Source organism: Babylonia areolata, chromosome 1 (assembly GCF_041734735.1).
Source record: "Babylonia areolata isolate BAREFJ2019XMU chromosome 1, ASM4173473v1, whole genome shotgun sequence".
NCBI classification, from domain to species: domain Eukaryota; kingdom Metazoa; phylum Mollusca; class Gastropoda; order Neogastropoda; family Buccinidae; genus Babylonia; species Babylonia areolata.
The window spans coordinates 28499651-28571739 of record NC_134876.1 but is presented as its reverse complement, the minus strand read 5'-3'; the positions used below and the strand labels follow the sequence as shown (position 1 = coordinate 28571739).

General features: G+C 38.8%; 4 protein-coding genes across 6 annotated transcripts in view; 3 read left to right on the top strand and 1 right to left on the bottom strand.

Annotated features, from left to right (window-relative positions):
• The window catches only part of LOC143281531 (ER lumen protein-retaining receptor 2-like), a 9831-nt gene extending 8796 nt beyond the window's left edge, over positions 1–1035 (top strand). The window contains exon 5 of the mRNA XM_076586749.1: positions 1–1035. This exon is cut by the window's left edge and continues 2056 nt beyond it. The gene's annotated coding sequence lies outside the window, so the exon portion shown is untranslated.
• Positions 1036–9324: 8289 nt separating this feature from the next.
• On the top strand, positions 9325–23287 carry LOC143281521 (ER lumen protein-retaining receptor 2-like). Its single transcript, XM_076586739.1, has 4 exons — positions 9325–9480; positions 11203–11462; positions 14080–14332; positions 17400–23287. The coding sequence occupies exons 1-4, from the start codon at positions 9390–9392 to the stop codon at positions 17432–17434; spliced, it is 639 nt and encodes a 212-aa protein (XP_076442854.1). The 5' UTR covers positions 9325–9389; the 3' UTR covers positions 17435–23287.
• Positions 23288–24698: 1411 nt separating this feature from the next.
• Positions 24699–36907, bottom strand: LOC143291714 (DNA polymerase subunit gamma-2, mitochondrial-like). The gene is made up of 10 exons (XM_076601747.1): positions 36805–36907; positions 35748–35916; positions 34838–34983; positions 32210–32342; positions 31812–31917; positions 30061–30246; positions 28977–29126; positions 26452–26624; positions 26055–26151; positions 24699–25603 (listed from the first exon to the last, which is right to left on the bottom strand). The coding sequence occupies exons 2-10, from the start codon at positions 35897–35899 to the stop codon at positions 25535–25537; spliced, it is 1212 nt and encodes a 403-aa protein (XP_076457862.1). The 5' UTR covers positions 35900–35916; positions 36805–36907; the 3' UTR covers positions 24699–25534.
• Positions 36908–37389: 482 nt separating this feature from the next.
• Positions 37390–68550, top strand: LOC143281502 (diacylglycerol lipase-beta-like). Of its 3 annotated transcripts, XM_076586713.1 has the most exons (14): positions 37390–37593; positions 41065–41553; positions 42128–42218; positions 45653–45987; positions 47734–47898; positions 51822–51951; positions 53272–53355; positions 55683–55838; positions 57952–58085; positions 59678–59819; positions 61174–61314; positions 62968–62991; positions 67386–67492; positions 68338–68550. In XM_076586713.1, exons 1-14 carry the CDS (start codon positions 37499–37501, stop codon positions 68534–68536), a joined length of 2292 nt encoding a protein of 763 aa, XP_076442828.1. In that variant the 5' UTR covers positions 37390–37498; the 3' UTR covers positions 68537–68550. The 3 variants fall into 3 exon arrangements, with proteins under 3 accessions (XP_076442828.1, XP_076442842.1, XP_076442835.1); XM_076586727.1 differs by lacking the exon at positions 47734–47898; XM_076586720.1 differs by lacking the exon at positions 62968–62991.
• The last annotated feature ends 3539 nt before the right edge of the window (positions 68551–72089 follow it).

The window sequence follows — 72089 nt, the reverse complement described above, 5'->3', positions numbered from 1 at the left end:
TTTTCTGTTTGGCTTTGAAGCATTTTTATCATTTTTGTGATTTTTTTTTCGTAATCTGGGGATGATAAACCAAGTGGAAGAGCTGACATCCTCAGCACGGCCTAGTCTTATCTGCCCTAAGAAGCTAAACAGTTAAGATAATGTTTCATGGACTGTATTTTGTGGGTTTGTCTTGGTGGTTTTTTGTTTTGTTTTTTTTAAAGATGTGACAGTTTTGTGTTGATGTGATAGAGCATTTGTATGGTTTGACACTCCTGATATGGCCCTGTGTCGTCAGCTGGACTGTAAGCAACAATAAACAATTAACAATTTGTGTTCATGAATGAACTGCATGTATTTATACATGTATGCATGTGTATGGGTTTTGGATGCATATCTTGAAGCCTGAAAGTGAATAAAATTTCAAACATCCAATGTGAATTTATTGCTGCAAGCAACATGCAGAATTACAGATGAAAATTTCCTTAGTGTGTATGTAATGTAAATGTGTGTGTGTGTGTAGTGGTGAAATACCTGTCAACACATAGTGGGGCCATCTGTGTTGCTGTGATATTAGGGTGATTGATCATGGTTGATTTGCACACAATAGCAGGTAGGAAGCAATGTTGCAGTTGTTGTTTCTTTTGTTTTGTTGTTGTTGTTTGTTGTTTTTTCATTAATGCTCAAAAAGAACTTTTTTCCTTTGATACCTAAAAAGAAATTAGTAGAATTATAAAATTTCAGAATGGAATGTTGGCCTTTTTTCCACATTGGTACTTAAAAAGAAATTGAAAAAATGATTTAATTTCAGAATGGAATGAAAATTGATTTTCCTTGTACATTTCCACATCTTGTTGTCAGAATTAGTTGACTGTAATTAGTGTAAAGATGTGGTGTTGGCTATGCTATATTGTTGACATCTTGTAAATAATCATTAATCTATATTGTACTGTTTGCTTTTACAAGTTTTATGTGCTTTTGTAATTTTTCCTGCCATTGTACTTTTCACGTGTGAGCTTAAACAAAAAGGGAAGATAATAAAGTGATGGAAGAATTTTTGTTTTGTCCATGCAGGTGCATAACATTGTCTCTTTTATTTTGTGTGTGTCCCTTTGAATGTTTGTGTGTGTTAAAGAAAAAGAGAATATTTGTGTATGTCAGAAGACACTATCATATGTGTAATAACAAATATATACATACAGAACATTAATATGCAGGTAATTTGTACACATGTTCACAAATGTTTATATGTGCGCGCACGCCCACACACACACGCACTCACAAACACACACACACACACACACACACACACACAGCATGTAATTGCACAGGAGTGTATGTTCAATATTTTTATTAGAAAATGTCTGATTTTAAACGTGAATTTTTTAATTTGGAGGCATAAACAAATAGTCAATAATCAGTTTGCTAATGCTCTCTGGAAAGTTACTCAACCATGGGAAATGAAACTGGATACAAGTCCAGGTCACACTGCGAATGAGCCACCAGAGACTGGCATTAAAAACCACCAGTGTTATCTGTTAGGGGTCCTGACACTATGTGTTTGTATATTACAGAACAGTTGATGGGTCCTCCAGTTTCTTCAAGATTTTTCACAAAAAAAATTTTGCATTGTCTTCAACTCCCTGAAATAACATTTTGAAAACTGCATGTGAAATCATGCAGTTCACAGACCACCTCATTCCACTGATCAACGTATTTATTGAACTTACAGATGAACTAGATAAAGGACAACACACATTTTTGGACACTTAAGTACATGGATAATGACACTACAATACTCAAGGTGTATAAGGAACCAAAGCATTCTGACCTGACCACTACTTTGGTTTTAGTAATCAATCAAAATGCCTTAAAACAAAACTATCTTCTTTTGAACAGACAGTGGATTTCACCACATCAATAACGGACAAGATGAAATATAAATAGCTTCATCCTGGATACATACTGACCTCTCTGAAATACACATGAATATGCACACACATGCACTCACTTCCAAAAACACAACGAGCACAGTGCACTTAATTCATATAGGTATATATGATAGAACAACACGATGATCCATGGGTAAAACAAGTGCCGGTAATTAACTTCAGACATAAGATGCTTCTGTTATAAAAGAAAAAAAGGAGAGAGTGACGATAATCAAACCCTTCAACGCGCGCGCGCACACACACACACATGATGATGATGGAGTCTCTCGTCGGACCGATGGATGAGTAGGCAGGCAGGCGTATCTGTCGTTGTGTGTCCTCATATGGGAGAAGAGGCCATGTGCAGCACTTCCCACAGGTGTTGCAAGGGAAAACGTCTGAGCCCTGCTTCCTTCGCTCACGCTTCTTAATGGCCAGCATTCTCTTGTTTTTAAACGTCTTCATGCCACTAGATCACAGCATCCTCCAGTGAGAGCGGTCAAGGGCATCAGTTTCCCAGGAAGCAATGTCTATGTCACAGGCTTTGAAGTTTGTCTTCAAGGTGTCCTTGAAGTGTTTGCAGGGTCTCCAAGTTTGCAGTGGCCTTCCTTCAGCTGGCCATACACCTGCTGTCTGTCATGCGGACAACGTGTCCTGGCACTGGATCAGCAGGCTTTCGATGCTGGGCAGGCCGCTCCTCTCTAGGACCGGGAGGTTGGAGACCCTGTCTTGCCACTTTATGCCGAGGATCTTTCGTAGGCATCTCTGGTGAAACTGCTCAAGTTGTTGAATGTGACGGCGATACGTCGTCCACTGATGTTTCACAACAGTGCAACAAGGTGGTCAGCACAAAAGCTCTGTAGGTTTTGATTTTGGTGCTGAGCCTGATGCCTTTGTTGTTCCACAGTCTGTTGTTGAGTCTGCCAAAGGCGGAGCTGGCCTTGGCGATTCACAGCGTCACTCAGTCTGCATCAAGGCACTGGCGTTCTGTGAGCTGGCTGGTTGATACTACATGGACTTGGTCTTGCTGAGGCTGAAGGTGAGTCCAAAGCGCCTGCAGGAGGTTGAGAACCTGTCCACAATGAACTGCATGTCCTCATGGGTGTGTGCAGCAAGAGCGCAGTCATCAGCGAAGAGGAACTCTCTCAACATTGCCTCAAACACCCTGGACCTAGCGTGCAGTCGCTGCAAGTTGAAAAATTTGCCATCTGTGCGAAACTGAATGTAGATGCCCTGGTCACAGTCTTGGAAGGCGTCAATCAGCATGGCAGAGAAGAGAATGGAGAACAGTGTGGGTGCCCTGCTTCACTCCATTTACCACAAGGAACGGATCTGACATTTCTGTATTTCCCTGTACTCTCGCCTGCATGTCATCGTGGAATGACGCAATCAGCTGGATTAGGCTCTCTGGGCAGCCGAACTTTAGGAGGATCTTCCACAGACCACGGCGGTTCACCGTGTCGAAGGCCTTGGTCAGGTCTACAAAAACCATGTGGAGCTCCTAGTTCTGCTCACTTCTCTTACATCTGGCGTACGGCAAACACCATGTCACGTGTTCCCCTGCCAGAGCGGAAGCCGCACTGTGCTTCAGGGATGACAGTGTTGGAGACATGGTCAACCAGTCTGTTCAGTATGATGCGGGCGAAGATCTTGCCGGCGATGCAGAGGAGAGAGATTCCACGGTGGTTATCGCAGGATGTTTTGTCTCCCTTCCATATGTAAATGTGGACAATTGAAGCATCCTTGAAATCCTGGGGGACCTCCCCTCTCTCCCAGATAGACTGGAACAGGGCAGTCAGCTTGTCTGTAGATGTCGGCCTGGATTCCATCCGCTCCTGCTGCTTTTCCTGACGTTGTCAGCTTCAGGGCCTTCCGGGTCTCGGCCTTGGTGGGAGGGGCAGCTAGCGAGTCACTGACTGGTAGCTGTGGGAGGGCTGCAATTACCTTGTCAAATACGGACGAGTCCCTGTTGAGAAGGGTGTTGAAGTTCTCTGCCCAGTGGGCAAGGATGTCTTTCTTGTCTGTCAGGAGGGTGGTCTGGTCCAAGGCTCGGACAGGGGTTGATCCTGTGACCCCGGCCCATATACAGCTCGGAGACCATCATGGAAGGTCTTCTGCTGTGTACACAGCATCTCTAAAGGTGCTATATACCTCTTCTACATCAGTCGATGCAGGAATTTCTTGGAGAGCTGCTTGGATTTGCTGCTGCAGCACGTCCTTGGTGATGGGGAGGTGGTGGATGTTCAGCTTCCTAGGGGGTGTCTACCTGGATGGTTGGAGCTTGTGTGCAAGTCTGATGTTCATCTTACTGCGTACAAGGCGATGGTCCGACCAACAGACTACTAACTTCTCATGCAGCGTGTACTGGAAACATCACCTCTGTCCCTCTGCTGGACAATTACATAGTCCAGCATGTGCCACTGCTTGGAGCGGGGGTGCATCCATGTGTTCTTGTACTTGTCCGCTTGTTGGAAGAGAGTGCTGGTGATGGTCAGTCCATGCGAGAGCAAAAGCAGTCCGTTGGAGTTGCACTTGCCAGTGCCGTGAAGTCCTATGACTTTTGCAACGAGGAGAAGTCCACGCCGACGCGGGCATTGAAATCCCAAAGGATGATTAGCCTGTCCTTTCTGTCTACCGCTGAAATGGTGCGGCTGAGCTCCTCGTAGAAGGCTTCTTTGATGTCATCAGGGTTGGTCATCGTCAGGGCATAGCAGCTGATGACTGTGGCAAAGCGATCCTCGGACAGCTTCAGACGCAGGGTCATCAGCCTGTCGTTTATCCCACGTGGAAGGCTGTCAAGCTGTCGTACAAGTTTGGTTTGTATGGCAAAGCCCACGCCTGAGGTTCTTGGGGTACCTTCTGGCTTCCCAGTAGAAGGTGTAGCCCCCTCCAGCTTCCTCCAGCTGGGTTTCACTGGCAAACCTGGTTTCGCTCAGGGCTGCTATGTCCACCTGGTAGCGATCAAGCATTCTAGTAATGAGCGCTGTGCGCCTTTCTGGTCTGTCGTATCTGTCCCAAAGAGTGCGAACATTCCAGGCACCCAGTCAGGGCATGACTCCCGGTTCTTTTCTTCTGTTGTTTTCGACCGTTAGTTTTGGATGTCCAAGTAGGTGCGGTTTCCTACTGGGTACTAGGTGAGGCAGGCTTTGTTTAGGGATCCTTTTATCTCCCCTTCCCCGTGTGGGGAGAGCAGTGCTGTCCCTAAAAAGGGCTGCTCTGACGCTGTGGAAAGATACGGGCGCCGCATCTGCCCCAGTCTACGGCGGACGACCATCACCCAACAGCCGCCTGCGTGCAGAGTCGTGACTAGGAACTGCCAGCAGCATCCTCTGCCTGTCCCCGTTACCACTTCTCCATCGCCGCAGGGCTTGGGAAAACTGGGTGTTGAAGGGCTAGCTCGTCGTTCCAACATTAGCCTGGTTGCCTGACCAGCACAGGTGACTTTTTTTATAGTGAAGAGTTGTGCAGTCCCTTCCCCACTCTCGCCTGCCGACGCTCAGAGTCAGATACTGCCGCGTGTAGAACGGCCTCGGCAGGTGCAGGCTTTTTCTTCGGAGTTCCGTCTCCTATAAGGACTTCCAGCCAAGGATAAGAGGTCCCCCTGCCCTTTGGTCATCCTCTTTGCCTTCACAGCCGTTGGGAAAGGTTTCCTCCTCCGCCTGGTCCGTCGTTGGGAGACTTCACATACGGCAGGTAGCGCTGGGTTACAGTAGCAAGGGCTATGCCCCTGTCCTGACTAACGGGGGAAATATAAACATGCTTTTGAAGTCATGAACTGTCAGTGAAAGAAATAAAGACGACACATCAACGGTTACTAAGTGAACGCTGAAATCGCCAAATCAAATGAAATGTCACCAGTCCACTGATAAGTCGTCGACCGGCGACATTTTAACGGTCCTCTGACATGTTGAATAGGCGCCGATCACTGTTGTTTTATCGTCAGCGACAAATCAGCGATTAACTGAAAAGGTGACAATTCAGCAGTTGACACCTTCTTTGCATATAATACTGTCGCCGGTGACAATGTCATGTGCAGAAGTACGACAATATATGCAGTGGGGGTCTGCGAATATTGTCGCTGGCGACAATGCCGCAATATCTCTCTTTGCCTGTGCCTCTGCATGTCTGATCTGTCTATCTGCCTCTCTCTCTCTCTGTGTGTGTGTGTGTGTGTGTGTGTGTGTGTGTGTGTGTTATGCAGATTTTTGAAACCGTCACCACTATGTATTTGTGGTAAAACCCTTGACATCCCACATTTTTTGCTCGAATGTGCAGATACACAGTTACATTTCAAACCCCTTCATGATATGATTACATCCTTTAATCTTCCATTCGCCATGTCCAGCGTTTTTCACCCTAGCAAAGAAAATGGTTGGTCTCTGACAAAAACCGCAGTTGACCTAATTAAAAACCATCCAGTTGGTCGGTTTTTCTAATTTGTTTCATCCCCCTTCTTTTATTAATTTTTTTTTAATTTTTTTTTTTTTTATGCTGCAGAGGTTCCCCTCTGTTTTATTTAAACCAAAGTAGTGTTTCGTTTTGGGTGATAGCGTCAGATTTACTTGTAGAGCAAAGTTCCCATTATTCTAATTAGTGGAACTGTTCGACCCTAACATGTAATATGTCGTCTTGATTACATTACGAAACCTTAATTTGATGAGAAAGAGTGAGAGACAGTGTGAGTGTGAGTGTGTGTGTGAGTGAGTGGGCAGGGGAATGAGGTGGGGGAATTATAATGGGCGTTTGTGTGCATGCATGCATGTATGTAGGGGGAGAGGGTGGGGGAGACACGTATGTGAGTATGTGTGTGCGTTAGAATATTTTTTGAGATAATGATGTTAATGAAATTTGGTAAATTGATTTGTTAAATATGTTCTTTTTAAATCATACCTTCCCTCAAATCAGAATTTCCTTATGTTGCTCAGTTATTCAAATGGTTGCGAAAATGTCAGTACAACAAACAGTTGATCTGACAATAAATGGTTTCAGTCAGTCAGTCAGTGTGTGCGTGTGTGTGTGTGTGTGTGTGTGTGTGTGTGTGTGTGTGTGTGCGTGTGTGTGTGTGTGTGTGTGTGTGTGTGTGTGTATCTCTGTGTGTGGCTCTGTCTGTGTACCTGTTTTCTTGTTTAAAGCTGGCATATGTATCCTTTAGTACACCAGTGTACATATATAAACTGGTTGTATGAAGTACCTTCGGTTTCGGCTTATGAATAATTATCATAATTATGTGGGGGGTTTTGGGTGTTTTTTTTAAATTTCCGCATGCAGGTATACATGCGTGTGTGTGCGTGCGCGCGTGTGTGGATGTGTGTATACATGTGTGTGTACGCACGTGTGTGTATATGTGTGTGTGGGGGGGGGGGAGGGGGGAGTTGTGGGGGGACGTGTGTGTGTGGGTGGGTGTCTGTCTGTCTGTCCGCGTCTCTGTTCATCTCTGTGTGCGTGTGTGCGCGCGCGTGTGTGCGTGTATTTACGTTGAAGGTGTGTGTGTGTGTGTGTGTGTGTGTGGAAGGGCGCGATTTCGTGTGTGCGCGCACGCGATCGCGCCCTATGTTATCTCTAGCGCTTTTATATTTGCCGTCGTGTTATCTCCGTCACGTGGCTGGGTCGTAAAACTTACAACTTTTGTGTCTGTTGTGCTCATTGTGTCGATGTGTGTGTGTGTGTGTGTGTGTGTGTGTGTGTGTGTGCTCTCAAATGTAGGCCTTTGTCTCATGTGTGACGTCTCCTCGTCGGCCCCTTCACATCTGCATCTGGGGTGGGGCGCTCCAAGATGGGGCCATAATATACAAAGGGTCATAAAAGTGGCCCATAAAAGGTTGAAAGTTTGTTTCAGGCAACGGGATCAAAGCATAGTGCGGCGGCTTGGCCGAAGGTTGGGAGGCAGGGGATGGGTGTGGGGGTAAACTTTACGGGTTGGTGATAACATATCGAAGTCCAACAATGTATATACGTGCGCGCGCGGGCGCGCGCGCGTGTGTGTGTGTGAGAATAATCAATAAAAATGAAACGAAAATATAAAAAGAATGCATCGAGCAGAAATCGACACACACAACTGATTATTTTTCTTCTTTATTTCATATGCATAACCAATCATATAACATGAAATTTCAGTGCTAAATCTTACAGCGGCGAAACGCTGAGTGTGTGTGTGTGTGTGTGTGTGTGTGTGTGTGTGAAAACAATCAATAAATAAAATATTTTTAAAATGTGTGTGTGTGTGTGTGTGTGTGTGTGTGTGTGTGTGTGTGTGTGTGTGAAAACAATCAATAAATAAAATCGAAAAAATGAACAATCCATGCAAATATGCATAACCCCACCCCCAAAACCATATCCCTTAAATATATATAACAAATTAATATCTTTTCCCACTGTTTATATGTTACAAATCACATCAAGTGACATGATATGGCTTATCAGTGTTTAATCATACCGATTCAAATCTATATCTTTAATTGTTGATTAGTCAAGTTCGCTTACTGTTATCATTAGTATTTCGTTCTTAGGATGTTATAATGTAATCTCATTTTTTACACAAAATTTCACCAATTGTGAGTTATCTAACACACACACACACACACACACACACACACACACACACACACACACTGCGTGAACAGTTACTTTTCCCGGCCTCACCAGTAGCTGTCTTTTTCCTCTATGTTTGTCAAATAACACTCATGGTTAAAAGACGCTAAACTGAAGAAGAAGAAGAAGAAGAAGACAACAACTGCAGCAGCAGCAACAACAACAACAACAACAACACACACACACACACACACACACACCGTGGCACGCGCGCGCGCGCACGCTGGCACACACACACACACACACACACACACACACGGGGAGGTATCGACACAGGGGAGTATTGACAAGGGGGAGTATCGACACGGGTGAGTATCGACACGCTCCCCAGGAGCGGGTTTGAGGAGGTGGAGGGAGGTTGCTGGCCAAGTGGTAGGTGGCCAGCTTCTTGGAAACTTTGGTTTTATGGTTTAAGAGAAACCATGTTCCATTTTGAAGAAATATGCGCATTGTTGGTCTGGAAACGATGCCAATATTCATTTGATTAGCAAAGGATCGTGCTGTACCTTTCATGTCAGACTCACGGCCGCTCCCTCTCTCTGTCATTCTTTCTGTGAGGTGATCATTGGTGTGATTGCCTTGTACATGGTTTTGGTACTCTTTTACTAGAAGAAGAAGCTGAACCTTGACCCAATTTCTACCAAACTATGTTACGGAACAATGAAGTGACTATTTAAAAGCTTCACAGCTTGCTTTGTTCCTGACCAACAACAACTGCCACTTCCACACGTAAACAAAACGATAAGACGAATTTCCGGAGTTGCCAATCCAAACAAATTGAGATTTATCCCCCTTCCGAATGGTTACCACAATCCTATGCGCGCCACGTCTGCAGTCGCCATTTGAGCCGAACGTGGAGGTGTTAATCTTGCAGACAGACAGCAAGTCAAAATGAATATCTTCAGACTCATTGGGGACATGTCCCATCTCCTTGCAATTATTTTGCTCTTGATAAAGATGTGGAAAACTAGGTCCTGTGCGGGTATGTATGCATGAGGCATCCCGTTTAGCGTGCATAAATACTGCATTTTTTGCGAATTGTCAACGTTACGGATGTCAATAATGACATATTAAAAACGGAAGCCGGTATCTGTCGACAATTTCAGAATAGTTTTTCTCACAAAATTCTCTCTTTGTACTAGATCTATTTTCCGTTGTCCACTCAGCTGTTATGGGTACGGTTCAATTTAAAACTACACTTGCTATTTGTCAACTTAAGACTCCAGGCAGTCAGCGAGTCAGTTTGCAACTTTAAGGGGGAGGAGCCGTTTTATATTTTCAACAGAAAAACAAGCGCTAGGCCAGAGCAAAATATAGCATGATAGATCTATATAATATATGCATAAGAGTCGCTGTACTCATCTTAAGGACAGTGCAGGCTCAAATTACCATAATGGTAGCATTTTAGTTTATTTTACATGACTTCATATTTGGATAGGGCTGATCAACTTTCACTTTCAAGTTGATCTGCTTGGAATGTTTATTGGGTGGAACGGGGAAAAAAGGTAACTTTGTAACGACAGGTCAGCATTACATGGTATACACATCATACCCTGAGAAAACGTTGCAAAAGTCACAAGAGACAAAATTTGCCTTGAATAGTGTGTAAGGCAGCTCCAGATTAATAAATTACAGGTGAATTATTTTTTCAATAAAAAAAAAGTGAAGAAGAAAAAAAAAACAAAAAAAAAAACAAACAACAAAACCCTAGCAACACATGGATGCAGAAAATATAATGTCCTTTTTAAGATAAAAATCATTTGTTTTAGTAATATCAAAGGTCTGGGCAAAACAAAATCCCAAGTCTAAACTCTAGAGTTTATTTTAATGCAAAACAAGTTTTTGGGGACTGTTAGTAAGGTAGATGTGCCTCTCTCCTTTCATATGTATATGGATCTGATGATTAACTCTGTTAATTGGCAGTAATAATAACATACTTACACAATTAAGTAACTGATAGTTTCCATTATTTCCAGACTACGATTTCCATTTTCCTATACATTTCACAAGGTTATTTTCAGTTCTGTTCTAAATTGTAGTAGTTGCTGTAGAATGATGTATGTGTATGTGTTCCTTGGTGATTCATGGGTTTCATTCTTGAAAAAAAAAGTCTGTAGTGCAGACAGTTATATTGTGTGCTGGGAAGAAAAAAAGTAGTCTGTTTTAGGCAGATATTACCCAATTTCTTGTTTATGACCAATTTACCATTATTAAAAAAAAAATTTAATGTGCGCATGTATAGATGTGTGTGTGTGATTAAGGAGTTTGTGTGAAAATGAGCTCAGAACTAAGGAATGTATTGGGTGATTCTGTATAAATTACAGAAAAAGGGAAAAAGTGGGTCGGTAATAAGTATTAGATTAGAAAATATATATACACACTGTTATAGTGTAAAAGTAGTGAATATGCACAGAAAATATATTGCGTACACACACACAGACGCACAGATAAACGTATGTAATAATGAACATACTGCATGTGCATGTTCATACACAAAAATGCTTTCCCAAGCACACCTTGCATTTATGATGAATTATGATGCAGATAATGTGCTTACTCACAAATAAGCATATGCTCATACATTAAAGAAGGATTGTGTTTTATTGTTACATACATGTGGACTCAGATAGTGATATACATGACTGTGTGTACATGCACGCATGCGCACACTTGGGATTTATCCTTTTTGTTGGTGTCATTGCAGGTATTTCTGGCAAATCTCAGATCCTGTTTGCTATGGTGTTCTTGACACGCTATTTGGATTTATTCACGTCTTTCATCTCACCATACAACACCATCATGAAGGTCTTCTTCATTTCTTCTTCAGTCGGCACTGTTTACCTCATGTATGTCAAGTTCAGGGCCACATATGATGCAAATCATGACACTTTCCGCATTGAGTTCTTGGTGGTGCCTGTTGGAGGCTTGGCATTCCTGGTCAACCATGAGTTTTCCCCTATGGAGGTACAGTTGAATAATTATCAAGTTAAGATTATGATTAGTCTTGTTAAAGATTAAAGTATACAAGGGTTTGTTATAAGCTTTTGAATCATGGTTTGTTTGTTTTTTTAACTTGATCTTCTTCTTCTTCTGCGTTCGTGGGCTGCAACTCCCACGTTCACTCGTATGCACACGAGTGGGCTTTTACGTGTATGACTGTTTTTACCCCACCATGTAGGCAGCCATACTCCGTTTTCGGGGGTGTGCATGCTAGGTATGTTCTTGTTTCCATAACCCACCGATCGCTGACATGGATTACAGGATCTTTAACGTGCGTATTTGATCTTCTGCTTGCATATACACACGAAGGGGGTTCAGGCACTAGCAGGTCTGCACATATGTTGACCTGGGAGATCGTAAAAATCTCCACCCTTTACCCACCAGGCGCCATCACAGTGATTCGAACCCGGGACCCTCAGATTGACAGTCCAATGCTTTAACCACTGGGCTATTGCGCCCGTCTTTTAAACTTGATGACCCTCAGATTGACAGTCCAATGCTTTAACCACTCAGCTATTGCGCCCGTCTTTTAAACTTGATAGAAGTTCATTGATATTTGATATATTACAAATTGTACAGAAGAAAAGAAGAAATTATCTAAAATACTTCAGTTTGGATACATTCATTCCTTGATAGATTTTGTCATTTTTTAACACAAGATTGTTCAGCTTGGTATGCAGATTTGGAAAACACACTGATACAGTGACGCAAAGTGATAGCACAAACACATGTTAACACTTCTGGTTCCACACACACGCTTACATGATACACACTTAGAGCTCACACTTGGTGACTAACGCAAGCAAATTGTGTTCAGTGACTGTTAATATGGCTAGAATAATGATGTTCGATGATCTGTTGTTTCATGTTTATGTTCTTTTATATCTTTTTGTTTTTTAAAAAAGTATTTTTTCTAAGATAGTGATTTGATGTGTTTTTGATTATTTTGTTAGAAAATCTAAAGGGATGATTGTTTGAAAATATTTCAGTTTTTCATAATAAAAAAAAAAAAAAAAGCTTTAGATTAATCAAATTTAAAGAAAAGGCTTAAGATTAATCAAATGTTAATTTATATGATAATGATAATAATAATAATAATGTACATTTATATAGTGCCCTTTCTCTCAAAGAGCTCAGGGCGCTTTACATGAAAGAAAAATATTACAAGTTACATATAACATTCATGACCACTCTTTCTCAACCCCACCCTCCACTCCCCCTCTCACACTCTCCATTTCCCGCTCTGCATACATCCAAAGTGAGCTGACATGGGTGGTGTTTGGAGAACAAGGAAGCTGAGAGTACTTATAGATAGGCTTTAAAAAGATGAGTTTTGAGTGATGAGCAAAAAGCAGAAATAGAATCAGATGCACGTATATGATGAGGAAGGTGGTTCCAGATGTGAGGAGCAGCAAAGAAGAAAGAACGTTCACCATAGGTTCTTGTATTGACACAACGAAGTTTCAAAAGGTAACATTCAGAGGAAGAGTGGAGATTTCTTGCGGGAGTGTAAACACTGATAAGGTCAGAAAGATATGTAGGTCCTGTGGAGTGGAAAACAGAATAGCAGAGACACGCAACTTTGTATTTAATTCTCGCTTCACTGGGGAGCCAATGTAAAGTGCGGAGGTGAGGAGAAATGTGATCAGTATGTGGGACGCTGAGAGTTGGACAGGCAGCATTGTTTTGAAGTTTTTTAATTCACTGAAGAATATTAATTATTATGAGAAGAGAATTAAAGTAGTCAATTCATGACAGCACAAAAGCAGAAATAATAGTTTTAGTAGTTTCAGCAGAAAAGTACTGACGGATAGAGTTGATGCAGCGAAGTTCACAATTGACTATGTGTATCAGATTTACTACCTGAGCATACATGCTGAGGTTTGAGTCAAGAATGACTCAAAGGTTCCTTGCTGATTTACAAAACTGAACTCGGCATCACCAACCACAATAGAGGCAGGAAGAGAAGTAGATGTGGACATTCTTGCAGAGGAAATAATCATGGCTTCAGTTTTGTCATCATTCAACTTCAGTTTGTTGAATGTCATCCAGGATTTAACATCGAGAATACAATCTTGCAGTGACAGAATCAGACTGTGTACTTAATTTATGATGTCATTGTCAATGGCAGTTGATTCAGATGCGTATTGTTTTTATGTGTTGATCACATTGTTGGCATATAACTTTCTTGGAACTACTTACTACTTAGTCATGCCCAGTATCAGTATCAGTAGCTCAAGGAGGCATCACTGCGTTCGGACAAATCCATATACGCAACACCACATCTGCCAAGCAGATGCCTGACCAGCAGCATAACCCAACGCGCTTAGTCAGGCCTTCAGAAAAAAATAATAAAAAATAAAAAATAAAATAAAATAAATAAATAAAATAAAGGAAAAGAAATGAAAATAAATAAAATAATAATAAAAAGAAATTGAAAAAAAAAAATATATATATATATACTACTACTACTAATAATAATGATAATAAAAAAGATTAATGTACTCTTGGTAAAATCTTGCAGTGCGCAGTTATTCATATGGTTGATGATTTCTGATGATCGAACATGACTTTTGACTAGATCCTGTGGACCTTCTCAATCTATCTGGAATCAGTGGCCATCCTTCCTCAGCTGTTCATGGTCAGCAAGACCGGTGAGGCTGAGACCATCACATCTCATTATCTGTTTGCCTTGGGGTCCTACCGTGGCCTGTACATCCTCAACTGGATCTACCGCTACTACGCCGAGGGTTTCTTCGACTTGATAGCTGTTGTGGCCGGCTGCGTCCAGACCATCCTGTACTGCGATTTCTTCTATCTGTACATCACCAAAGGTGTGTATCCAGTGTGAACTTCAATTTGGGGAAACTTTTAATATTCAATTTTTCCAGAAATACTTTGTCTCTGAACACCACATTCAGCTTTATATTGAGAAAAAAAATCTTTCCAAGCATTCCACTTGTAGGTGTGTAAGTTTTCCAGATTTCTGGATCATTTTTATTTGCCTCTGGTTTAGCAGGATATTTTATGAGTTGCTTTGGATCATTGCCCATGCTGGATTAGAAAAATTGCATTTGATTAAGTTGTGGATTTTAGATGGCATGACATTCCATTTCTTGTCAGCATTTAAAATAGAAAACAAAAATTCTGGACAGACCATACTAAATGTGCCATTAATATGTATGTTGAATTCCAGTGTTACAAAGTTAAAAGAAGATAATGGATGTGAGAGCTACAAGTAATGCAGTGTGTTTTTCCATTTCATTGAGAGAAAAAAAAGTCTGTCGATTACCATTCCTGAGATCTGAGCAAATCCAGAGACAAAATGGGGGAGGGGGAAGGGGGTGAAACTTAGGTATGATGTCACTGACAATGGCTGTTGTGACACAAATACTGCTGTATTTGATGACAAAATCAAAGAATGATAATGAAAGGCCTGTTTCTGATCTGTGTTGATGGCACCATTCTTGTGCCAAACATTATATGTTACCTGAATCCAGCTTGAGTCAGTTATTAGTCATTTTGATGAAAGCTAGTCCGTTTTGAGTTATAAACAGCAAACAAACTCGGTTTGAATTAATGACAACCATACAAACAAAAAACTGATTCACTCCTGCCCTTGGGAGTGTGCCCATGACCAGGTATAGCATGTACCATGTACTTAGACACCCCCCCCCCCACACAGTCACAGACACAGACACACATGCACACACACACATCTCAGTCCTTGTATAGCCACAAGGTCCATTGTCACTTTTTGCAACAAAAATCCAACTTTTTTTGTGTACTGAGATATCATTAGCTGATGATGCAGTGATACACTTGATGGCTGCAGTTAGTATATGTTATTTAGATCTGGGATCTTTAGATGAAGTACCGAAGATTCGTCTCCATTTCGAGCAGAAAATGTTTAGTCTTAAAGCAGATTTTTGGCTTATAAGAAACACAGTTCTTTCTTTTGTATGTTAATGTGCCCTTTTAAAACAAAAGTATTCTTGACCCCTGCAGAACTATGATGATGGCTGCACTGTTACTGGGGTTTTTAAACTTTTTTTTTGGCAGGTTCAGGGGGGCTTCCCCCCCCAGACCCTCCATTGAGATGTCACCTTTCCATCACACCAGGGACTTTTGAGGCCCCTCCCCTTCCACCTCCCCCCGACCCTGACTACAATACACTTTAGGGATTGAGTCCATCTCACATCCTTTTAACTAGAACAAGCTTTCTAAACATTTGAGTCAGTGACTAGTTTTACACCTAGTTGTCTGCCATCTTGCCGTAACCCATAGGCTGCCTGTATGACGAGATAACTTGTCATCGCAAGCATGTACACTTCACTGCCACAGTGACAAGATAACTTGTCATTGAAATATTCTGACATTTCCCTGGTTTGCATTCAGTTCACTGACAGAAATGCTGGTTGCTTTAGGTTGGGGAATCTTTCTAGATTCTATTCATAGCTAGAAACACCATCTGTGTCATTAGGCAGTCCTTTATTTGAACGTTTTGGTTGGGTCCCTGTCGCAGTGTTTTGCCTGGCTCCTTTCCTCGCTTGCTCAACAAAATGTCAGACTGACACCGTGCTCAAGACAGGCGATCGTGGCAAACTAAATCAATCAAGATTGCTTGCTTTAGCTGATGCTCAGAAAGAATTGAAGTGTAAATTCAAAGGAGAAGACAGTGATGAACATTTATAGGACGATTTGATAAAAAAATAAAGGGAGCAATCAAGAGAGTGCCCAAGATACAACTATCAGTGAGTGATGCCGGCTTTTATGGGTCTTTCTCAAATAACAGAGCACAGAATTTTTTGAAAATTTATAATTTTTAGTGCAAATTACCTGACTATTGTTTGTAATGAACAAGTTGAAAATGTGACAAAAAACAAAACACTGATTTCAAAACAACAGCATGTCATTCAAAATATATAAAATGGGAAAACATTATGTGTTTTGTATTCTTTATTCATTTACCTGTCAGAAAATATATACTTTTATGGGTCTTTCTCAAATAACAGAGCACAGAATTTTTTGAAAATTTATACGTTTTTTTGTTGTTGTTTTTTGTTGAAAAAACCCTGGCAAATAGATTTCACATAAATCTTATTTTCCTGGCAGCGAAAAGGTTAAGATTGGTTTATGTGGAAATCTTTCTGTATGCAAATAGCTACCTTTGCTACAGAATGGAGTATATGAGGATTGAACTTAAAGTCTTGATAATTTGAGAGATACATTGTTTGAATATGAAACAAAGGAATGCCAATCCAGTGCAAACATGAATATTAAGGTCCTGGCAGAAACATGAATAGTTTGATAATTTGAGAGATACAAACATGGTTTGAATATGAAACAAAGAAATGCCAATCCAATGCAAACAGAGAAATGTCAGTCCAACATGGCCAGGACTACCCAGTGTTCTTTGATGATGTTTGTTTAGATTCCAGCACAACTTTTCAGTTCTTACACTTTAAATTTTTTTTTTATTCTAATGAGTCTGAACAAAGTATATAGATGTGATCCACATATATGTAGTTTACACATCACCTGGTTTCAGTAATTCAGTTGTACTTTGAATAGAAAATCCTTGATTTATTTTCATGTTTTATAATTTATAAGTGATGTGAGCCCTGTCCTCTTTGTCCACTGTCTTGCCTGCTTGTTAGATTTTGTGTGGAATGTTGCACAAGTGCATGGAGTTGTTTTCTTTGTTTTTTTATTTGTCCAAGCTGGGATATCATGATTAAGACAGCGGGATTTGGATGGGTGTTACTGTAAAACAATTCCATGAATAAAATACAACAGCAAAAAACATGATATATTCTGTTAACAGAATGTTATTTTGATGTTCTCTTTTAGTCACTTTTAAATCATTCTAAAAACAAAACAAATATTATCTTGTTCCAGTTTTGAAAGGAAAGAGGCTGAGCCTCCCAGCCTAAAGATGGTGCCTGACCCAGGAACGGGAGGTCGTGGAGTGGATGAGGGTCAACCAAGTGAATTGCCTGCGTATGCAAGCTGGATCATCATGCATTTTGAGAACAATGCCAAAGTTTGAATGAATTGAAGAAAGAGGAGATAATCCTTACTTTTAAGATGAACATCTGAAGAAGAATTGAGAATTGCAGGTCGTTACCAGCCAAACAGAGCAATTGAAAGAAGAAAAAAACCCAAAAACAGACATACCATGGTAGATGTATTCAATTGTATTGGTGAAAAGACATTGGACTTGGAAGAGGAAGCTAAAGGTATCATTACAAAGAAAGCTAGTAATGTGTGATGGTTGTGTTACAATTGTTGTCTGCATATGTCTGTAATGTTGAAATGTATGCCTTATGGCATCAGCCATATATATATATATATATATATATATATATTTTTTTTTTTTTTTTTTTTTTTTTTTTTTTAATTGTATTTTATCATGTTTTTGTTTTTGGTATTATTGTTTATTGGATATCTTATGATTTGAATTTTCCATTTCTGTTGACCTGTTTTTGGATGTGTACATTATCATTTTGGGGTTTATTGTTATTTTCTCCATTACAAAATTATCTGAAGGGATTAAGTTTTGTTTCCCATAAGCTGCCATATGAAATGGAGGGAGAGTGTAGTCATCTCCACCTGTTTTTCCATTAGTAGGGGGCACAGTCAAAATCACATTTTAGTAAATGGTATAAGTGGTTTCCAGAAATTCAGTAATACATATATATTTTTGTGTGTGGAGATATCTCTGACAGTGTGATAAGCAGGGAACAAATGCTATCTTTATAAGCTTGTCAACTGTATTTTTTTGCCATTGCTGTTTTGATTACAGGCAGTGCATTGACACGATTATCGATGAGAATCATAAACATCAGTGACTGTTGCTGTTTTCTGGCTCATCATTTGGAGTTCAAAAGTTTTATTCTGAACCCTTTCCTGCTCCCCCTGACCTCAGCCCCCTTCTTGTGATACAGAATTGCTTCACAGAGAGGTGCTAAATAATGTGACTGACTGATGGTACACCAAACTTAAGTTACACAGGAATGAAAGCCAATTTTTGAACATATATATAATAATATAGCTTTTTACATGCATAACAAAAACATTGGCCCTTTTTAAAAATCACAAACACAAACGTAGAGCCTAACATCATCAGAAAATGTGCTTTTGGCGAATTGGATCTCATGAATACGGATCTTGATCAGCTGGGTATTGTGATTGTCTAGGTATGGTTTGGGAGCCAGGCTATTTAGTCTTGGCAACCAAAAAATGCATTGGTTCACTGGGACAGGTCTACAGTCCTTCAGTTTTTCTGGTTTGGCATGTAATTTCATCTCCTGTCCATCCCACACACACCCTCCTCTCCTGTCTTTTCCTTTTCCTTTTTTTTTTTTTTAACTTTTAAAAAATTATTATTATGATTAAGTTAGGAAAGTGAATAGAGTGCGTAGTATCACCTTGGTAAGCCTCTCACCAGTGTCGGTTTTTACTCAGAAAATTCCTGGAAGTGAAGTTGTGTTGAAATGATAAAGTCTGTAAGTTAAATCTTGTACTATAAATTCTTATTATTTTAGTGAATGTCTTGAAATGTGATTTGTTAGTGTGATTCAGGGTGTCTTTTGTTATACAGACAATTGCCTGGTAAAACTTAAAAAAAAAAAAAAAAAAAATTGAAATATCATTTTGGTTCTTTTGTAATTGCTTGTAGTGAAAATAAACCTATGGGGAATTATTGTTTGTATTTGGAAGAAGTTTTATTTTATTGTATTTGGATATTTTCTTCTTCTTTCTTCTTTGTCTACGCATAAAAAACTGGGGCTTTGGTAAAGGTTTTAAATGTATTACTGTTGACTTTTTGTGTTCGCTCACAAAGTGTTTGTTCTTTTGTGTAAGTAAAATATAGTACAATATATCTTCATTCATCCAACTGCATACATTGTAATCATGAACTGTGTGGTGGTGATATTTGAATGAAATTTATAATGCAGATAAATGACTTGATATTGAATATGTAAGTCAACATTGATCTATTCAACTGCTGACCAATGTTGAAAATCTGTTATTTGTAACATTTTATGATTTCATTCATTTTTTATGTTTGCAACATAAATTAAGTAAAATACACTAAAGCAAAATCTATAGTGATATAGAATAAGATCAGTTGCTTTGGTTTGAATAAAAACTGAGGAAAAGAAAATTATGACGGAACATTTTTGTATGTGTTTAAAAAAAAAACAACCACCCACACACCTAAATTGCTCTGTAAATATGTGCTGTTATCTTTTATTGCAGCAACTGAGCAAGTGAATATCTGTTGGTTGGGTTTCTTTACATTCATTTTGAACCCAGATGAAATTAAGCTAGACTTGAAAGAAGGGAAACAAAATAAAAAGGAAACACTCCAGTGTGTTGTACTATTACTGAGTACATATATGTAAGAATGTTTTTGAAACAGATGAGTTGTTAGTTTTTATGATTAGCTTAATTGTTGTCAGGTTTCTAAAGCAGTTTTCTTTGTTCTTTTCTTACTTTCAAAAGATACTGTTCATATGATTGTGACTGCTTTTGTAGATATTTCATGTTGGCATTAGTTCATTTCATTACACATGCTTCACTTGATTTATGTCTTTCCTTACCATTCAGAGTACAGATACTAAGACTTCTGTCAAAATTGTATAGGTGTGTTTAAAATGCATTGGAATATATATGAAAGTCCCATACCATCTGGAGTTGAAACAGCAATGATAGTGAGATTGTTATTTTTAAAAAAAGGTAGTTATTAAGAAAGCTTTTGTTTGATGGTGTTAGTTGCATATCTGAAGAAATGCAGTACACCAGTTTCCCAGTCTTTATTCCTAAATCAGTCTCAATTCCTTCACTCTGAAAATACTGCTTTGTTTGTAAAAGTGCATAATTTATTTCAAGCGGATCAGTTTAATACTTTTTACTTCGCAGGTCTATTGAGTAAATTTCAAGTTTTCATTCTTTATTTTTTTCATAAGTCACACATACTTTTATTTGTATCATGGTATGTCTACGGAACAGGGATGGAGCATCATGACTTCTTCAATGTACAGGAAAAAAACAACATATTGTACAAGGCACATACAGAATTTTCTGTGTGCTGAGTGCAAATCTGCTCTGTAACATATTTCTGGAGCTTACCTCTTGCAATTATAGAGGTCAGTGTATGCTAACAGTCTTTCTTGTATTTGGCATATCTCAAAGTGGATTCCTCTGTCGGCTTATTGTCTGGATTTCACGGAAGAATATCTGACCTTTTTTTTTTTTCTTTTTCACATCAGTGTTTCTTCACAAAGATGACCACTAGTGCCATGTGTAATATGCTCGTCACCAGTGCAAGAAGTCCATCTGTACACAGATTAAGAACTTAGATTTTTTTTTTTTACCCCTTTATGAATAGCTTATTTCATTCAGGTTGGTCGCTGAGGATTCTGCACTGATACTCGAGATTCCTACCTCTCCTCTCTGATGGTGTTCTGAGCACATAAGCACCAGAATTCAGGCATTCATAAATTGTAGAACTTATGTAGATTGTCTAATTCTTCAGCACCACTTGATCCTGATTTAATTATGTTCAGTATATATATATATATATATATAGATATATATATGCTTATCACGATGTATGTGTGTGTGTGTGAGTACAACATACATATATGTTGGGTTTTTTAAATTTAGGAAGCCATTATATTACAAGTCAGCCAGTTGACCTTGATAACAACTGTGTTCAAGTGCAGGCATAGGTGGTTTGAAACTGTTTGGTGAAAACAATCTCTAATAGTATATATATGTTTATGCATTTGATACTCGTCGTGCGAATGACTCAACTTGATTGGTGAAAGCATCCATGTTTGGTCACTTAGTGGGTTTTTTTTGGTTTTTTTAACTGGATGGGGGAAAAAAAAAATGTTTCAAGAAATATGCTTATAATATTTTCAGTAACTTTAGTTGATATTCACTGGTTTCAGAATTTAGAAAGCCATCTTGTTACAAGTCAGCCTGTTGCACTTGACACACCAGTGTTAAAGTGCAGTTGTAGATGGTTTGAAGCTGTTTTGATGAAAACGACCTCTATTAAATCGTTCACCTGGTGAATGTGACCAAGGCAGCAGTGCCACCACCATCTGACCATGCCATGGCAGTTTTCAGTAGGTTGAAAACCATACATAATGTACATGTTTAAAACTTGCATATTTATTATAGATACATTTGTATGAGAGAAGGGAAAAAGCGTCTGTGTCTTAGGCCTCCGTAAGGAGCCTTCTGTAAGTTAAAATTTAACAGAATGAAGCTCTGCTGAAATGAGTCTGATCTTGTACAGCAGTGTAAAAATGACCCCGTCTCTGCACTGTATTTAAAAAATTTATATCGTAAATGACACAACTGTGATTTTAGTGTGAAATTATTTATATTAGTCATATGTCAGCCTGTTAATATTAACGTCGGAAAGTAATGGAAATGATGATAAGGTTATGTTTCCCTGGTTTCCTAGATGGAAAAAGTAGATAATGATTCAAAACAAACTAAACATGAATACTGGAGGGAACAATCTTTGATATGGAGCCAGTCATGCTGTGCCATGACTGCAGTGCCATACATGCAGGGATTTCTCATAAGCCACTGCACTTGTGCATGCAGAAGTTTGAAGTCTTGCTGAAATTAGTCATATCCAGTTGAAAATTTGAAAAAAGAAGAAACAGTTTGTATTAATTTCATACACCAACTTTGATGACATTTGGTTGTTGGAATTAAAATTTTGAATTCTCATTATGAATCCATGTTACTGTAGTAGGTTACATAAATGCGTAGCCTCCTAAGTGACAGTGATGAATGGATAACAGAGACAGATCTGGATGTATGGAGTGCAAATGAGTTTGAGAACGACCAATCATTGTGATCATTACTGTGGTTTGAAAGTTACATATGCAGGTGTGAACCTGACTGTTCATGTTGCAATACAGCATGTAAAGGTACACTGTAGATTATAAATTCTCAACAGTGATATAATCATCATTCCAAGAAGTATTTTATTTGAAGAAATATGATTTTCCCAACCCCCAATTTCTTTCTTTTTTTTTCTTTTAGGAAAATCTCATTTACATAATAAAAATGTATCAATACATATTTGAACTAATTGGAATATTTGGCATAGATTAGAAGTATGGTATGGGTATGTCCCAGGTAATTTGATAAAAGTCCTCAGTAATCAGTAATATATTTAGTATTCTGTACATATTTAGTACACATACTAGAAGGTAATGTAATGTGTATAAATCACCATTGGTCTTCAAAAGAAAAACAAATCCATTTTGCTTCCTTTGATTAAATCATGGACAGTAGATAGCTAATTATGCTTGCAACTGGTACTGAACACTTGAGAAAGAAAACTCTCACTCGTCATGTTGCATCATCTTTGTAAGTATACACCCTTCTCAAGTTCAATCTGCAGCAGACTTGTTAAGACTAATGAGTGTAGTCATAATCCTTTGTGTGTGTGTGGGTTTTTTTTGTTTTGTTTTTTTAAACCATTTTTCATGAGCTTGAATGTAAGCATGTTCACTTGAAGTTACTGATGTTGAATGTTGCATATATTGTCATATTAAATCTGATTTGTTGTGTTTTCATTCCTTGTTTGCTAATGCTGTTTGTTTGAGTTTGATCTGAAGGGTTTCCAAGTTCCAAAATGGGTGTTCAGGTTAAGCTTGCATGTTGGTTACACTAGTTTGTAAATATCCGCAGTGTAACTGTCGAATGACTGGTTTCTATTTCTATAAAAGGAGTGAAAGTGAGTTGTGTTTTCATTTCTCCTGGAGGAAAGGGAAAGAGTGATTATGTGTACATGACTTTAAAACAATGTCATGCTTTATGCTGATGCAGTAGGTTCTCCATCTGTTGTAGTAGAAAATGATACTGGGATAAAATATGATTGACATGTTGTTATACAAACGAAGCAAATCAAAAACATTGCCAACTCTGAAAGCTGGTTCACTTTTAACTACACAGATTTTGTTTGCTCCTTTCCTGGATTTCCTAAGCCTTCTTCCCCAGATTAAAGCAATACAGCTCTCCCCGCCTAGCCCCGCCCCCTCCAAAATAAAGTCCTGACAAATCTAATGGTGCAGAAGCAGGCAGAGCCCCCCCAAAAAACCACCTCTGCTTGGCTCAGACCCATTCCCTGACCCAGATGCTACAGAAGCTGGTGAATTATCTTGACTTAAGAGCAGATGATAATACAATATTTAAGCATTTAATTCTGTTTTTATACTTGAAAGAGAAGTGATCATGTGCTGAAATATCTGAATGAACCTGGCAATGGAATGAAGCTTATATATATATATATCCTAAAATACAATATTAGCTTCACAGGATTATTGGATGATTAAAAACCTACCATGCAGTAGATCACAATGTTTTCTTCTCATTTTTTAAAAATTCAACTTATTTCAGTAAAATGCTTTATTGAATCAAAGTGTGAAAAATGTAGCAGTAAAACAAAGGCTTAAAACTGGAGCGACTATAGTTGAGTAAAGATTTAAAAACGAAAAAAAAAACAACTGCATGCTACAGAAAAATTCATATGATGATATGGCTTGGTTCAAAGCCATGACCTCCCCACTGTGGGTCCTGACACTAACCACTTCAACATGGAGCTGGTTGGCATGAGTGGATTCGATAATGACCATGAGTGGCCAGAAGCTTCTGCTGGCTGTGTTCTTAACATAAAAACATACACCTTCTTAACACAAAAACATAACCTGTTCACATATTAAAAAGCTGTGTGTCTTTATACCTGTGTTTATATATAGATATATATCTCCCCTCTCTCTGCACACACACACACACACACATATATATATATATATATATATATATATGATATACATATCTGCAGAGAGAGGGGGGAGACAGAGAGATATTATATATATCTGCAGAGAGAGGGGAGAGATATATATAAATATATATATAAAAACACAGGTATAAAGACACTCAGCGGCCTGGAAGCTCTACGGAGGACTGGAGGACCTGCGTTGTACTGTCGCCTTTGTCGAGGAGACTGGGGAAGCCATCTGATAAATGACGAATGAGACAACAACAAGACACTCGGCTTTTTGTGACACTTTGTACCCCCTGCAGCCCCTCTCACCCATGTATCACACCAAAAAGTGACCCCCCCCCCCCCAACCCCTCCCCCCTTTTTTTTTTAAAATAAATATTTTCAGTATATCTTAACCCCTGAAAATGGAGTACAAGGAAGGGTAAAAACAGTCATACGCACAAAAAAAGCCCACTCGTATACATAGGAGTGAACATGGGAGTTGCAGCCCACAAACGAAGTATATTTTAGAGTATAATAATTCTGTCAATGGACTCCAAGTGAAAGGTTCACCTGGATAGTCAAAAGTTTGCCAAAACATGGAGATTGTGAGTAGGGGGAAAACGTACTTTATCTTATGTATCTCACAATGTGTGGTCTATATGGCAGATTTAAAAAAAAAAAAAAAAAAAAAATTTGATGTCATTTACCTATTGAAGAGAAGACAGATGTAAACTCATGTAATGATTCAAAAACTTTCCTATCTCCAGTAATATATGAGACAGGGTCCTGTAGAAGACAGTAGTGCATAAAGGAATACTGAATATTTTATACATACGAATAACCTGAGCTTCTTGTAAATATATTTGAAACAAAAGACAGCTGAACCTCATTTCACACAATCAGTTATTTTGCACGATCACATGCGCCATATGAATAACCTGATCTAAAAAAAAACAAAACAAAAAAACACCAAAAAACTTAAAATATTGAAAATGAAAAAGCTCATGTGAACCTCATGTCACACAATCACATGCACCTCTGCAAGTGTTAACACATACTATACAAAATGCAGACACTTATATATACTGCTTCTCATCTCACACACACACAAACACACAGACTCGCGCACACACTCTCTCTTTCAAACACACACACACACACACACAATGTTCAGTATATTCTGCATCCCTCAGCAAATTCACAAAGAAAACCGTATCTTCTAATCAAGATCTTGAGCATGTATGCTCTTTGACAACAGAGATTGGAGCTTGGATATGTGCTGCTTTTGCTGCAACAGAAAAAATAACATTGTGACTGCATGAATCTGTTTAGCATGATATTCATTACATTCTCTATCTGGTGATGTGGGCTATTGTCAAACCATGTGTGAAATTACAGTGTCTTAGATTTTAGTTTGAATACTTCGGAAAAATCATATTGGTAAAGATCAATATTTCTGAAATTACAATGTCTTGAATTATAGTTTGAATACTAAGGTAAAATTAGTATTGTTAGTTAAGGTCAATAATACATTTCAAAGTGGACTACTATAAAGATAGATAAAGAAACAGTACAGAAAGAGATCTTAATCATTCAGAGTACTTGGTTTCAATTATAAAAAAAAGTGATTCTACAATTAAAAAAAAACCCAACTGTATATTTATTGGCAAATTTTTGTGTGTGCAAGCAAACAAAGTGTACATAAAAATATGGCGATAAAAAAAAGAAGACTATTTTACCTTGAGTCGTGTATCGCGGTCACGAATACTGATGATTCCTGTGTCTAGGGTTTGATCGCTTATCACAACAGTATAAGGCACTCCAAGTTCGTCATTTCTGTGCATGGACAAATAGTAACATGTTGGATTTATTCAGAAAATGGATGTGTGTACTTGAACTTCTACCTCTCATGCCAATCAAATACAGCTACAATACAAATCAAACATACGAAATACAGATCAAACTAAACCTGAATGTCTGATTACTAAAATGTGCATAAGAGACTGGCTCCAGAATGCAAACACTGTAGATATATAGATATATATATAGAGAGAGAGAGAAAGAGAGATATATAGATATGTAAATATAGACCGACAAAACCTTGTCTAGAGAAAGAAGTGAAAGATGGCAAATCACCTTCTGTATTGTGACTCCATGGACCCTGAGTTAGGTGTGTTGAGCACGCTGATGCCAGCTTCCCTCAGCTCCTTGGCCACATGATCCACCAGCACACACACTTCACTTGCCCTTGACCCCGTCACAGACAAGGCCGCCTGGTATGGCGACAGCTGTGAATGGAGCTGTAGCACCTGTAACATGTTTGGCAACTGGTACAGACAAATCCGCTACTGCTAGCCAAAAGCTCGTTTGTCAGCATATGTATGATCTAGTTATCGGATCACGAAAATGGCAAAATATCATTTCTTATGATAACAATTGATGCTTTTTTATGAACATTAAAAATATATGAAAACATTATTGTGTGCAAATTGCATATTATGTATAACTATACTTGTATCCCTTGAAGAGTAGGTGTTTCTGCTCTTAGCAAATATCACTTGATGTAAATTTTTACCTGTTAGCTTCCAATCAACCAGTATTGTTACTGAACAATGAACTTTACCCTGATGGTCACTTACATGCACTTATGAGCTAGGTGACTAGTGAGATCAGTATGTGGTGTCCTGTACATACTGAATCAGAATACTTAGTAGCCATCCATTGATCAGGGTCAATCATGGGTGAACATCCTGTTCATCTTGGCTATTTGCTCATCTGGAGCAGCTTCGCTCATGGCTGTAGAAGCCAATGCGGGAATGACCGTCTCTGTTGCAAAGGTCACACCTGTGTGTCATGTCTTATCTGCAGGAGCTGTTGCGCTCTTTTCTGCGTGCTCATTTGTCTGCCACTGCATTCAACAGTTTCTCTTTCCATGTCTTGAGGTGTTGGTTCAGGGTACTTCTCCACCTTGTGCGGTCAGCTGCGAGATCCTCCCAGGTCGAGGTGTCAACAGTGCCTTCAGGTCTCTCTTGCAGATGTCAAGCGCAGCTGTGGGTGGCCAGTGGTTGTTTTCCCAGATGTCAGCTCACCATATAGAATGTCTTTGGGGATGTGGCCATCTTCCATGCAGGCAGGTATGGCCCAGCCAGTGGTCTGCACGTTGTCTGAGCAAGGTGAACATCTTGAGAAGGTCAGCGCAGGACAGGACCTCGGTGTTGGACACTCTGTCTTGCCAGGGTATGCCCAGGATACGGTGGATGCATTTTTTTTCTTCTTTTTTTTTTTCCCCCTTGAAGGTTATATTTCTTTCAATGAAACATCATGTTTGACATAATTTTGCACAGTTCACATATGTCACTATAGTAAAATTACATCCTTAACACATTAGGCAATTGCAATGAATTTCTGTGATTATTAAATTGCAAGGGTATTTCTATTTCATAATACACAAAAGGCCAAAAAATAATAATGTAATAAAAAAATAAATGAAAAAAACAACAACCAAGAACCCCCCCCTCCATGACCCCCCCCCACCCCACTCCCACCCCACAAAACCAACTAATTATCAGTCATTCAAAAAAAAAAGTAATGATAATAATGACTGGCATGTATCAAACACATTCGACCCCTTTGCACATTTACGAAACGTCTGTAATCAATGTCTTGTACGACAACCACTTTGCTTTAAAGTCTTGGATGTTAGATTGCATTCTTGCATTGTGTTCTTCTATTTTATAATGCGAGGAAATGTATCTTTCAAAAGCTGCTAAGTTGGGCCTGTATTTGTCAAATTTACATTTATAAATGTAAATTTTTCCAAGAAGTATCAACAGGTTGAAAACTTTATTAAAGCGTACATTTTGAGCAATGCCAAACAGTACTATGCTTTCAATTATTTTAATATTGGTACATGTCACACATTTCACCCTCAGTAACTCTTCAAAATTCTGCCAGAAGTGTTTTGAATGTTGGCATCTCCAAAATATGTGCTCAATGTTGTCCTTTTCATTGCTACAAAAGTCACAATAATTATACGGTGGATGCTTCTTAAGTGGAAAGTGTTGAGCCTTCTCTCCTGCCTGGCAAAAGTGATCTATGTCTTGCTGCCATACAGCAGTGTGCTGATGATGCAATTTTGTACACTGCCATCTTTGTCTTCACTGTCAGCTTTTGGTTTGTCCACACTCTGGTTGTGAAGTGAGCAAGTACTGTAGCTGCCTTCCTGATCTTCTTGTCAATTTCACTGTCTAAGGAGAGGTTATCAGAGATAGTAGAGCCGAGGTAGGTGAACTGGTGGACAACGTCAAGCTTGCAGTCGTTGATGGTAATGGCTGGTGACTCCTCTGTGCCCTGCCCCAGAATCAGAATCAGAATAGGCTCTACCTAAAACCACCAAAATGACACGGCAGCAGTGCAGCATCTCCTCTGACCTGTGGCCTCTTAGCGACCTAACATTGATAGTTCCCTGTGGACTGTCAGCTCTGAAACTGAAGACCAACCTGGACGTGGCAGACAAACTGACTGATATATGAATAAAACTGGCTTGATGAACATTAATCAAGAGAATAGACACATTTCACTAGCTTTCTGGTTTTAAATGAAGACTAAAGATAAATAGTCACCATCATCAACATCGTAATCACAGTCATCAGTCTACTTACGTAATGAAATTCTCCATGATTCTGTGACACACCCTTCCTTTTCACTTCTCGTTCCCTGAATGAATCGGTGAGGAAAACAGACATGCACTGCTCCAAACTGGTTTGACACTCTATGACATGTGGGTGAAATGTCTTGCGATGATACCTTCCCTGAAAACAGCAAGACAAAACAGCAACATCACTTACATTTGTTTCAGCCTCCTAAAATGAAAATAATTCAGAATAAAAAAGAAGATAATAAGGACAGGGACGGGCCTGCCACAGTCAAAGCTGGTTTATGCTGCAGAGAAATATATACTACCATAACTGCAGTGACTAACAAATATGAGACTTTCATGTGCTGCTTAAGGTATTGCCCCACTGTTGCAGTTCTCAAAAGCTCTACTGAGTGAAAATTCATAATGCTCATGACCATCTGACAAGAGAAAGATGTTAATCCAAGTTCTATGTCTTCATTGTGGAAGATTTGAGAGAAATGTCTGTTGACAACATAGTTTTGATTCACTGTCAAACTTAATGATGGAAGAGAAAGTGTAAACTGACATTATTACAACATCAAGCTCATGTGTTTAGGTTTTCCATGAAATGATACGATGAAAATTAATAAACTGCAGAGAAATGTCTGACTGGCTGATTCCATGCTGCATGGTGCTGTCAAAACCCATACTGCAAGTCAAGATTATGTATATTCACCTGTTTACAGATACTGTGATGAAAATAGATGTTTTCCTGTATTTTCACTTGATGCCTGTTTCATTTACTGCATTCTGGCAAACTGTATTATTCAGGACTAAACAGACAGTGCATGAACAGGAGGTGGATATGCCATCTGATCAGTTGTATATCAGTTTTGATAACATTTCCATATTTTCATGCCCACCATATTGGCACATTCACTTTTGCAACAACTGGAATAACGACTACTGGGAAGTTACATTATCATGTATGCTTAGTCTAGTGAGGGATAACAAACACTGGTGACTGATGCAATAACTGAGATATAATGAGTCTGGATGAGGTGATAAGTTGGGCAGCATAAGGATAGCACCAAGGTGGCACACAAAGGGACTTGAGAGTAACCAACCTGATGAGATACACCAGACTTGGCCTCTATTTCCCGTACAGGAGCATCCCCAAAACTGCTGATTCTTTCGACAGGTTCGGCCCCCCAAGGAAAATCATACGTTATCACAGTCTCTGAGTTTTCTTCAGACACCTGTTCTGTCTGGGTAGGATTGGAGGTACTCAGTTTGGAGGGCTTGGAGCAAAACTGAAACAAATAGAAATACTATGTCAAAGACAACTAAATAAAAGCAACAAATCAGTCAATCAACCAATCAATGAGAAATAATGGGAAATATGTGGAAGGTAGCAGAATGGTTAAGGTGCTTATCTGTCAATACAGTGTGCGTGTGGGTCTGGGTTGGAATCCCAGTCTTGCCCTTTCTCCTAAGTTTGACTGGAAAATCAAACAGAGTGTCTAGTTATTTGGATAAAATGATAAACTGAGGTCCAGTGCATGGCAATGTAAGTGTTATCCTCTGGCACAATTCTGTAGAGGAAATCAATTGTGATATGTACACAAATAAACAAGCATGCACCCAAAGCCAAAGTGCATTGGTTTATGCTGCTGGTCAGGCATCTGTGTAGTAGATGCGGAGTAGTGCAATGATTTGTCCAAATCTGGTGACGGCTCCTTGAGAAACTAAAACTGAGAAATAATGCATTTCAGTGACATAAATATTTCAGTTATATAAATAATTATTATATTTATATAGCACTGAATCTTGTGCAGAGACAAACCAAAGCGCTTTCGCACCAGTCATTCAAACACAATGATAATTCTATAAAATAAAAAAACCCAAAAAAACTGAAGACAAGGAAGAGGCAGGAAGGGAGGCTATTTTGGGAAGAGGTGGGTTTTAAGGCCAGACTTGAAGAGCTGAGTGTGGAGACCTGATGAAGCGAAAGAGGAAGTTCATTCCAACTACAAGGTCCAGAGACAGAGAAAGAATGGCAGCCAACAGTCGAGTGTTTGAATCTGGGTATGCGTAAACAGAGTGGATCATAAGCTGATCGTAGAGAACAAGATGGAGTGTAGAGGTGAAGGCAGCCACAGAGACAGGATGTTCAAGACATCTAGGTAATTCTAACCCTTCTTGAACTCTGTGAACCATTCATTCATTCACTTTTCAAATGAACTTGAAACCCTTCACAAAAAGTAATCATGAATGTGCGCAAATGTGAGCTGGCACATATGAAGATTAACACATCAGGAAATAAATGCATGTGTATGTGTGTTAAAGTATACATGTGTCTGCACATGGATATATGTGCATTAATCTCCAAATGCACTGCATTTCATATTGTTCAGCATGTTCCGTGGGTGGACAATAACCCACCTTATATTATGGCAATCCAGTCTTGTATCCCTTACTATATACTTTGAGTGCTGAAAGAAATGCATAACTTTCAGAGACAATAATTATTCCATCCTGTGCTTAGTGGATCAAAACAGATACATACATTTGACAAAATGTCAAGTACGAGGAACAATTTTTGCAGCCTTATTAATTTTTTTGTTTCTAAAGATGAACTCTTTCAGACCATTCAATATACTATCAAGGATGAACCCAAAAGATATTCAATTTAATTTCAAACTTAAATTGTAGCTCATAAGCAAAAATGTCCTGAGCCTTAGGAGACCTCTCTCCTTTTCACTGACAACACATGACAAAGGTTAACGTAATATATACTTGTGTGTATTCTTTAAAATACTTGACTACAGATAAATACCTGGTTATCATAAATTTCACAAAAGTTACCTATCCTTACATGTTTCCACCAGCGTAAACGAGTCCTGAGCCAGTAGTCAGAGATTTGGGCCACGTTGACTGGGGGGCTATAGTGCTGAAGTAACAGCTGCATTTCATCAACACCGCTGTTGACAAAAGGAGCAAATTGATCACGGTGTTGTGTTTGTAGTCCAGGTCAGTATTTCACTGATTACAGATTGTCATCATAAAACGAACTCCAATAAAACATTGAGACAAAGAACAGAACAATATACAAGAATTTTTTAAGTATGACAGCAATGAATCACAATGAAGATCATAGGTGAAGCATATTTTTTTCTCTGCAGGTTTAACTTGGTCATTAAATAATGAAATGTACATGTATACAATAATAATTATATTCATACTACTAGCAGTAATCTCAGTGAGCATACATACTTTGATAGCAGCTTGCCAGTGTGAGGTCCAGTGAGGTCATGTGAATACTGAAAACACTGACCACAACTGGCCACTGACACAGGTAGATTTCCACCATTCAGACTGAGAGCAGAAAGATAGGCAGCCTGACAGTCTGAAACAACATAAACAACATGGACAGTATTGAAAACGGTCATGTCATAATCAGAAAGATATATGTCTCAAGTGTGTGTGTGTGTGTGTGTGTGTGTGTGTGTGTGTGTGTGTGTGTGTGAATGTATGTGCGCGCATGTGTTGTATATGAAAAAATTCAGTTATCCACTTTGCACCAACAGATCAAGGTGCCAACACCCAAATCCATTTATTAGTGCTCATTATTGCATGTCAGAATCTTAAACCTTTCCCATAATTTTCAAAAGGATATGCAATTCCTGCTTTGAAAATTGAAAAGTCATATCATATTGGAAAGGGCTTCACAATTTTTACAGCTGAATTAATTGCCGTCCTTATGGCATTAACATATCTAACTGATCTGCCCCTAAACTTGATTAATGTTTTATTTTGTGTCGATTCAAAATCAGTTATGCAGTCTATCAAAGCAGGTTGTACGAACATTAATTATAACATCATTTTTTAAATAAGATTTTTGATTCACTGTATTCAAATGAGAGGAACTAATATTGAAATGTGCTGGAATCCCTCACACTGTGGGCTTTTCTCTAATGAACGTGCAGATCATCTTGCAAAACTTGGAGCTAAAAACGATTTAAATGCAATTAAACTTCCTCATCGTTTATCATCATCTGAAATGTGTAATATTGTTGAAAGAAATATGCAAAATTCCTTTCTGTCTTTAGAAGTTAACACTTCTGCCTTATTAAATGCTGAAAGAACTGGCAGGGCTGTTAAGAGCATGGCATTTAGGTTATTACTAAATGCCCCATACACAAAATATTGTGAAAATATTGAATGCATTTGCAAGGAACATTTAACGGTAGAGCACGTTTTAACCCGCTGTTTAGTAATGAAACCTTTTTTGCCTCCAGAAATTACAGAACACATGTTACCCGTTTCAAATGTTAACATTTTTTGGAAAAAGTTATATATTTCAAACTGTTCTTTATTAAAGTTAGCTAGTTATGTTTTAAATAGTCCAGTTGGTCGTTTATTGTAGGTCCCTACAAGAACCTCTTTTCAAATAATAATATACAGAAGTAGTGCATACAATATTTGATTATTGATCTTTTTTTTTTTTTGTCCTAATCCTGCTTCCCCCGTCCCGCCTCTCAAACACACCCTTTCAGTATTACGTTTTTTTTTCTTTCTCCAATCACTGACACTCACCCTTTCCATTTTGGATTCTGTACTTTATCTTTTCCACATTCTGTTCTCTCTCTCTCTTCCTTTCTTAGTCCCCCCCCCGCACCTCCCCTCACCACACACACACCCCCTCCCCTCCCCTCCAACCTCAACCGACCCCATTTTCATTCGAATATACAGAAATATCGATTTCTTATTAATAATAACAATCATCATTATGATAGAAATGATAATAATCAAAAAAAAAAAAAAAAAAAATCATTTATTTTCAGTCTAATATCATCATCTTTGATGAACAGACTACAAATAAATAAACGAACTTCAAAAGGAACATTAAGTTTTGTCAATTTGTTAGCAACTATTTCATTGATGATAGGCAGCCACAACTGTGTTTTCATGTGAAAGCAGAACCATATATAACATATAATTTTATACTCTCAATAACATAATTTTCCCATTTTGATTTTGGATGTATAATTAATCTTTAAATCAGAGGTGCGGTAATGTACTTAAACAAATTGTCAGGTAAAATAATCAAATGCTCCATAGATGGTTACAAAATGAAAGTTAATATCACATATAATATACCTCACAAACTTGGATCACTTTTTTTCTATAATGCAAGTATGCACTTCAGTTGTAAATGCAGGAAACCTATCTGCCAAATTTTGAACATTTTCAGGTTAAGTCATTAAATGTTCCATAAATGGTCACATAATGACAGTTAATATTACATGTAATATACCTCACATATTTGGATGATATTCTTTATACAAAAATGCAAGTTAATGCAAGTCTTGTCACAAAATTTGTAAAAAAAAATTCTGAGGTGACCAATAATACTGCTTTTCTCTTCAGTGAAACGCCATGGTTTGCAATTTATCTCTGAACACAAATGGCTGAACTTTTCTGTTGAAACTGGCTTTGACTGGCTACATGGCCTAGAATTCAGCTACAGTTGTTGATTACATTTGATGACACTTTGACCATGAAGGAAAAAAAAATAACACTCAACAGATTAAAATGATGGTTAACTTAAGTAAAATTACCAGGTACTGAGATTTTTGCCATTGAGTTACTATTCAATGAAGCATACACAAACGCACACACACACACCCTTATGCGTATGCATGCATGCATACACGTATGCACGCACACATATTTACACACACACACAAAATAAGAGGATTTATATCTGAAATAATTGTAAGCACCAGTGACACCCACTACCAATTCTTCTAAGTCTTTTCAGCTAGTTAAAACCAAGACGTGAAAATAAAAAGATATATGTACACCATGAAAAATAGAAAAGCTGCAATAAAAGCTTACCAGGTGATAAACTTTTTCTCAGAGAAAAATTCTGCAGCACTGAAATCTCTTTGTTCTCCTCTGTCCGCAATGCATCAGAATGAGGGACAAAAATGGGATTTTCCACGCAATATGTGTTTGGCTGTTCAAGAACCACTGCATCCCACCTGAATCAAAAAAGAAAAGAAATTGCAACTGTGTAAGAAAGATGCTGATATAAATGCAATAACTGTAATGTTTAATATAAGCCCAAATGGTGAAGATACGAACAGAAAGAAACACGAAGGTTGATAAAGGTGATACACAAATAAATATAATAAACAAAGAAATCCACAGAAATTAATGAATTAAAAAAAAGAAGAAAAGAAAGAAAAAAACAGAGTAACATTTTAACATAAATCATTTCTGAACTAAATTAATTCTGTTATTTTATGCACAGAAATATTAAAAATTCAGTATTGGTTTTATTTTTCAACAATGGTCCCTATGCCCTGCATAAGTGCATTGTTTATCATATAAGACAGTTTGACACTGAACAAGTACCTGAAAATTGTAATATCAGCTTAACATATTTTGCACACACACGCATGCGCATACCCCCCTCCCCCACTTACCCACTCGCCCACATACAGAAGAAGCTTAAAAAAATATACTACAAGAAAGCATTTTTAAAGTAGGTAATAATCATTAATTAGAGAAAAGAACAAGAAAACAGCAAGTGGTTGGGAGAAGTGGGAAAAGCAGAAGAGAACAGACACTTACAATAAAAACACATTTATACAATACTTTTTGAAGATCAACAGAACATGTTGACTGTTTTTCAGTAAAACATGTTGACGCTACCAGCCATGAATAAATGATACAGTGTAAAAACAACAACAACAAAAACAAAACATGCAGAGCAGTCATCAGTAAAAATGATTTTTCATACCACTGTTTCAAGATGTTTTTCCTGAGAAGAGCACCAAGTGGCCCAAAACGGAAGAGTCTTTTCTGCAGTCCAGAAACTGTAACAGACTTGTCTTCCACAAAACCACGATTCACCAACAGCTGGATAAACCTCAGCACACGTGGATCACTCATTGTATTCCTTGTCTCTTCTGAAAACAAAGAAAGCAGAAACAAGCAATACAAAAATGAAAGAAAAGCAATATGCAGATGGGCATAAACTGAAAAAGAGTCAGAGGCATACAAAAAACATATGCATTTACTATCCTTTACTCTCAACTGTTGTGTGCATTAATTTTTCTCAAGATAATTTTAATTCTTGTTCAATGGAAAGGCAGACAAAAAACAACAATTACTACAACCATTACTGCCACTATCACATACATATTTTACAGATTTAAAAATAAAGCAAAAACAACAACAACAAAAAACAACAACAAAAAACAAACAAACAAAAAAAACAAAAACACTAGACGTGATCCACTACAGAGAGAATGGTCACTTGGTCTAGCTCCATGATGAAGAGATTATTGCCACAGGTGTGGGGTTTAGTTAGTGCTTCCCTGCATGTTTTTAATCAGAACATAAATCATTATTTTAAATGACCTTAGAACACCAGACTGTTACTCGCCAACAATTTTGGATCTCTGTCAATAAACTATAAAGACAATATCCGTCACTGTAAAGTGAATGTGTAAAATGTGTGTGTGTGTGTGTGCTTTGTATATGTGCGTGCGCCTCTGTGTGTGTGTGTGCGCGCGCGTGAGTGTGTGCTGCTCCTGCTCGCAAGTATAAACAGAGAAAGTGAAGGTCGCCGGGATATGAATGTCAACGTGATCCGCAAGACAAAATCTGTCATACGTTATATGTCAAGCGGGTGTGCTCTGAGAGCCCACAAAATACATTGTTATGTAACTGAATGGGAGGTGAATCGACATGTGGTTTACTATTGCATCGATATAATATCAAGTGCACGTATCACATTGGGAAAATGCAGCTCTAAAACTGCCTATTGTTATTTTCTTAATCATTGTTTCTACCTGTTTTTTTTGTGTGTGTGTGTTCACACAAGCATCACGTAAAACTGCGGCATGGAAAGTTTTCACTCTCTAAACATTTCCCACGTGAGCCAGGTGCTTTCTGTGTTCTTTTGTACTTTCGTTAAGAGTTGTCTGCCCAAAGGGCATGTGTAATTTTTGTTGCCTTATAAATATGACCCATAGGGGAATAATTTTCCAACATAACTGTTGTTTTCATTTCGAGTGCTAATTGATAAATTTCTATAAAAACAACATTCTGAATCTATGGAATCATGACATGTCACAGAAAACCAAAATAGAGTTGTTGTTTTTTACGATTTAGAACAGTTTCAGTTACATGAGATATAAATTTACTTGTGCTGCACGTGCAAACTTCCACTTGTTAATCACAATTTTACGCTTAAAAATACTTTGGTTTAACTGCTTTAGCTCAGCTGCCAAGACTGATTGCAATTTAAAAAAATGAATTGAAATATTTTGCGAGACAACACGTGTGTAAATTTATTTCATTTTAAAAGATCTTTCTTTACAGGGGATCATTAAGTATTATCACCGACTCTTCTTCCTGTTTGATATGAGCAGAGCGTTGTTGCGATGACTGCCAAGCTGCCGATCACGATATCTTGTCAGGTGCAGTCGTGAGAAGAGAAAAAGAACGAGAAACTGACGTTTGACGCTGTCAAGAGGCTCTGACATGCCGGGTATTTATCTTTTGAAGCGTCGCTGGGCAATTGGCAGCGATGACTTCGTCTTCCCGAGCGTTGCAGAACTGTGTCTGCGGATTGCTTGGTAAGTTGGTAACGTGCTTGTCGGATTTCCTTTCCTTCTGAGTCCTTTCCTTTCGTTCAGTATAGGCCGTCACACTCACATTCAGTTGGTTCTCGGTGTTGACTAAAATTCAGTCAGCGAAGAACCACGGACAGCTGTTCATAGCCAACACTCTAAATGCTCGTCCAACCCTCGGTCCATTCCACCCATTCCACCCCCTAACTGACTGTGGGTCGCAGTCGGTGAATCACCAGGAAAAGCCAGCACATAGAATTTATCCAGGAAGGGTAACAGGGTATCATATACCAGTCATCCACATTCACATTATTTATGGTTCGCTGAACGGGCAACCATGGAAAAAGTGAGGCTGGACAGTAAAGTACATCATCTAATGATCCATTCATTGCCACATGAACATTTCTTAATTATATAGATCTATATATATATATATATATATTTTTTTTTTTTTTTTTTTTTCTTTTTCTTTTTTGTTGTTGTTGTTGCAATATCCACACATTTTCCCCTGAAGATGGAACAAGTAGTGTTTACAAGGCATGGACGTCCATTCCATCAGTCACGCAGAGGAGTGAACGGGAAGAAATGTGGATATTGCTTTTCTTTTTCTTTTTTTTTTTTTTGGTCAGATCCACTCTTTCAATTCTGTGTGCATGTGAGAGTGAGTAATTGTGCATGCATGTGTTTGCTTATGCTGAAGCATGCATACATATGCATTTGCAATGACACCATTATTTATTTACCAGAGATCTAACATCAGTTACTCCCTTTCAGGAAAGACGTGCACTCATGCACACACACACACACACACAGAGCTTTCTACAGTCTGCCAACACTTTGTCCTTTAATCTTCTGGATTTGAAGTGGAGAATTATAGGGCGTGGTTTTCCTGAGAGGGGGTTTCATCCTGTCAGTGATTTCTAGGTCATCCTCAGTAGTTGACACCTCAGTTAGGTCCGTGAAGATCTGGCAGCATTTCTGGGTGCAGTCCACGGCTGTCTCTCCTAATTTTTCTTTGACATTATAAACTCTTACATTCCATCTCCAGTCATGCTGCTGGAGATTGTTTTGCTCACTTTGCAAATTTTGCATCTTCTGTTCCTGTTTTTTGAGCTGTTCCTTAAAAAGTTTCAAGTTCTCTTTTTTATACTCTGTCCAGTTCATTGCGTGTGTCTATCTTGTCCTTTTTGTCATCAAAATTAGATGCCACCTTTTCAAGGTCAGCTTTAAGTTGTTTTATGTTGTCCTTTGTGGATAAATCCATTTTTTTCATCACATCACTGAAGGAATACATTCCTCCATCATTACTGTACTAATGTCCACACTATCTTCAATGGAGTCCTCTTCCCCCTCCTCCTGAAAAGAATCTGAAAGCTGATAGTGCAATCTCTTTTTATCCTGGCTTATTTTTTTCACTGGCTTGGCTACAGTAACTTGATGAAGATTGTTTTCACTTTTGCACTGGTGTTCTAAAATATTCTGAGATGGCGTTTGATGTCATAGTCATGTAGCATACTTAGTACTCGTGTGAGGTAACCACGGTCATATCATCCAACGGCACAAAATGGAGTCATGCCTATTTTCAAGGGGGGAAGAAAGGAAAAAGAAAATGAACACATTCAAAGTAAGGAACGAAAACTGGCGCAGTTTGTTTGTAAAACTTCAGCTGATCCCGTTGTTAACCACATGTCACATATCACATTTCAAACTTCACTTTTTGATACCTTTTAAAATATTTACTGGCAGTTGCATGTCACAATTTTACAATATGGATGTTTTACATAATTCGTTCTGTATCATAATTTAGCTATTTTATGTTAATGTACATGCTGTTTTATAACATCTTTTTTTTCTTTTCTTTTTTTATATGACGGTAATTATCTGCCATTTGACAGTTTATGATATTTTTATGGAAGCATAACTTATTCTCAAAGTGTTTCTTAACATACATATTATTTTGTAAATACTGTGTGTGTAAGTGTGTGTGTGTGTGTGTGTGTGTTGAGAGGAGGGTGATTTGGGGTGTGTGTGGAAGTGATGCTGCTGTCATGTATTACTTGCTTGTATACATGTATTTTACTTTTATATGTGGCTTTTTGATCTTTTGGTCCAACCTTTGTTATGTTGTGTGTGTGTGTGTGTGTGTGTGCTGGATTCAGCTATGGGCTGAGATATTGTGTTGGGTGAGTGACAAGCCTATCATATGGATGCACAATTGATTTCCAAATGAATGAATAAAGATATATTGTATTGTGTGTGCATGTTCACGTATACACCCAAGATCTCTGTCTGTGATGAATTCATGATTCACCTGAATACCAGGATGAGAGAGAGAGAGAGAGGAGGGGGAGGAAGAGAGAGAAACCACACATGTATTCATTTATTCTAGAAATTCTGAGAAGCAGCAAAAAACAAAACAAAACAACTGTCCCATAATATATGTAAATTTTATAAGGAAATGATTGTTTTAAATCTTTTTTTTTCTTTTCTGATCAGTAAAATTTGACTAGTTGACATTGAAAGATTGGGTAGCTGTTGATACACATGTATACTTTCTCAAAACTGGAACACAGATTAAAATCATTTGGGAATTAAAAAAAATTAAAATTTTTTTTAAAAAGTTCGTTACTATGAAAAGTTGGTTAGTTTTCCCTGTGTAGCTGTAGTCAAGATCAGTGAATTAACTGAAGCAGTTTTTGTTTGGGTTGTTTTTGCATTCGTTTGGCTTATTTATTTTGTATTTTGTATTTGTATTTCTTTTTATCACAACAGATTTCTCTGTGTGAAATTCGGGCTGCTCTCCCCAGGGAGAGCGCATCACTATACTACAGTGCAACCTTTTTACCTTTTTTTTTTATATTTTATTTTACCTGTGTGCAGTTTTATTTGTTTTTCCTATCAAAGTGGATTTTCCTACAGAATTTTGCCAGGAACAACCCTTATGTTGCCGTGGGTTCTTTTATGTGCGCTAAGTGCATGCTGCACATGGGACCTCAGTTTATCGTCTCATCCGAATGACTAGCATCCAGACGACCACTCAAAGTCTTGTGGAGGGGGAGAAAATATTGGCGGCTGAGCCGTGATTTGAACCAGCGCGCTCAGATTCTCTTGCTTCCTAGGCGGACGCGTTACCTCTAGGCCATCACTCCACATAAGACACCATACATCATTACACATCACATTTACATATTTTATCAGAACTTCACTATTATTATTAAGAAATAAAGCATTTCATTTTTTGCTTCATACATTATACAATATCAAATTATGACACTTGACAGAAATGTTCATATGACTTAATTGTTCCTTGAGGAGCAAAATATGGGGTAAAGCAGACAGTTATGGACATGTAAACCTGAACTCTGTCCTGGAGTGAGGCAGCACTAAAATCTATCAAATAGTTAATTGACACAATGAATTTGTATTGGAAAAAAAAAAGTAAATCAGCATGTTCTGAAGATGGGTTGTGTGTTTCAGGCTGATCACCATCTCTGTTCTCTTCGGCATTCATCGAGGGAGCTTTGGTTGCCCAAATGGCTATCTCCTTCAGGATTACTACATCGGCGCAATCGTGCTTCTCTCCATCGGCATCGTACACACAGGCATCATCATGGGGTTCAGCATGCGTGGCACCATCCGTGATGATCATCCGCGACGACACGTCAACGTTCTCCTCTACCTGAAAGCCGTCATTCTCCTCCCAGAGATAGTGTGGATCGTCATTGCCACTTACTGGGCGTTTGGCTACTCTTATTCCTGTGACTGGACGGTGTACTGGGCGGCCAGGGGGGCGGTGATATGTGCCTGGATTGTGGGCTTCTGGATGATTGTGGGCATCCTCTTGGTGTTTGACCCTCTGGGGTCGGCAGAGCATCGAGTGAATTTGGGAGATGTTATGAGCAGGTCAGGGAGCGACTTTCACATAGAATCCAGCAAGTCCAAGAACGTTCGTGTGTGGGAAACAAGGTGATTATTTAAAAAGAAAAAAAAGAAAAAAAGGAAATCATTAGGGTTCCCAACTATTGCACACACATGTACTTTTTTGACTCATTACTCTCTTATGTTTCTTTTTTTAGGGGTCAGACACGGTCCTTTTTGTTCTTCAATCACAGATGTCATGAATATGCTCATGAGCCATGTGTCCCATTTACGCATACATGGTTTTCTGCCTGTACCTTCTGTGTTATTCTATGTTCTGAGTTACCCACACCACCCAGTACCCCACAAACCCACCTCTTCAACAATAAAGAACACGTAGATGGATTTTGTTACACAGATATATATATATATATATATATACTGATGTCTGTTTGGAAAAAAAACACACACATACACACCAAAAAAACAAACAAACAAAACATACAAAAAACCATGATATTTCAATTTCAAAGTAAATTTGGATGCAGGCTGATTTATTGTACTCACTCTCTCTATGTGTGTCTGTTCTCCCTTCCCCTGCCTGCCCCTCTCTCTCTCTCTCTCTCTGTCTCTCTCTGCCTATCCTGAAATATGTATTTTAGAAACAAGCTGTCTCTTTCAGGTGCCGGTGTCTCTGCTGTTGTATTGCCTTCAGCCATGACAATGATGAAGCTTTTTCTGACGTTTCCAAACTCGTTGCTGACTATTTTAAGGTAAGTTACCATGTTTTTTTTTTTTTTTAAACTTTTTTTTTAATTTTCCAAAAACATGTATACAATACAGAGAATAGTATGAACCAAACCGTATAAAACGAACAGTAGCATCTTCCACTACAGAGAGATAGATAAGACAAAATAAAACAAAACAGGCTATAGCAAGGCAAAACAAATCTGTAACAACAACATCAACAGCAATAACAACAACAACAAGCAAATAAACAAACACACACACACACAGAAACAAAAAAAACAAACAAACAAAAAAATAAATAAATAAAAAAAAATAAAAAGAAGAAAGGAAGATTTGTCCAATCATTCAATCAATCAATACTTGCATCTTAATGATTGTAGTAATCATGGTGATTTAAGATGACATTAATAGTAAATAGCCTAGACCAGTTGTGACATAGCAACAGCATCAAATGTATCAACTATTATAGTAATGGTATCTAGGGTAAGGCGAAAGCGAGTGGTGACATTATAATGTCATAATAATAATGATCATGAGTATACCACTTCTGCATTATTGGAAAAGAACACTTGTGATTGGTCACATTGTAAAGACAACAGGAACTATAAAAGTTAAAAAAAAAACACAAAAAACAAATAATACATATTGAGAAATAAATAAAGACATATTAGTACAAAGTAAGGACTGTTATATAGAATGGTAACTATGGAACATGTGAAATTATGATTAAGTAACAGTTTCCATAATTGGAAGGTAACTGTTCCACTTTGTACGGAAAGCATGATGGTTCATTAGTATATAAGATGCATGTTCTTCGATTTTGTATCTGTATCTGAACTGTGTTTTAAATGCATTGAGTTGTGGTGGTTGTTTATTGAATTTGCATTTGTACAGAAAGTTTTTGGCAAGTAAAATAATAAAATCTAAAATGTCATCTGTAGCAAATGTGTGTGAGTTTCCAAATAAAACTAATTCTTCACATAATTGGGCATTGTATACATTATTGCATTTGTTATTAATATCAGTTTGGAAAGCAGTCCAAAATCTCTGCACAATCTCACATCTCCAAAAAAGGTGTTCAATGGTTTCTGGATGTGATCCACAGAAGCTACATTTATCATTATGAGAGATATTCATCTGTTTCAGTGATTTGTTTGTTGCAATAATCCTATGAACTAATCTTATTTGAAACCATTTTAAGTTAACATTACTTATTTTGTGTATTTTGTGAAATGTCTGTTTCCAATTAATGTTCAGTTGCAACAAATCGTTCCATTTCTTACAGCATTTAGGGGTCGTATTGTTTTTAACTAGAGTATCATAATAAACTTTTGTTCCTTTTTTCACTGAATATATCATTTGTAATGATTTTCTCATCTGCAAAGCAGTGTTATTATCAATTTTAATGTTTAGGTTTTTTATATAATTTCTAACTGACCTTATGCAACCATTTAAAGTAAGGAAATTTGTTATATTTCCATGCTTTTGACTAAAATCTTCATAGGAAAGGAAACTACTGTCCCCGTGCACTAGATGAGAAATATTCCAGACCCCCTTTTCCATCCAATTTCTGTATGATAAAATCTTACTTCCAATTTTAATATTTTGGTTCAGAAAGATTGGTTCTGCTAAAACTTCTTTACTACTTAATAGTGGGACCTTCTGACAAAATTCTTTGTAGGCTTGGAAAACATGGATCCAGAACTTATTCTTATCATTAGGTGTTGGTAGACAGGGTCCATATCTATCAATATCTTTGATAACTGGATTGCTTTCTTTTATTATTATTGTCCATTTATGGTTTGAAAACTTTAATTTACGTATCCAGCTCAGCTTAAGACCTTTAATAAATTGTTTGATGTCAAACATTCCTAATCCTCCTAATATTGTACTTTTAATTACTGTTTTTCTACTTATTCGATCCTGTTTTTTGTTCCAAATAAACTTGAAACATGCCTTCTGCAGCTCATCAATATATTCATCAGGTGGATTTGGTAGAAACATCCATAACTGGGTTATTTTTGATAAAATCAGTGACTTGAGAACAGCTATCCTTCCTAAAGGGGTAATCGGTCTTTTTATCCATATTCTAAATAACATTCTAATTTCAGACATTTTGTCTTTATAGTTTAATTCCTCACATTCTTCTAAATCAACAGTAAACCACACTCCTAAGATTTTAAATTTTGGTGGGTTCCATACCATTTTTAAATGAGGTAGATATCTAATTTGACATTGTTTTCTGCTACCCAGCCATATTGCTTGAGTTTTACCTGCATTCATATATAATCCTGAAAAACTACTAAACAAGTCAGTTGTCCTTATGATCTCCTCAAACGATATTCTATCTCCTTTGGTCATCAGTTGGGTGTCATCTGCAAACTGTGCAATTTTATGATCTGTATTATTAATATTAATACCTTTAATCAGTTTATTTTCTCTTATCATTATGCCAAGGATTTCAACACATAGAAGAAATAAGTAGGGTGAAATGGGATCACCTTGACGACATCCTCTCTCTACTGGAAACCAAGAAGACGCCGTTCCGTTTACTACTACTGCTGATTTAATATTTTGATAAAAGGTACTTATCCATCTACAGAAGACTGGACCAAATCCAAATGCTTTTAACACTTTCATCATGAAAGTGAAGTCAACAGTATCAAACGCTTTTTCAAAATCTATACAAATCAATAAACCAGGCAACTGCTTTGAATTTAAATAATGAATCATATCATATATTAATCTAATATTGTCACCAATAAATCTGTTAGACAAGTTACCATGTTTTAACAAACACTTGAAAATGGTTCTAGAAAAAAAAGTAAATAATACCAGAAAAAAAAGACTGGATAGATGATAAGAAATTAGTTCTAGAAGTCACACTTTGGGGGATACAGGTATCAGAGCCAACTTGCAGGGATATAAAATAGTTTAGAGGGATTTCAGTTTCATTTACATCACTGATTTAAATTACTCCTTAACTAGTACTGTGTTTTGTATATTTAGAGGGATTTCAGTTTCATTTACATCACTGATTTAAATTACTCCTTAATTAGTACTGTGTTTTGTATATGTGTACACAATGGGTGCTTATGCAACATAACATGAGACAGCCACTCTGCCTTATACTTGAAAGATAAACTGCTAATTTTCTGGAGAGTGCTTTTTGAAATCCAGATAGGGTCTATTAAGATTTCTTAACTTGGACTGTTGATGATAAGGCTACGGTGGTGGCAGTTTATGTTCTCCAGGTTTCACCTGTATTTTCTGTAGTGTTAACATTCTTGATGCATAGATTTATCAAACCTGTCTGACGGTGATATTCAAGCATCCATATACCTGTATGACTCAAAAGTATTCCTTGAGTTGATTTGATTTTTTCGTAGCTTGTGTAACCTGTATGATTCAAAAATATTCTTCGAGATGAAATATGATTTTTTGTTATCTTTTGCAGGATATAGATCTGGTACCCACAGACATTGCAGCAGGGCTGATGTTGGTTGAAGAGGAACAGAAGGGTATAGAAGGCAACCTGTCGGCCATTGTCATTGACTCTGTGCCCTCCAGCCAAGCGGGGCCAGCCACCTTGGCAGCTGACGACATCTCGGGCAGCTGGAATGGCGGGGAAGGGCCATCGTCGTTGATGACAGGCAGTCAGACGCCCAAGGCGTGGATGACCATCCCCATGATGGAGCACTACATGAAGTTTGCGTTGGGCAGTTACGGGTGGCCGTTCTACATGTACTCCAACTTCTTTACAGGCCTGTGTCGACTGTGTGCTGCATGCAGGTAATCTGTGTTTTGGGGCAGGGAGTGCGAAGAGGAATTTATGAAACTGTTACGGTAGTGACTGCACTTCCAACTGTTAAACGGTAGTGATTGTGGTAGTGAAATTATTATAGTTAGTGGCAGCACTGTAAGTGTTATAGTGGTGATTGTGAAAGTGAAACTGATATGTTCATGACAGTACTTGAATTGTTATAGTAGTAATTGTGGTAGTGAACCTATTGCGATAGAGAATACACTTAAACTGTTGAGTAGCAGTTATTGTGGCAGCAGTGATATTTATGATTATATATCAGTTCCAGTGCATAACATTGAGTGGTAGGAGTAATATAAGCAGTTGTGATTTTTAAACAACACCAATATGAAATGCAAGTGCTTGGAGGTCGTTGTGTGTGTGAGAGGTATGTGTTTGGTGTATTTATCTGAGAATGTATGCTTCAAGTTGTTTATGTGTTTTTTGTTGTTGTGTTGTTGGTTTTTGTTTGTTTGTTTTTAGCCTTTTCTAATGTTTATTTCTTTAGTGAAAAGTTGTACAAAGGTTATTTAGAGTAGACCAAGGCTTACACATATATATGTTTGGTATTCAAAACTTATTTTTTATAAAAATAGAAATTTCTGATGGATTGATCATTTGGCATGGATGTTTGTTTTTCTCTTCTAAACCTGAGCCCTCATCTCTTTTTTTTCTCTCTGTTAATAACTTATTTAGTTTAAATCAGGGACAAACATGCAACTTCTAATTTCTAGGTTTTCTTTTTCTTTTAGACTGGTTACTGTTTTCAATTAGTACTCTCACAGTGATTTTAAGGGGAAAACGTTTTTTCTTTTGAGTCACGTGTTTTCATTTTTTTCATCGACTTACTTCACCTGCAACTTTTGTGGGACACCTACTTGTGTCATGCCACACTTGCCATACCTGACTGACTTAACTATTTGTGCAGTGACTGTAGCTGGTAACACTCAGTAACTATTGCTGGTTTTGCCTGGTGACTACAATATAACTTCCTACTTAAAGTGATTCTTAAAATCTCACCCAGATTACACATTTTCATATGAGTTAATTGGAACAAATACCATGGGATTAGATCCACTGTTTGACTCTATTCAGTTTTGGTTGCTTTCATTGGTTTCATCCAGAACAGTCCCACAGAGGCAATCATGGTAGCTGACAATTTGACAAAAGCAGAGGAAAGTCTAAAGTGTCTCAAAAGTTCAGTCTCTTAGTGGTATTTTGTGGAATTTTACTTAAATCTACAGTATGATAGTCCTGGTTGAAATATTGAATCTTAACGATGTAGACTGAAAGGGGGGGAAAAAATCCCTCAAAGCAGTGTGCATGTGTGAAAAGGACAGTAAAACAGATTTTAAAAATCTAGATATAACAAATTTGATTTATGAATATTTTATGAGACTTTACACATCACTAATGTTACCAGTCCCGCAACACTGAGTTTTGCCTGTGTTGCTAAAATGCACTTGAAGCTTTTGTTAAAAACATGTTAATGCTTCAGATAATTTGATGATTCGCATTATATGTGTAAATGTACATCTTGCTTTTTTTACTTTGTTCTTTCAACTGCCTGAGAGTGTGTTGAGCTTTTCAGGACCTACGAAAAACTGCAAAATAATATTCAGAAGGTACATGATGAAAAAAAACAAAAAAAACCCTGCTCCATACCATTTAGAATGTGTATGCTTATATAGCAGTGTGAATTCATTTCATTCATTGTCTTTGCATATTGTTTTCAGCCATTCAGCTCGCAAGCTTGCTCCCAGGTTACTGAAACCATATTTTCAACGCCTGACAAAACACCTAGCTTATGCAGGAGGAGGTAGGGCTGTCTTGAAGCCCTCGACCTTCCCACCTGATTTTTTAGGCCCAAAAGATCGAGAGTTTCGCAGACATTTTCCTTTGTAAGTGCTCAGGAGTGGATGCTGTAAATGTAATAAAACTTACTAGCGTGACTGTTTCGCTTTCTGCAGCCTTCATCTGTTTCTTTCTAATGTATATTAACATTACTATGGGCATGGCTGTTTTGCCGTTTTTCGTTATTTTCTTTTTTGTTTTTCACAGACGTCCTGAACTAACTTAGCCTCTACCCATCAACAGATAGAATGAATTTACAACCTAGGCTAAAGCATCCATCATGACATCTATAAACTAGAAATTGTGCAGCACTGTAGTACATCAGACACTTCCATAAAACAAGTTAATGAACATGTGGTATATAACATGCAGGTATTATACAATATGCAGTTGGATTATATAATCATAAACTTAAAAGCATTCCTTCTTTTTTGACAATGGATGGACACGAGAAATAATTATAACTGAAGCTCACATTTTTGGCTTTAATTCAAATGAAACACACCTTTCTTCATAGTTAGGATCACTCATGTAATTCCTGAAAAATAATGAGGTATTGCATACTTTTGTGATATCTCTTCTTTTTTTTTTCTTTTTTTTTTTTTTTTTTTACTCACATGTGTATACTTAACCTAGTGTTCTGTTTTCTGTGTGTCTCTGGAAGTACTTTGTCTGCCAATGCCAAATTTGTCTTAAAAATAGTAGGGAAAAAAATCTTCACAGTCATACCAATAATAATGTTGTACATCTCCCGAATTTAGCCATATTTCTGAATCATTGACAGTTTATTTTGTTGATGCTGGTTCGAGATTCCGAAAACACTATTACCCCTTTGCAGCTGCCTGAAAGAAGACACAGTGTCTGGTAAGAAGACGCCATGACCTCGTTTTTCTTGTTTGCAAAGAAATACAAATTCTGAACAAAAAACATGCAGTGACACTAACTACATTATTGACGTGTTTACTGCATATGAATATTCTAAAGTGGACACTGAATTAACTAGAATGAACATAATCGAAAATTTTAATCGACCGTTTCACTGAGTTAAAGTCAGCCTTGTCTTCACTAGACGGAGCAGATCTTGACAAGACATGTTGCAAAGCCTGATGTTATGGCAATGTCTCCTTTACAATTGAATTGAATGAATTTCTTAAATAACCATCGACGTGTTTACTGCATATGAATGTTTTAAAGTGGATACTGAACTAGAATGAACAGAAAAGAGAAATTGAATGGACGGTGTTGTAGTTTCTCAGAGTTGTTGAGCATAGATCTCTGAAGATCTATAAACATATTGCAGTGTGCTTGAGGCGATGGGAACATCTCCTTTACCTCGGACTTGAAAGAAATTCTTAAATGCCTGAGACATACCAAAATAGCATGGTTTAAGTGGTGTTTTCAGTTTGATTACCATTGTCGATGCATTCTGCTTAAAGAACTTGCTCAAATAATAATTTTTAAACTTTATTGTTGAACCCGTGTTAGTGGAGTGTATAAAACCAATCATTCTGGACCCGTTTGTTCAAATCTGCTTGGAAGCCTTTTTTTTTCTTTTTCTTTTTTTCTTTTTTTTTTTTTTTAACGTGAAGCTTGATATAACTATAAATAACAAATAGAGAACACATTTCAACAAACTAATTTTTATATGTTTTTATTTTTATCATTTTTTACTCTTTTTTTTTTCTTTAAGTGTGTATCACAAGTGAGTCTTGAAGGCTTTGCCTTTCTCTTTCTTGTCTTTTTTTTTTCTGTCATTTTGATAATGCACATGCCATGTTCATAGTGCTGTGGGTCTTAGAAGGGAAAATGCACAGTAGACTTTTCAGATGATACTTGTACTGTAGCTCTGCATTTCTTCTTCTTCACACAGGCTGAGTGTGTGACAACAAAGAGCCATTGGGCTCAGTGTGTGACAGCAAACAGCCACAGGGCTCAGTGTGTGACAGCAAACAGCCCTGGGTCAAACAGGCTCAGTGTGTGACAGCAAACAGCCCTGGGTCACACAGGCTAAGTGTGTGTGACAGCAAACAGCCCTGGGTCATACAGGCTCAGTGTGTGACAGCAAACAGCCACTGGGCTCAGTGTGTGACAGCAAACAGCCCTGGTTCACATGGGCTTGGTGTAACAGCAAACAGCCCATGGTAACACAGGCTCATTGTGTGACAGTGTGCAGCCCATGGTAGAAGGCTCAGTGTGTGACAGCAAACAGCCCATGGTAACAGGCTCAGTGTGTGACAGCGTGCAGCCCATGGTAACACAGGCTCTGTGTGTGACAGCAAACAGCCAACATTCGCATGGGTTGAGTGTGTGACAGTAAAAAAAACAACAACAACAACAACAAAAAAACCCTGGTCACATGAACTTAGTGTATGGGAGTGTATGACTGCAAACAGCACACATTCATACAGACTGTGTGTGACATCAGACAGCCCAGGGTCACATGGGCTGCAACTAAGCACTGAACTTTTGCACATATTTATATTCTCAGCTATGCTCAAGCACCAGCGATTAAGACCCTGCATTGCCATTGAAACCCAATCACTCAAACTTGTTTTCCAGCTTTTCAGCAAGGTGTAAACTGTTACAGACACTATGTTAGACAAGCATCTTTGCAACTGAACTGACAACATTTTAGTGCATTTTTAGCATTTTCAAGCACCATTTTCTTCAAAAGTTTCAAAACTAGAAAGCTGTGTTTCACTGCTTGCCAGGTAGTTAACTATTCCAAGTTGTATAGAGATCTTTTTTTATCCTGACCATGATATTAAGAGTAACCGTCGTTAATACTGATAAGTTCTGCAAATTGTGAGCAGTCGATGTGAACTCGTTCTTTTACATTTTAAATCCTCGAAGATTTACTGCCAATAGCTCCCTGACTGGGAAGGCTGCACAATCTGTAAGCCATAAATGCTGAAGAGGTTAAGGTGTGTTGTATCTCAGTATTTTCTGATGATTCACAATTTGTTGCTTCTTTGCAAGCCTCTCTGCAAGCTGGCCTGTCAGAAACTTAAGTTTCACAAGTGACCTTTTGCTTTTAGAGCTGTTAAGTTAGTTCAGTGTCTGCATCATTTTGTGTATCCTTCTGGCTTGTTGTTTAGTGTTCAGTTGCTTTTGGGGGTGATTTTTTTTTAACGTGCATTTAACCATTTGATTATTAACTAGAGAAATGTTGCATGAAAAAAAAAAAAAGAAGAAAAAAGAAAAGAAAAAAATTACAGCATGTTATTAGGTATTACCACTGTCTTCACCACAATGCTTTCAAAACTACTATTATGAATTCAAGGGGAAATAGGTAACTTTCAGTTATTTCACTTTTTTTTTTTTATCTTTTCTTTTTTATAGATTTTTTTTATATGTAGCTAAATGCCAGTTAAGACAGAAGAGAACAATCAGAAATTTAATCAACAAAAATATTATCCTTTGTTATGTAACTGAATTATGAATAGATAAATGAAAAAATAAATAGATAAATAAATAACTAAAACATGATAATTAATTAGTAAACCAGAGATTAAACATAACCCTGAATTCAGTCATAAAAAGAAAAGAAAAGAGACTGTTTTGTGACCAAACATCACAAGTAAATAAGTAGATAAATAAGTGAAGACTTAATAGAGTAATGAATAAGTAAACGGGAAATAAATGAATTGTAAAATTCATGATTCATTGATGAATTAGTTAATTTTTTTATTTGCATATAACAGAAACGATTAGTGCGAATTTAAAAAAAAAAAAAGAAAGAAAAGAAAAAAGGATGGATAGGCAGGTTGGGAGAACAAAGTGTAATTTTGTGTACAGTAACTTTGCAAGAGAAGAATACCTTCATAGTCAACTAACAAATTTATTATTAAAAAAAAAGAAGAAAAAGAAGTAAAATGGCTCTTTACACAAATGAAGACCTTGGTGAGTTGACGAGGAAGACAGACAGGTGGGAAGTGAAGGGCGCTGACAGGTGATAATGATGCTGCAGGTGCTGTGGGTGCATGCGGGAGGTCAACCAGGTGTTCTCCGACAACAACTGTCAGTGCAACACTGCCGCCATCAGGCAGCTCACCGACATTCGCAGCGAGGATCTCATTCACGTCAGCTTCCACAACAGGGTAATGGTCATGCTGTGGTTTATGTGTATTCGCTTTCCACAACAGGTTGATGGTCATGTTTTGGTTTATCTGTATTCGCTTTCCACAACAGGGTAATGGTCATGTTGTGGTTTACCTGTATTAGCTACCACAACAGGGTAATTATCATGTTTTGGCTTATCTATATTGACTACCACAACAGGGTCATTATCGTGTTTTGGCTTATCTATATTGACTTACACAACATGGTAATAATCATGTCATGGCTGATCTATGTTGACTACCGCAACAGGGTAATGATCATGTCGTGGCTGATCTATGTTGACTACCACAACAGGGTAATGATCATGTCGTGGCTGATCTATGTTGACTACCACAACAGGGTAATGATCATGTCGTGGCTGATCTAGGCTGACTACCACAACAGGGTAATGATCATGTCGTGGCTGATCTATGTTGACTACCACAACAGGGTAATGATCATGTCGTGGCTGATCTAGGCTGACTACCACAACAGGGTAATTATCATGTCGTGGCTGATCTAGGCTGACTACCACAACAGGGTAATGATCATGTCGTGGCTGATCTAGGCTGACTACCACAACAGGGTAATGATCATGTCGTGGCTGATCTATGTTGACTACCACAACAGGGTAATGATCATGTCGTGGCTGATCTATGTTGACTACCACAACAGGGTAATGATCATGTCATGGCTGATCTATGTTGACTACCACAACAGGGTAATGATCATGTTGTAGTTGTTGTAGTGGTAACAATAGTGATATTAATAGGTAGTTGTTGTGATCATGGCAGAAATGTCAGCCTTTGTCTCCAATCCAACTCCTAATGCAGTGGATTGCGCTGGTTGGTGTCAACACCATATATCTTGAACATTGTCTGCAGTGACTGAACAGTCACTGTCCCCAAAGCACATGACATACATGCACTGAAAGTGACAAACGAGCAACACATGAAAAGAGCAGATTGTTACCATCCTCCATACTGGCAACCCCCTAACACATGGATTATGACTCCAGTTGATTTACTGCTCTGTGTGTGTGTGTGTGTGTGTGCGTGTGCGTGTGCGTGCTCGCACACACGCACATGCATGAGTCCTAATTGCGTGTTCTTGCGCGCGCGCGCGCGTGTGTGTGTGTGCGTGTGCATGCATGAGTCCTAATTGCGTGTTCTTGCATGTGAATCATGCTCAAAGTAAGTTGTTAATAATTTGTTTTAATGGTTAACTGGAGCAGGAATAGTAAGCCATGAGAAAAAGCTTCATCCAGTCATGAATGCATTCAAGTCACTGATTGTGTATGTTTTAATGGTGTTTTTCAGTACCGTGAAATACCCTTCTACGTGGCTGTGGATCGAAAATACAACAATGTGGTCGTCAGCATCCGCGGTACACTGTCCCTCCAGGTAAGTGGCACATACATGAGTTTCTTACGATTATCTTAAAAAGTGTGTACATATATCGTGTTCAGCATTTTGCGTGAGCGCTGAGGGGAAAAGTAACACAAAAAGTTACACATTATGTTGACACAAGACAGACAGGCATCAGTCTTAGTAGACTATGGAGTTGCCTAACTGCTTTGGGTTGTGCTGCTGGTCAGGCATCTGCTTAATTATAATACTAATACTAATAATAAAATACAGGCCTAAAAATCGCAGTACCCCCATCTCAGATGGGGCTCACCGTGTTTTACAATGACATATACCAATTGAAGACTAAGTGATGTAAACTGTGTACAAAGTCAACACAGTCTCACATGACATTGGCTAAAGACGGGTGCAATAGCCAAATGGTTAAAGCGCTGGACTTTCAATCTGAGGGTCCTGGGTTCGAATCTCGGTGCACCTGGTGGGTAAAGGGTGGAGATTTTTCCGATCTCCCAGGTCAACATATGTGCAGACCTGCTAGTGCCTGAACCCCCTTCGTGTGTATGCGCACGCAGAAGATCAAATACGCACGTTAAAGATCCTGTAATCCATGTCAGTGTTCGGTGGGTTATGGAAACAAGAATATACCCAGCATGCACACCCCCGAAAACAGAGTATGGTTGCCTACATGGTGGGGTAAATAAATTAAAGAAAAAAAAAACCGGTCATACACGTAAAATGTTACATGTCTCTGTGATTGTGTATGCGTGTGCATCTGAAATCTGATTGAATGACACAGGAAACGAATGATGAGCGCCCAGTGGCAGCCGTCAGTCGGCTCTACCCAGGTAGGCAGCCTGTGGTGCAAATGTCCCCGTGTTTGTAAAGCGCTTAGAGCTTGGTCTCTGACCGAGGATAGGCGCTATATAAGTATCCACATCAATCAATCAATCAATCAATCAAATATACATATTTAAGACTAAGTGACATAAAAATGTGTAAATCAACACTGGCACCATCACAGTCTCAAATCACACAGGCACAAATCACAGCAAAACAAAGCACATCACATTCAGATTCACCACAGTCAAAAATAAACACCAAAGAACCAGGCATCGTACGCATTAAAATCATCACAAATGCACACAAATCAACACAAAGAGCACATCCAGCAATAAGATTACAGCAAGCAAATGCAGATGGAAAAGTTTCAGTGAGGAAAGTACAGTTTGAAAAAATATCTGAGTGCTGTCTTGAATGTGGGTGTTGGGGTGTTACGGAGGTGTGAGGGTAGTGAATTCCACTGCTTAGCGGATGTGGTGTAGATTTGTCCGAATGCAGTGACTGAACAATGGAGTTGCAGTCTGGGTAGTGATTTATACAGCATTGGGTATGGCCAGACAGACCAGTATGGGAGTGACAGTCCCTTCCACACTGCACACAGGTTTTGTCTGATGCTGGTCAGTCAGGAACTCTCTGACATGTGTGGCATGTACTACAATTTGCATGGAAAGAAACAACTTTGATAGTAATCTGATGCTGCAGTATTTACATTTTCTGGAAGACAGCGGTAAGGGTAATGTTAATCTGATGCTTCAAAATTTATGTTTTATGCAAGAGAGCAGTAAGGGTAATGCTAATCTGATGCTTCAAAATTTATGTTTTATGCAAGAGAGCAGTAAGGGTAATGCTAATCTGATGCTTCAAAATTTATGTTTTATGGAAGAGAGCAGTAAGGGTCACAGATGAATTTATGTGGACTGAATAAGACATGAGTGAATTTTTTTTTCCAACATTATTTCAGTCAACCCTTTAACATTGACTGGTTTCTCTTCGACTTTGTTTGATAACTTACTGGTGCTCAGCCCTGCAAAGTTCCCTTTGCAGTCGGCTGGGCTATAAACAACATGATTAGATTTCATTCCACACGTCCCACAAGATCAGTGCAGTTCTGGAGGTGAAGCAAGATGCCTTTGTTGAGGTGCAGTTGAGGATTTCTCTCTGGCTTACAGGATCCACACATCCCGCAAGATCAGTGCAGTTCTGTTGGTGAGTCTTGTCTTTGTTGAGGTGTCGCTGAGGATTTCTCTCTGGCTTACAGGATCCACACATCCCATAAGATCGGCGCAGTTCTGGAGGTAAAGCAAAATGTCTTTGTTTAGGCACAGTTGAAGCGTTCTCTCTGACTTTCAGGATCCACACATGCCACAAGATCGGTGACAGTTTTGGAGGTGAGGCAAAATGTCTTTGTTGAGATTTTCCCTCTAGCTTACAGGATCCACACATCCCACAAAATAGTGCAGTTCTGGAGGTCAGGCAAAACGTCTTTGTTGAGGTGTAGTTGATGATTTCCCCCTGGCTTACAGGATGCGTTGACGGATCTGTCAGCCCGCGGGGTCCCGCTGCAGATAGACGGGGTGCCTGACGCCACCTGTCATGACGCCATGCTGGACTGTGCTCAGTTCATCAAGTCCCAGCTGGAAGGCAAACACCTGTTGGAACGAGCCTTCGCCATGTTACAGGTGAGTTCACTCACATCAGTTCACTCTCTCCTGTTCATGTCATCCGTGTCTTTGTTGTTGTGTGTACCATGATTTCCAGCGTTTTAGGTGTGTCTTTTCGGCTCAAACCTGACCCCAGCGTGTTATTGGTTGCATGTGCGGTATGTGTCACAAGATCTTAGTGCCTCTTGATGCCGCCTTAAATTAACTGTGACCAGTTTGCATTGTGACATCCGGGTCCATGGGGCATAATTATCACTTTTGACTTCAGCTTTGCGATTTGTCCTGGAGGATCGGGCGATTTTACCAGACAAATGTCAGTGCTCAGTTGATTTAGAGATTGGTTAAATAGCATCTAAATAATTGATTATTAAGTTAATTTAGAGATTGGTTAAACAGCATCTAAATAGTTGATTATTAAGTTAATTTAGAGATTGGTTAAACAGCATCTAAATAATTGATTATTACAATATTCTTCTGAACACCATACAGATAATGACTGGCCATGTGCAGATGACTAGGCTATAATTAACAAAAATGAATAAATAAATCGGTAAACTATTAGATGCCTTTCAAATCAAGTTTGGGAAAAAAAAATTGCTTCATGGAAATGCTGAGATGGATTAAAAGAAAGCACTGACTCGGTGTTATCAGGAGTTACAATAGAATATGCCTGGGCGTGACAGTACATGCTTTATTCATGTTTGGCAGACACAGAGGTAATGCCGCAAAGACAGCCAGAAAAATTGGAGAGCACACACACACACACACACACACACACACACACACACACACACACACACACACACACACACACAACAATTGAGTGTTGACAGTATGTGTGGAGGAAGGTGTGTGTCTGTTGACAGGAGGGGGACACACACACACAATACACAGCAATTGAGTGTTGACAGTATTTGTGAAGTTTGCTCTTTGTTTGTCTGTTGACAGGAGGGACAAATACAATACAGTACAATACAATACAGTACAATACAATACAGTACAATACAATACATCTTTATTCATCCATTTGGAAATTAATTGTGCATCCATAGGCTCGTCACTCATGCAACACAATATCTCAGTCCATATCCAAGTCCAGTACTCACATATGCACACACACACACACACACACACACACACACACATGACAAAGGATGGACCAAAAAATCGAAAAGCTACAGATCAAAAGCAAAATACATACAAGCAAGCAATACACGACAACAGCTTCCTTTCCAAATGCACACCTATTCACCCAACCCTCCAAACACACACACACTCTCTCACACACACACACACACTCTCTCTGTCTCTCTCTCTCTCTCTCTCTCTCTCTCTCTCTCTCACACACACACACACACACACACACACACACACACACACACACACACTCACAGTGTTTATAAAGTAACATGTATAATAACAAACATATTTTCACAATAGGTTTTGCAGCTATAAAAACTTTATAGATTGTTCAATGGCAAAAGACATGATCTAAAACAGCACATACATTAACCTGAAATAACATGATTAACATGAAACACACAACACACGACAGTCAAGTGTTGACAGTATTTGTGAAGGCTGCTTTGTGTCTGTTGACAGGAGGGGAACACACACACACACACACAACAATCGGGTGTTGACAGTCTTTGTTAAGGCTGCTGTGTGTCTGTTGACAGGAGGGGGACACACACACACAGACACACACACACACACACACACACACAGACACACACAAACACACAACAATCAGGTGTTGACAGTCTTTGTTAAGGCTGCTGTGTGTCTGTTGACAGGAGGGGGACACACACACACAGACACACATACACACACAGACACACACAAACACACAACAATCAGGTGTTGACAGTCTTTGTTAAGGCTGCTGTGTGTCTGTTGACAGGAGGGGGACACAGGCACACACACACACACACAACACACAACAATCAAGTGTTGACAGTATTTGTTAAGGCTGCTGTGTGTCTGTTGACAGGAGGGGGACACACACACACACACACACACACACACACACACACACACACACACACACACACACACACACACACACACACACTACACAACAATCGAGAGTTGACAGTCTTTGTGAAGGCTGCTGTGTGTCTGTCGACAGGAGGGAAGTCAGCTGGTGGTGGTGGGTCACAGTCTCGGGGCGGGGGTGGCGGCCATATTGGCCGTGCTGCTCCGGCCTCAGTACCCCGACAACCTGGCCTGTTTTGCCTTCTCTCCTCCTGGTGGTCTTATGAGGTACGTGTGAGGTTATGTAGTGATGTGTTGTGTATTGTATTATTTTACTCTTTTTGTCACAACAGATTTCTCTGTGTGAAATTCAGGCTGCTCTCCATAGGGAGAGAGCATCGCTACACTGAGAGCACCACCCTTTTTTTTGTTTTGTTTTGTTTTTTGTTTGGTACTTTTTTCTGCCTGCAAATTTTTTTGTTTTCCTATCAAAGTTGATTTTTTCTACAGAATTTTGTCCAGGAACAACCCTTTTGTTGCCATGGGTTCTTTTACGTGCACAAAGTGCATGCTGCACCCGGGACCTCGGTTTATCAGACCCACCACTCAAGGTCTAGTGGAGGAGGGATAAAATACTGGCAACTGTGGGATTCCAACCAGCACGCTCAGACTCTCTCGCTTCCTGGGTGGACGCGTTACCAATAGGCCAACACTACACATGGTGTAGATGCTTTATGTTAATGTACACTTCCATATGTGTTACCATATAGATGCTTACATTCATGCACATGGAGGGTGCATATCTGTCTTGCATGTACATGAATATACAAACACATACATTTGCTGATACTTGCACATTGTGATTGATTCCAGGTGCAAACCGATAGGTATGCAGAATTTACAGTAATATTCTTGGGGAAGAAGACACGTGTCCTTTATCCGATATTTTCGAAAGTTTTGTATAGTCCATTATATTTTCCTTGGTATTGCAATAATTCAGTTAATTTTTTTTTTTTATCCCTTCATTCTCCCATATTTTCCAAAGTTTTGTATAGTACATTATATTTTCTGTGGTATTGCAGTAGTTCAGTTGTTGGTTTTTTGTTGTTGTTTTTAATTACTTAAGACCTTGTACTCTAGAATCTGACATTAAGCTTTTCTTGACTCAATGATCAGACTGAAATGTGGAGGCAGACTTGGGTTTTAATTAGCTGTGTCTTGCTCCTCCCTGTTTAAAAAATGTTACCATGCCACAACAAAGCAGTGTTGTACCACAGTTTGGAAAAGAAATGATTGCAAATTAACCAATGTCGACCATGTTTTTTTGTTTTTGTTTTTTTCATTTGTGGCGAGGTTTGCCCTTACACATTAATAACTTTGCTACAATGGACTTTTTTTCTATTACTCTTTCTGTGCATGTTGGCTTCAGTATGTTGAAATTAAACTTTGGGTGTTATGTTTTAAATAAAACTTCAGTTTGCAGAATAAAAATTGTAACAGGGCATGGGCAGGAGGTGGTAAACAGTGTGAAACACCTAACTTATGCAGTTCATTCACACATTGCATTCATGCACATGCATGTGCATGCACACACACATGGACACATATGTATACTTACATGCAAAGTGTGGGAAAAGGCCATCCATTTTAAAAATTAAAAGAAGGGGGGGAGTGGAGGCATAAAGGATGGAGAGAAACAGACAATTTTTTTTTTTTTTTTTTTTAATTTCTTTTAATTTTTTTTTTTTTTTTTTTTTTTAATACTGACATACTTGATCCCCTCTTTCACAGCATCACCAATGATCATAGTGTTCAGCAATATTCTCCTACGTCAGGTTATTGTTTGTGGGTTTCTTAATGAATGGATTCTGTTTTGACAGCCCCAGTGCCAGTCATTACGTGCGGGACTTTGTGTGCTCGGTGATTGTGGGAAAAGACATCATTCCTCGCCTTGGTATGCCTTCCATGTGTGAACTCAAGATCAAGGTCCTGAGAGCGCTCTGCAATTCTAACTCACCCAAGGTGAGCTGATCCGGAAGTGATACAATGGCTTTGTGCATACTTGTGTGCTTGGGGTGAGTTGTTTTGTTTTTGGGGGGTTGGGGGAGGGGGCGCAGTGGGGGAAGGGGGGTATTTTGTTTTTGTTGCATTTTTAATCATTACAAATTATCCATTTGGAATTTAACGGTGGTGCTGCTCTTTATTGAGAGAACATGGCTACAGTTGATTGATGCACATCTCATCTGTCTGTCTTTACCTCTTCCTTTTCAGTGAGATGGCCTTAGTGGTCAGTGAGGCTCTAAGGATCATGATTTGATGATTTGATTTTTGACTCACTTGTGTAAACAAAGTGAGTCTATGTTTTAACCTGGTGTTCGGTTGTCTGTGTGTGTGTGTGTGTGTGTCCGTGTGTCTGTGTGTGTGTGTCCGTGGTAAACTTTAACATTGACATTTTCTCTGCAAATACTTTGTCAGTTGACACCAAATTTGGCATAAAAATAGGAAAAATTCAGTTCTTTCCAGTCATCTTGTTTAAAACAATATTGCACCTCTGGGATGGGCACAAAAAAATTAAAAAAGAAGCCTAATTATATGCAAACTGCATTTACTGTTATATTTATATTTTTTGTATTCTCTAAACTTGGCACTTTGACCTCTTATTCTGACACAACAACAAGAGGAGTCATTATTATCATTTTTTGTTCAAACAGGAACTTCTTTTGCCAAGCATGGAATTTTAATTTATTTTGCAAACGTTTTGGTGCAGATAGTAAAAAAGGGAATTTACTCTGTAATTAATGCTAGGGGACTTAATTTATCACAAGTGAGTCTTGAAGGCCTTGCCTCTCTTGTTCCTTTTCGGTTTGCATGTCTTTTGTCTTTCTGTGTTTATGTGCTGATCACTTTGACACAGAACTAAACCAGGTATTGCTTTGCTGCTGAGGGATCTTCAGCATGTTCTTTGTCTATGTATGTGTCATCTGTGTGGGTCATTTTGTGCACTTGGACAGTGTGTGTGTGTAGTATGTTCCTGTTTATATGTGTTGGGATGTAAGTGTTTGTTTGTGTAAACAGGTGGGAATACCAGCGATATGTTGGTAAGCAAGTTAGGTCAGGAGAGCAGGCAGGAAAAGACATGAATATGTTAGTAGCTTTAATGTGTGTGAGAATGCGAGTGCTGAGAGAGAGAGAGAGAGAGCGTGTGTGTGTGTGTGTGTGTACCTAGACTCACCCAACTCATCCAGTAGTCATGATCTTCATACCCCAGCTGATCACATAGACGTTAAAGCTGTGAATATTATCACTTGCATGGAGAGTTACCAAGCCACCAAACGTCAGGCAGCCAGAACAATCAAACATGTTTTCTCTCATGCAGTACAAGATTCTGGCGACAGGTTGCTTCCGCATGCTGTGCAGCTGTGTTCTGTCACGTGACTCTGCTGAAGACAAGGGGGAAGGGGCCCTACTCTCCGAGAGCCAGCAAAGGAGGTACTCTGCTGTTACCACCACTCTGCAGGTGAGAACGATTCGGAGGGGTGTGTGTGCGTGTGTGTGTGTGTGTGCGTGCATGCTTGCTTTTATGTGTTAATAACTGGTCATTTCAAACAGAAACTCTGTCGGCTTTTAGTCTCAGGTTTCGGGTAACCTGAAGACAGAAAAAAAAAATGACCTGGATGTGTGGCTTTCCCTTGTGATTCATATAATGTTTTTGGTATTTGTGTTAACGTCACAGGTATTGTGTTGCCTGTGTCAGAGAAAAAGGTGGATGTTAGGAAATATAAAGGTAATCGTGATAGTCATCTTAATGAATAATCAAAGTGTATGCTTGCTTTTTAGAATGGTATGCTTGCTTGTTGGTACAGACCCTCACACACACACACACACACATTTGCACTTAGAGCACATGCATGCATGTGACTCATACTTGTGTCATATGCCTGTGCTCACACATGCACACTCGCCGACATGCATCACAATCCACACTTCCTAATTGTTGCAGAATAAGCAGGCACAGTGGTAGTTATATTTTCCCTACTCAAAAGGGAGGTCAACTGGATCAGAAGGCCTGACGGATTTGAATGAACAATAGTGAAATCAGTTGGTATCTTAATGTGGAGATTGCTGGAAATAGTCTGGTGGAAGCAAACACAGTCTACCTTGAAATTTCTCCCTCTGTCGAGTAGAAGTGATAATTTTTTTATGTATGTGTGCATTTGTGTATGTGGGCACATGTGTTTTTGTGTGTGTTTGTGCATTCACAAATGTGTGTTGGTGTTGCTTCTAGGTTATGGCATGGGATGCTCATAGAATATATAAAAGGCCATGGTAAATGGAAGGACTGCCCATTTGTCTGCCTGCAGAAACTTGGAAGTGGTGCACTTTGACAATGTTAACACTGTCACTTTTACCATATTGACTTCATATACTGTGATGGCACTGACTGACAAGCTTAGAATTTTTGTTATTGGCCAGTTATTTTACTTTGACTAATCAGTATTCTGGGTTAGAAGGAGACTTGCATCCTGCCAGTACATAACAGAGTAATTTCTGCTTGATGGCCAGTCACATACCAGTAAGCACTTTAAACAACATGACTTTCTGCCTGCACTTGCGGGCAGCAACTCCCATGTTCACTTGTATGTATAAGTGAGCTGTTGTATGTAAGACTGTTTATGTACTTCTGAATAGGTAGCCATACTCTTGTTTTCAGCGGTGTGCATGTTGCATATATTTTGTGCTTCCATTAACAACCAGATAATGACATTAATTATGGGATATCTAACATACATATCTCTTTTGCATGAATGAGATTAATGCACTCTCAGGTCTACACATATGTTGACCTGAGAGAAGGAAAATCCTCTGCTTTTAATCCACTGGGCTGATACTGGGATTATTCACATGACCCTCATTGAAACGATGAAAGCCCAGCCTTTAAGCCATTCAACTGTTGCACCCCATCACGCCACGTGGCGTAGGATGCACGTCTGGGTATTGCAACATCCGAATTCTAGTAGCATGACTGAAGTTGTGAAGAGGAGACTGAAATCATGCCACAGCAGAAACCATAGATTCTTTGTGCAAAACAGAAATTGTGTTCTGTACATATACCAGTTAGTATTTTTTTTTGTTAATGATTACCTTTGATGTGTATGTCTGACTTACTCAGCGCGATGTGGACAGCTACCTGAAGGTATGCTTTCTGTGTTGTCACGTGTGTCACTGGGTTTCTCTGTCCATGCTTTGAGGGCCTTTTCTGAATTATGTGTACTGTAACCACTGCATGATTGTATTCCACTGCTTCAACGCACAAATTTAGGATTGTATTCGATAATCTGTTGCTATTACAGACAGGAACAGTTTTACAGTTTTCCTATTTTAAGGTGGAAAAAAGGTAACATGTTTGCCTTTAAATGTGATTGATACAGTAAGGAAGAATTTGCACACACACCCTTCCCCCCCACCCCCCATTTTTTTTCTTTCTCTTTTTTTTGGGGGGAATGGGGGGATTGCCTTTTAGTCCATATGTTTGTGGTTTTTGTCAGAACCATTTCCCCATTTTAAGGGAGTTAAAATTGCCCTGTACAGTTGTCCATGTATGTGACTGATACAGTTGGAAAACATTTTTTTTTTTTACGGGAGGTTGCTTGTGTCTATAAATGTTAATGGTAGAACCAGGAGGCATTTTCCTTGTATTTTTGTGGGGGTGAACAATTGTCTTGAAGTGTGTTTATACGTTACTGATACAATCAAAAACCCTTTTCCTTGCTTTGCCTGGATTGTTTCTTTGTTGATTACGCAGTCATTTGTGAAGTATGGAAGTGTTATCTTTATTTGAGGGGCAAGAAAATGTGTTGCTTCTTTGCCCCTGTACGTCACCGATAACATTGAGGAAACATTTTATTTGGAAGTGGAAAAGGGTTTTTAAGTTGCCAGACAACATTTTCCTTGTTATGAGATTAAAAAGTATTAACCTTTGAGGCACATCAGATGCAGAATAACAAGACTTTGATTTCATGTTGCACCCCAAATTTAATTTTGTTAAGAAAAAGGACTTATGCACAGAATACAAAATTCTTGTGCTGTGCTTGGTTTCAACACAGAACTTGTGAACTAATCTACTAGATTCCTAGATTTACGCATTAAATACCTAATTTTTGTGCTTCACTCACTTTCTAGACAAACTCATGAACTAATCCACTGGTGCTCCTAACATTCATTATGCTAATTGTGTTAGCACAGTTGTTTTCAATGATTTGGTTTTCTCTCTCTGTGTATGCCCAGCAATATCAGTTTATTTATGATATATGTTGGTGTACAAAAATGTGTAGATGGCTGTTCATAGAGCATGGCAGATATATATGTGTGCTGCAGGTGTTAAGAGACAAGCGTGATATACTTTGATGATGGTGTGGTAAAAGTGATGAGTTTTGTTCATGGTCTGAACATTTCATGAAAATTATGTATTCTTTCTTGCTGGTTTTTGTTGTGTTTTTTTTCTTCTTCCTCATGTGGAATGGTTTATATGAAAACAGTGTGCGTATCTGCTAAATCAGATTATGGTAGTATTTCGATTTCTTTGAAAAATACATGAAGAACTACATTTTTGCATCTGTGTTTTTCATTTACTTGGTTTAGTTTTTAACATTGATGTACTTTCTTATTTATGTCTTTGAATATGTACCGATGTAAGTTGTTGTTTTTTCACATTGTGCTTATGTGCTTAGTTGTAATCTTTTGATATGTACCAGTGATTGTGTTTTTTTTGGTTTTTTTGTTTTTTACATTTTCTCAAGTGTTTAGTTGTAATCTTTTAACTTCTGTGCTTGCACTTGATGACAGCTTATACTCTTTCTTGTCTGGTTACTGTTTCATCATTTTCTCTTGTTCTTCAATTTCTGGAACTTTTCAGGACATTCAGTGAGAAAAAGAAACCAAAGTAGCCAGTGACAGATAAACTAATCTTTATATGTGAACTATAGGCACATGGTGGAAGAGACAATCTGTTGCAGTTGTAGTCTAGATTGGTACAATGTAGCTTAGTGCAGGGCATTCCTGATGTTCTGGTTATGCACGTTTGTCCCTCTGAAGGGAAAGAGTAAGTTCACACAAGCAGCTTTGACCAATGGGCAGAATCACTCAGGAATCGAAAAAAAAAGAAGATATTTTTTAGTCTCTTCAGGATTCACAGTTTAGTTTCAGTTTCAGTAGCTGAAGGAGGCGTCACTGCGTTCGGACAAAACCATATACGCTACACCACATCTGCCAAGCAGATGCCTGACCAGCAGCGTAACCCAACGCGCTTAGGTTTAGACCTGAGTAATACATGTTCTTAAACATCCTCTCCCTCCCCCCTCCCTCCCCCCCCACACCCCCCAACCTCCCCAAAAAAGAAAGAAAAGAAAAGAGAACAGAAAATTAGCATTTTTATATTACTACTCAAATTTATTTTGTTAAACATAAAAAAGCAGACAGTTCTTTTCGTCAAAACAATATCATCTTGTGATTTGGGCCAAGAATTGGCGAAGGGAAGCAACTCTTTTTCATAGCAGTCGGTCCCAATGTCAAACTGAAAATCTAGAAATCTTTTAGAACGTCACAGGAACCCACTGTAGGAACATGCTGTGAGCCCTTTCCTTTTTCCAAGTGTCAAGGGTGCATTTTTGTGCATTATCAGAAGCCCTTGTCTGTCCTCGTGTTTGTCATCAATTGTCATCATCATCTTAAGAGCTGGTGAGGATTATTGAAACAGACTATGCAGAAGAGTTATTACCGTTTTCTTATGTTTGAAAGAGTCAGGAAACAAAAAACAAAACAACAATGAAAAACAACCAGCTAAGCAACCAACCAAACAACAAACAAACACAAATTATCGTGGTGGGAAGGAAACAGGTTTTCAGGAAGGGGCCATTTCTTCACTTTACCCATGCTTTGACCCTCAGTATAAATGGAATTTATATTCAATATACCTGGCTTTGAAAACCTGAGTACCGATGTTGTCATTCCCAGGCATGTTTCATACATAAAGCAAAGTTTCCCATGGACTTGCAAACATGCATGGGTTTAAAGACCTTATGTGTAGCCTTTCTGCTGTATATATATGATCTGATTGTCAAACCCTGTTTTCTGCATGTGTTCTGGTTGTGCTTATTGTCTCTCTCCAGCCCTCTGTTGATAAAAATATCTGTACTTGCCTGTATATCTTGTGTACATGCATAACAGCTTCATGACAACGGGCAACACATATGCACGCATGCATGTGCACACACACACACACACACACACACACACACACACACACGGACACACACACACACGCTTTCAGGCTCATACATGCATACACCCTCTGCTCTGACAGAAACCACTACACGTCTTCTTCTTCTTCTTCTTCTGCGTTCACTCGTATGCACACGAGTGGGCTTTTACGTGTATGACCGTTTTTACCCCGCCATGTAGGCAGCCATACTCCGTTTTCCGGGGGTGTGCATGCTGGGTATGTTCTTGTTTCCATAACCCACCGAACGCTGACATGGATTACAGGATCTTTAACGTGCGTATTTGATCTTCTGCTTGCATATACACACGAAGGGGGTTCAGGCACTAGCAGGTCTGCACATATGTTGACCTGGGAGATCGTAAAAATCTCCACCCTTTACCCACCAGGCGCCGTCACCGTGATTCGAACCCGGGACCCTCAGATTGACAGTCCAACGCTTTAACCACTCGGCTATTGCGCCCGTCACCACTACACGTGATTCCCATCCTCTCTCTCTCTCTCTCTCTCTCTCTCTCTCTCTCCCTCTCTCTCTCTCACTGTCATGTCACAGACACACACACACACACACACACACACACACACATCTGTATTTATTCAAGAACTTTTTTTTTTTCCCTCTCTATAGACTTAGTAAATGGGCAGTAATATTATTGTATGTTCTTGAGTCAAGGAAATGTGCATTGCCCAGTGGCTTGTGTGTGTGTGTGTGTGTGGGGGGGGGGGTGGAAGGGGGGGTGCTATGTATATATTGTATGAAAATTTTGTTGTTGTGATTAATAGTACTTTTTTAGTAGTATGTTTAAATTTTTATTTTTTCAGGTTTTTTCTTTTCTTTTCTAATTTTCAGTTGAGAAAATTTAATGATGTGGAATGGTCAGTAACCAGAGGCCTGTTGTTGGTGTGGTTGTTGTAATATTGTATTGCAGTAGTTTTTGTCACAGACAGATTGCTCTGTGAGAAATTGGGGCTGCTCTTCCCTGGGAGAGTGTATCAGCACCCATATCACTGTGTATGCTATAGTGCCCAGTTTTCTATCGATCTGTGTGAAATTCTGACTGCGTTTCTCTGGGGAGAGTGCATTGCCAGAATGCAACTCCACCCGTATGATTGTGTGTGTGTAATGGTATCCAGTTTTCTCTTGATCTGCGTGAAATTCGGACTGCTTTTCCCAGGGGCAGAGTGTTTCACCATCCACACACACACACAGAGGACTGTACGTATGCAATGGTACCTAGTTTTTTTCTTCCAACTTTAAGCATTTTTTTTTTCTTCAGGTCAGATGGAACATGGATACCATTGTGTTGTTGCAGGATGCGTTGAAGAGTGCAGAGGACTACGCCAGAGAGATGCTGGCGATGGAGTGGCCCATGCACCCCCCAGGACAGATCCTGCACATTGTGGAGGAGGAGGAACACCGGTGAGGCAGGCAGCAGCTGTTGTCTTCTTGTTGAATGATGGGTTGGGTTTCATTCCAGTATACAGAAATGCCGATTTCTAATTAGTAATAACAGTCATCATTATGATAGAAATGATAATAATCCAAACAATAATAATAATAATATCATTTATTTTCAGTCTAATATCATCTTAGATGAACGAATGATGGGTTGGGTTGTTTTTTTTTAGTTGGGTTATGCTGCTGGTCGGGCATCTGCTTAGGAGATGCGGTGTAGCATATATGGATTTGTCCAAATGCAGTGACACCTCTTGAGTAACTGAACTGAACTGAACTTTCTTTCTTTCTTTTTTCCATGCTCTGTATGTGGCAATCATTGTGTTCATTACTTTGTGGTACATAACAATTCAGGAGGACACTAAGTGATGGTTCTTCTTCTTCTGCGTTCACTCGTATGCACACGAGTGGGCTTTTATGTGTATGACCGTTTTTACCCCGCCATGTAGGCAGCCATACTCCGTTTTCGGGGGGTGTGCATGCTGGGTATGTTCTTGTTTCCATAACCCACCGAACGCTGACATGGATTACAGGATCTTTAACGTGCGTATTTGATCTTCTGCTTGCATATACACACGAAGGGGGTTCAGGCACTAGCAGGTCTGCACATATGTTGACCTGGGAGATCGCAAAAATCTCCACCCTTTACCCACCAGGCGCCATCACCGTGATTCGAACCCAGGACCCTCAGATTGACAGTCCAACGCTTTAACCACTCGGCTATTGCGCCCGTCTGAGTGATGGTTGATTTCTGTGCTCTGTACAGGTCTCCGTAATTAATCATGTGTAACGAAAACTGTGCATGACAGGCTGTGCGGCGGAGGCCCCCAATACACTGCAGTGTGGGCCAAGCCGGAGGACTTCGGTTCCATCCTGATCAGCCACAAAATGGTGCTGGACCACTTTCCGGACGTGGTGCTACGTGCCCTGTGCCAGCTGAAGGACAGGAACTTTGTGCCCCTGGGTCACCGTGCCACCAACACGTGCCCTGGTGGTCGCCATTGTTGAGTTGGTCGTCATATGGAGAGGGGGGGGGGGGCGCACAGCTGACTGTGGGAAGTTTTCAACATGTGGCTGCCCATCCATGGAATTTTATTTATTCATTTATACATTCTGTGATTTATTGAACTTGGTATTGGGGAGGAAAATTTGCAGCAGATTTGCTTGTTGAATCCATTGGTTTATGAACGGCTGGTTGATAATGTAATTTGAAGCAGAAAATTTGAGTTTTTAGGAGCATTGTGAATATGAGAAAAATTTATAAAGGAAAATTTTCAAGATTGTTAAGTTTGGGCAGTTTTGGTGTAGCATAATGTTGGTGACTGACTTGGCAAAAGAATTTGCAAGCTTTGCTGCTTTGGGGTAAGAATAAAAATGTGTTGACTTTGCTTTTAGTCAAAAATCCTCCTTTTTCTTTGGATAGAATCTTTTATCTTTGGATAGTTACCAATATATATATATATATATTGGTATGTCAAGAATTATGGGAAACTATGTTCATAACACAGTGTGTGTTAATAATGATTCTGATTTGGTGGATGGCATTCCATAGATGGTGTACTGATTACACTGATATTTTAGTGAGTTGTGATTCACACAGGAACCTACAAGAACTGGACATGGACAATCCAGCCTCTGTAACAGGCCACCATCAGTATTTTAGTCTGCTGTTCACTCACTGGCTGAGACATATGCATGAAAGATGCTGTACTGGGAACAGAAGGCATTGGTGCTGGTGGTTTCAAGAGTGTGATGGGATGCCTTACTATTTTTCCTGCTGCGAACTCTGTGGACTATACAAGTAACCATTTTGGTACAGTTTTGTACAGGTGTGTGTGTGTGTGTGTGTGTGTGTGTGTGTGTGACAGCTATGACCTAGATTCGCTGTGAATACTTGTGCACCACAAGGTGCAGATTGCAGTTATACTTAAAACAGTTCTGAAGTTTTGGTTGAACAATCTTGGGGTGACTAGGTGTGTGTGGTTGTGGTGGGAATGGCGAGAGAATTGCCCTGAGCAGCATGAACTGATGCCATTAAGGAAAGCATAATGATAAGTATTGCACGATTTTCTTATATGATTCTTTAGCTGATAAATTACTAATGATAAGTATAGTATAAACAAAAGAGTCTGCTTGACACGTTTCTTTTTCATGTCACATTGCTATTTGTTTCCATTTGAGTGACTGACTTGGGAAAGCCATGCTTTCAGTTTGAGCCATTTGCAATAATATTCGAGTCAGAAATGGTGGAGATGATCACTCTGTGTGTGTGTGTGTGTGTGTGTGTGAAATTTGGTGTGAAATATCTGATTTTTGACTCACTTGTGTAAACAAAGTGAGTCTATGTTTTAATCCGGTGTTCGGGTGTCTGTGTGTCTGTGTGTCCGTGGTAAACTTTAACATTGGCATTTTCTCTGCAAATACTTTGTCAGTTGACACCACATTAGGCATAAAAATAGGAAAAATTCAGTTCTTTCCAGTCATCTTGTTTAAAATAATATTGCACCTCTGGGATGGGCACACACAAAAAAAAAAATAATGAAGCCTAATTATATGCAAACTGCATTTACTGTTATATTTATATTTTTTGTATTCTCTGAACTTGGCACTTTGATCTGATATTCTGATACAACAACAAGAGCAGTCATTATTATCATTTTTTGTTCAAACAGGAACTTCTTTTGCTGAGCATGGAAGTTTTATTTATTTTGCAAACGTTTCGGTGCAGGTAGTAAAAAAAAGGGAAATTACTCTGTAATTAATGCTAGGGGACTTAATTCGAATCTTGTTAGGACTTTTTTCTTCTTTTTTTTTTAACACGAAGCTTTATAATAACAAATACAGAACACATTTTAACGATTAGATTTTTTTTTTTTAAGTGTATCACAAGTGAGTCTTGAAGGCCTTGCTTCTCTTGTTTTTTTTTAATGTGAGTTAGGAGTTTAGGAGGAAGGTGGCATGATTAAGATGCTCATCTGCCAGCACAGAGTCCGTGAGGGTCTGGCTTCAAATCCCACTCTAGCCCTTTCTCCTCAGTTTGACTGCAGAATCAAACTGAGCGTCTGGTCTTTCGGATGAGACGATAAACTGAGGTCCCATGTGCAGCACGCACTTGGCACACTGAAAAAGAACCCATGGCAACAAGAGTGTTTTCCTCTGGCAAAATTGTGTAGACAAAATCAATCCATTCTGATAGGTACACAAATATAGATATATGCATGCACTCAAGGGCTGACTAAGCATGTTGGGTTATGCTGCTGGTCAGGCGTCTGGCTAGCAGATGTGGTGTAGCGTATATGAATTTGACTGAACGCAGTGGTGCGTCCTTGAGAAACTGAAACTGAAACACTGAGTTGAGTCTGTCGGTACACACATATTCCTGGTCAGTCATAGAATGTTGCACAATAGCCATTAGTAAGGGGCCAGTTAAAAGAGAACATAATGAAGCATTTTACGTTTCCAAGACCAAAACATTTTTTCTTTGGCAAAAGTTTTTGGTATTAACTGAAGTTTTCACAATGAAATTGAAGATTGATGTAAACCAGGACAATGTAATTGAGACTCGTGACTGCATCAGGAAGGGGTTTTTTTGTTGTTTTTTTTTTGTTTTTTTGTTGTTGTTTTTTAATGTTCACACCAGAAACGTTAAAGGATAGAATTACATACACAAATACATTTGGAAAAAAAACTAACAAAAAACTTCAACAACCAAAAAACAACATAGTAAATGGGGGGAAAAAACCCAGAGAGACTTACCATTTAAATTCATTTTCCCTTCTTTGCCTGTATTGTATTCTTTTCTGTTGTGAATTTTGAACATTTGAATGAAGTTATTGTAGTGTATTGTAGTTCTCTTTTTGTCACAACAGATTTCTCTGCGTGAAATTCGGGCTGCTCTCCCCAGGGAGAGCGCATGCTACACCACAGCACCACCAATTTTTTTGGTATTTTTTCCTGCGTGCAGTTTTATTTGCTTTTCCTGTCGAATTTTCTACAGAATTTTGCCAGGAACAACCCTTTTGTTGCGGTGAGTTCTTTTACGTGTGCTAAGTGCATGCTGCACAGCGGACCTCAGTTTATCATCTCATCTGAATGACTAGCGTCTAGACCACCACTCAAGGTCTAGTGGAGGGGGAAAAAATATCGGTGGCTGAGCCATGATTCGAACCATCGCGTTCAGATTCTCTCACTTCCTAGCCGGACGCGTTACCTCTAGGCCACCACTCTAAGTTATAGAGTGAAGAACAAAAATGGTGTGTCCTATGGTTGCATATATCCAAACATAACAACACAGGAAATGTTAGAAGAACATACCAATAGACTGCATCTTTGATATATAACTTTGATATGGATGATAAGGTATATCGGGGAGTTGACTGTTTGAAGGGTGATTGCACTGCAGCTTATGTTTTAAGAATGTGAAGGCAGAATGCAGAATGTTGAATGATAAGAAATGCAGCTGAAAGTTTAAAAGTATGTAACATTTTTTTTTCATTTAGAACAGAGAGAACATAGACAGTTTTAGGGATGAGAAGTGGAAACTCTTTTTTTGTGTATTTTT

Excerpts from the sequence above, each read along its gene's own strand:
- LOC143281521 (XM_076586739.1), top strand. The coding sequence starts at position 9,390 with ATGAATATCTTCAGACTCATTGGGGACATGTCCCATCTCCTTGCAATT. Across the intron at positions 11,463-14,079 it reads ATGAGTTTTCCCCTATGGAG|ATCCTGTGGACCTTCTCAAT; the intron begins GTACAGTTGAAT and ends ACTTTTGACTAG. Across the intron at positions 14,333-17,399 it reads CTATCTGTACATCACCAAAG|TTTTGAAAGGAAAGAGGCTG; the intron begins GTGTGTATCCAG and ends ATCTTGTTCCAG.
- LOC143291714 (XM_076601747.1), bottom strand. The coding sequence starts at position 35,899 with ATGAGTGATCCACGTGTGCTGAGGTTTATCCAGCTGTTGGTGAATCGT. Across the intron at positions 34,984-35,747 it reads AAAAACATCTTGAAACAGTG|GTGGGATGCAGTGGTTCTTG; the intron begins GTATGAAAAATC and ends TTTTTGATTCAG. Across the intron at positions 30,247-31,811 it reads GTTTACGCTGGTGGAAACAT|TTTTGCTCCAAGCCCTCCAA; the intron begins GTAAGGATAGGT and ends TATTTGTTTCAG.
- LOC143281502 (XM_076586713.1), top strand. The coding sequence starts at position 37,499 with ATGCCGGGTATTTATCTTTTGAAGCGTCGCTGGGCAATTGGCAGCGAT. Across the intron at positions 59,820-61,173 it reads GCAATTCTAACTCACCCAAG|TACAAGATTCTGGCGACAGG; the intron begins GTGAGCTGATCC and ends TCTCTCATGCAG. Across the intron at positions 61,315-62,967 it reads CTGTTACCACCACTCTGCAG|CGCGATGTGGACAGCTACCT; the intron begins GTGAGAACGATT and ends TGACTTACTCAG.